General features: G+C 34.9%; 1 protein-coding gene and 1 long non-coding RNA gene across 2 annotated transcripts; both read left to right on the plus strand.

Moving 5' to 3' along the window:
* Nucleotides 1–9,578: 9,578 nt before the first annotated feature.
* On the plus strand, nucleotides 9,579–14,402 carry LOC123559211 (uncharacterized). Its single transcript, XR_008369513.1, has 3 exons — nucleotides 9,579–9,673; nucleotides 11,099–11,243; nucleotides 14,158–14,402. It is a non-coding gene; the product is annotated as an uncharacterized LOC123559211 (long non-coding RNA).
* A 28-nt stretch (nucleotides 14,403–14,430) lies between these two features.
* LOC123558629 (uncharacterized) lies at nucleotides 14,431–29,619 on the plus strand. Its single transcript, XM_053535289.1, has 7 exons — nucleotides 14,431–14,442; nucleotides 14,648–14,675; nucleotides 14,930–15,499; nucleotides 15,821–15,892; nucleotides 25,309–25,701; nucleotides 26,794–27,013; nucleotides 29,481–29,619. The coding sequence occupies exons 1-6, from the start codon at nucleotides 14,431–14,433 to the stop codon at nucleotides 26,979–26,981; spliced, it is 1,263 nt and encodes a 420-aa protein (XP_053391264.1). The 3' UTR covers nucleotides 26,982–27,013; nucleotides 29,481–29,619.
* Nucleotides 29,620–64,476: the final 34,857 nt, after the last annotated feature.

Here is a 64,476-nt window from a genome sequence, read left to right on the forward strand (position 1 = left end):
AGGTTACTATATACATACTATTACATCTTTCCTCTTATAGTAAACAACATATACATATATAATTATTCATAACAAATTATGCAAAATCTTGTGAAACACTTCTATCAATAAGATCCATTATAGTAGTTTCCCTTCGGCTGTAGGTCTCATTAATTTTAATGACCCAGTTTGAGAAAAGATTTTCTCATGAGTTAGTATCAGCATTACTTGTCTTCACAATGAACCGCGATATCCTGAGTTCAGATGGTATGATTCTGTAACTTAAAATCATTATGATTCTTCTTTGTCAAATTCACCTGACTACCAGTTCCTGTAGATTGACAGACAGAGTGTTCTATTACATTGATTCAATTATCCTTGGTATCACTGTTCTTCCGGATCTGGTAACATATCTGTTTGAATCCATACTTTTAGAGGTATTAGCAGGGACCTGTGAAACACTTGCCTCTTTGATTTCAGGCATGCAAGGTGCTTCCTTTGTATAAGAGGGTGTTTGTATTTCAGGATCTAGAGCATCTGTTTCCTGACTGGGTTCATTAGTTTTGAGCAGATCCCTTCTATTGCGTCTATAAATAGCACCATCTGGAGTACAAACTGAATAAGACCAGTTATTGTGCTTTTTAGTTACAACTGCTTGTTGCCAAGTTTTATTTAGCTGTTGTATCCGAGCTGTTTGACCTATATCAAGAGGCTCTAGGGATTTAGTCTGCCTGTCATAGTAAGATTTCCCCTTCCCTTTGCTAATTTTAATTTTTTCCTTGACCAGATTTGGAGAGAGAATTTTGGGAGTGAGATTATCTCTTGAGGTGGGTAGTACAGACCTTATTTGTCTTCCCGTAAGCAACTGAGCAGCGGAGAGTCCTGATTCTAGAGGGGTTGTTCTGTACTCTAAAATTCCTATTAGTGGATCCTCTTAGCTTTTGTCAGAATTTTCTTGCAAATAGAGACATATTTTTCAGCTAGGCCGTTTGACTGGTTATGGTATGGACTACAGGTGTCATGCTTAAAGTCGCATTTCCTTGCAAAATCTGCAAACTCGTGCGAGCTAATACAGGGCCCATTGTCAAATATAACCTTTTCACTTATCCCCAATCTGGCCATTATAGCTTTTATTCTGTTAATGATTGTATGGCTTTTCATGTCTGGGATCTCTTTGACCTCAAAATACCTGCTGTAGTAATCAACTACAATCAAAAAGCTTTTGTTTTCCCAGATGAATAGATCTGTACCTATGATCTGCGACGGGTAATGAAGCACTTCTGTAGGGATCAAAGGCTCTCTAGGATTTGAATTCCTATGCTGCAGTCAGATGCTACAATTAAGTACCATGTTTGTTATGTCTGCAGAAATACCTGGCCAAAACATCACATCAGCTGCCCTCCTACGACATTTTTCTTCCCCCCATATGACCTGAGTGAACTAACTCTAACATCTTTGACCTCATTACTCTGGGCATGATAATTTTATTGCCCTTCATGATTAAGCCGTCAACTACAGCTAATTCATCTCTGTAGTTCCAATAAGCCTGAATTTGTGGTGGGCAATGATTTTTGGCTTCTGGCCAACCCTAAAGTATAACAGAACTCAGTAGGGTCAATTGGCTGTCTTGATTAGTTAAGGACTTTATTTCTTGCATTTTTGCTACCAGAAACAACTTGAAATTACCATGTTCACTTGCAAGTCCATACCCTCAGACAGTTCTGGGTATGTGACCTCATGAGACTTTCATGTGCACCGCCGTATGAACACATCTGCGGATGTCTCTAAAATTGTTTTTTTGTACTTTTAGCATATGTAAATGTTGAGTTCTGCTCAACCCGGGGCTAGAGGGCGTGGACGGTAGCAAGCATTTCCACTACCGTCCATGAACAAGCTCAATCAAACCGAGCCTGCAACATTTTCGTTGTTGTTGTGTTGAGCGACCTGTGGAGTTTCCACTTTTTTTCTATTTTCCTACTTAAGGTATCTGCAACAGGAACTTCCTTACTAGGAAACTGTTTAAGCACAATGTCATACCTCTGTAACTGAAGGAGCATGCGCTGCAAGCGAACTGGGGCCACAAACAGGGGTTTCTTAAAAATTGAAATCAATGGCAAATGATCAGTTTGCACATCAACCTTCCGACCATAAGTGAAATGGTGGAAGCGCCTACACCCAAATAAAATTGCAAACATTTCCTTTCTCTATTTGTGCATAATTAATTTCGGCATGAGTGAGAGACTTAGATGCATATGCAATTTCTTTTCCTTCCTGAAGGAGGATAGCCCCTAAACCTTTATTACTGGCATCGACATGCAAAGTCAGCGTTTTGCTATGATCGTAATAAGCCAAGACCTGACCTGGTTCTGTGATTATATCCTTAATCAATTGAAACGCATCCATTTGGGGCTTTTCCCAACAGATTTCAATATCTTTAGACAGTAGCTGTCTTATTGGGGCTGTGACTTCAGATTTTGGCGCAAACCGTGACAGGTAGTTGACCATACCTAGGATAGTTTCAATTTCCGCCTTGTTGCGTGGGTGTTGCATTTCCTTGATAGCTGAAACCATGGCTGGGTAAAGTTTGAGTCCCTCTGAAGTTAATAAATGGCCAAAATAGTCGACCTGGGTAACCCCTACTACCAGCTTATCTTCATTAAACCTAACACCTTTCCTAGAGATCTCTGCAAATCTAGCCTAAGGTTTCTGTCATGCTCTTCTCTCGTTTTCCCATACACCAGAATGTCGTCCACTATGGCCACTACCCCACTTACCCTTGGTAGCATTCATCAATTTTACAAATGAATTCATCCCCAGAAGAGCGCAACCCAAATGGAAGTCTTAGGTAACGATATCTGCCAGACATAGTATTGAACGTAGTAAGAAGGGATGATTGCTCAGTGAGTTTTAATTCCCAATAACCTGATCTTGCATCCAGCTTTGTAAAATATTTGGCCCCTGCTAGTTGCGGCAGAATGTCATCTAGAGTTCTCATAAGAAAATGAGGACGGAGGATAGTTTTGTTCAGGTCCCTCGGGTCAAGACATATTCTTATATGTCCCTGACGTTTCTCTGCTACAACCATGAAGCTTACCCAGTCTGTAGGTTCGTTAACCTTGGCAACAACACTTAAACTTTCCATTCTGTCCACCTCCTGTTTGACTCTATCTTGTAATGCTCCGGGACTTTACGGGGTGGGTGGACTACTGGTGTTACGGAGTGGTCAATGTGAATAGTGCATTCTCCAGGGAAGAGTCCTATACCCTGGAAAATCTCTGAATGCTCTTCCAGTACTAACTTTTTTTGTGAGAGGTACTTGATAGGTCTTGGATTCTTCTGAATATGTAAGCTCAATTAGACCAAAGTCGATGCTGGACTGAAACCCAAACAATGGAGGTGACATAGTATCTACTACATAGAAAAGAACATTCCCCTTATGTCCTAACCCTGGGTGTACGCACTGGAGTGTTAAACATCCCCTTAACTCCAGCTCACTCCCATTGTATGCGGATAACCTCGTGTATGACTTTCCAAGGCCTGACTTGGTGCCTAGACTCTGAAATACAGTAAATGGTAAGATACCCGTATCAATTTTGAATTGTACACACTGTTTAGTAGGACCAACGTCTATCTCTGCAAATACCTGCCCATTTGTTACTTTGGATTCAACACTATCAACAAATACATTTTCGCTATCTGCGCTGTCCTCACAAATTTTGTGAACATTAGATCTACACATTAATCCGAAACGGTTCCATTTTTAGCTCACATGTCACAAAGTGACAGTGTGAGCTTTTGTGATCGCGCAGCGTCCGTCGTCCGTCGTCCGTCCGTGCGTCCGTGCGTCCGTGCGTCCGTGCGTAAACTTTTGCTTGTGACCACTCTAGAGGTCACATTTTTCATGGGATCTTTATGAAAGTTGGTCAGAATGTTTATCTTGATGATATCTAGATCAAGTTCGAAACTGGGTCAACTGCGGTCAAAAACTAGGTCAGTAGGTCTAAAAATAGAAAAACCTTGTGACCTCTCTAGAGGCCATATTTTTCAAAAGATCTTCATGAAAATTGGTCAGAATGTTTACCTTGATGATATCTAGGTCAAGTTTGAAACTGGGTCACGTGCCGTCAAAAACTAGGTCAGTAGGTCAAATAATAGAAAAACCTTGTGACCTCTCTAGAGGCCATATTTTTCATTGGATCTGTATGAAAGTTGGTCTGAATGTTCACCTTGATGATATCTAGGTCAAGTTCGAAACTGGGTCAGCTGCGGTTAAAAACTAGGTCATTAGATCTAAAAATAGAAAAACCTTGTGACCTCTCTAGAGGCCATACTTTTGAATGGATCTTCATGAAAATTAGTCTGAATGTTCACCTTGATGATATCTAGGTCAAATTTGAAACTGGGTCACGTGCCATCAGAAACTAGGTCAGTAGGTCAAATAATAGAAAAACCTTGTGACCTCTCTAGAGGCCATATTTTTCATGGGATTTGTATGAAGGTTAGTCTAAATTCATCTTGATGATATCTAGGTCAAGTTCGAAACCGGGTCAACTGTGTTAAAAACTAGGTCAGTAGGTCTAAAAATAGAAAAAAACCTTGTGACCTCTCTAGATGCCATATTTTTCACAAGATCTTCATGAAAATTGGTCAGAATGTTCACCTTGATGATATCTAGGTCAAGTTCAAAACTGGGTCACATGCCTTCAGAAACTAGGTCAGTAGGTCAAATAATAGAAAAACCTTGTGACCTCTCTAGAGGCTATATTTTTCAAGGGATCTGTATGAAAGTTGGTCTGAATGTTCATCTTGATGATATCTAGGTCAAGTTCGAAACTTGGTTAGCTGCGGTCAAAAACTAGGTCATTAGGTCTAAAAATAGAAAAACCTTGTGACCTCTCTGGAGGCTATACTTTTGAATGGATCTTCATGAAAATTGTTCAGAATGTTCATCTTGATGATATCTAGGTCAAGTTTGAAACTTGGTCACGTGCCATCAATAACTAGGTCAGTAGGTCAAATAATGTAAAAACCTTGTGACCTCTCTAGAGGCCATATTTTTCATGGGATCTGTATGAAAGTTGGTCAGAATGTTCATCTTGATGATATCTAGGTCAGGTTCAAAACTGGGTCACATGAGGTCAAAAACTGGGTCACTATGTCAAATAATAGAAAAAAATGACCTCATACTCAGTTCAAAACTTGGTCATGTTGGGACAGGTGAGCGATTCAGGACCATCATGGTCCTCTTGTTTTACATTTAAAACACTGTTCCCCTTTTGCAGGGCAGAACTTAGTTATTCCATGTTTTTCCCTTAGTTCGGACAGCTGTGACATCTTTCATTGGCGGTGTCTTCTCTGACGCCCAATCTACCATTCCTTTCTCCCTGGCCCAATCTGACTTAAGTACTCGATCTTCTAAACGAAGATCTGAAAACGACCCATTCACATTCGTCTTCTGTATATTTTGGATTTCCAGTATTGCTATTTTTATTTTATCCAATCAGACGACTTGTTCGAATGTCAATGAGTAAGAAAAATGTGCAATCATTCCAGGGCTCGAACCCTGGACCCCTCTCTTACAAAGCAAGTTACAAAGCAAGTGGCCTACCGACTGAGCTAACCGGCTATCTGATACATTATGATATAAGAATTGTAAATATCAAAAGTCAAGGCTACAGGTAGATTTGCAAGATGTTGTAAGTTAGGCTCTGATTGGTTAGCGGAAGGGTCGTCAGAACGAGGCAATGAATAGGTCGTTCTCAGATCCTATGCGTAGCGTTATAGGATATGTACTTTAGTCAGATTGTCCCTGGCCTGAGGTATTATGACCAGTTAGCTGGCCTGAGGAGTTTAGACCAGTATCCCGTAGCTCCTGTGTGTTCCTCCTAGCTCTGACTTTATTGACAGTGGAGCCTGTGACCAATGTCTGGTTCATCTCACTAAGTTACTCCTGGGCATATTCTAAATACTAACATATTTCCACTGCTTTATCAAGTGTCAATGTATTACCCTCATTTATCAGTTTTTCTCTCATTATTAATGATTTTACTCCGAAAACTACCCTATCTCGGGTCATTTCATCTTTGTCATGAAAATTGCTGTTGAAAGCAGTCTCAACTTTGTAATAAATTCCTCAAAAGTATTTTCTCCCTGTACTTCATGATAGAATTTGTACTGAGCAAACACAGAGTTTATTTTTGGTTGTAGGTGTACCTTAACTGCCTCACATATTGCCTTTAAACTGTTCTTGTCATCGGCTGACAAACTTAATGTCCCATAGATATCTCGGCCTTTTTCTCCCATCCATAGTAACAAATATGTAATGTGAACATTTTCTTCTTTTTCAACTAGAGGCCCTTTAAATATAAGTTCACAGTGTTCTTGGAATTTTCTCCATGCCTCAGGTAGATTGCTACAGTTCCAGTCCATGCTTGGAGTTGGAATACCACTGAGATCCATCTTGAACAAATTAATTTAATCCGATTTTAAATTAATCCATACAGAAAATCCATGCACTATGCACATAAAGTTAAAAATTTCTTATCCTTTGGCTGTGAGTTCAATAATTCCTTATTTCTGACACCATGTTATGTTACTATGATGGAGTAATAAATAGAACTACAACGATTGTGCTCTAACTATATTTAATGTGTGATAGTTCCTTGCTAAACTCCAATGAGGCCCAGATAAAGAAAGCATGCATTACATGATATAGGTGAAGGGCACACAACGCTTACAGGCTTGCTGGCTCAGGTTACTATATACATACTATTACAAGCACAAAATGTTCAGTTTGAGCTATTGTGGCAGCAATGTATCCGCTCACATTTCTCTGTTAACACTTTAGAGGTCACACCTTTAGCCTGGTCGTAATAAAACATGGCCAGAATGTTTGTGTAACATACTCTAAGTACAGTTTGAAACGGAGTATTCTTTGCTCATACATTAGATGACTAGGTCAAGTCGTAAAATACCTTGTTAACATTTCAACTCGATCTGTATGCGACCTGGTCAGGATGTTTTCTGTGCAAAATGTGGACTTAGATTGAAGCTGGATTATATAGGGTCAAACTTATATGTCATTAGGTGAAATCATAGGAAAACATTATCACGGAACTGCGACAACTAATGTCGGCAGGGTTTATAATGTTATATTTCAATCTGTATGCATTATATGCTGGATGTTTCTCTACCCGCTGGGAGAACAGCCATCTGTGAATAAGTGATACCTGTGCATGTGATATACCTTAAGTTTAGTTGATTCCATGATCGAAGGGTAGGAGAGACCCTGTGTCGCCAAATAAAAATTTGGATGAAAACATGGTTTTATTATATACCTGTAAAAATTCTGTCAAAATACGGCAGGTATTTTACAAGTAAGTACGAACAGGCAGAAAGAAAATCCGTATTGTATTGTGCGTCTCGTATTATCCGACCTGAAAATATTCACTCGAGCCGAATACAGCCGTATTGTATTATCACCGTGTTTCCTCTTACATTACAAGAAAACTCTGCTCTGTTAACTAAACTATTTTGCTGATCTGTAGTGACTTAGCTTCAAACCCCTTCGTCATCAAAACTTAAATCTACGAGTCCAGAATAGAAACGGTATCAATATAGATTTATTTTACCCATTATGAAAAGCAATATGAATGAATAAACGTTCTACAATTAACAACAGTAAGTACAGTAATAGTTCATCAAGACTGAATATATAGGGCCTGAATTAGGAATTTACGAGTCTTTTGCCTTTAGCTACGATGTTCATCAACCGTACTTGTAAGATACATTGCATGCAAATTGTATGACAGATTAAGCATGAAGCTACGTATAGTATAAACAACTTTCATTCCATAATTAAATAGTCGTTTACACTACTGACTAGCATCTTAGAAAACTGTATTATTTCTTATTCACGGGATCCTAATTTACTAGACTAACGACATAAAATAAAGCCAGCAGCTTGATTCCGACATATTAATTTACTATTTTGCCCATTTAGTAAATAATCAAACGTTACCAGCGTTAAAACAGTCACTTTCTTTTATAAGATACGGACGGTCTCGTAAATTAATGCTGCAATTTGTTATCGGTGAGATTCACTGTTTTAATTTATCATCGAATATGTTTTTGTTTAGGAATACCCAAGGGCTGGCCTGTAATCGGCTCAAAACACTTTAGCTTGTGCCACAACACTGACGTTATCAGTCATACCGTATATCAAAATGCACATATTTCAATCAATGTGGGAAATATTTTTATTTCAGCTTGCTATACATTATAGTATGGAAGAGCATTAGTGCCAGGTGTATGTTATCTATTAACTCGAAATTTCGAGTTACGTACCTCGAAATTTCGAGTTTCTAACTACAATAGTTTACGTTGTTATATAGGTCCTGGCCAAGATTAGGTACCTGGTGTATCCTTCGGATAGCCCTTCAGGGTCATATGATTAAGATGACCGGGCAGTGTTTGCTCATAAAAAATATCACTATGTAAACCATGTTTATTTATTTATTTATTTTGTTGGGTTTAACGTCGCACCGACACAATTATAGGTCATTTGGCGACTTCCCAGCTTTTATGTTGGAGGAAGACCCCAGGTGCCTAAACCATGTTTCAGTCTGGAAGGTTTTCGACCTAGTGTGAGCCCATATCGTAATGAAATATAGACATATCCTAAATGAACGTGTAGTTATGAGTCTGACCAAGATCGGGTACCTGGACAGATCTAGATTTTGAGGAGAGGTCATAGAAGGTGACCGAGAAGTATTCAAACTTAGAATATTTCACTAAATTGACCATATCTGGAAGTTTTTTGACCTAGTTCGAGCCCCTACCACCTGAACATACTGTACATGTAAATGAAGGTATACTTTTATCCTGGATACAGTTTGAAATCTGGAGTAGCTCTAGAGGCTATTGTAGGTCATACATGGATGTATGGTAGTACATGTTCAAGTCCCTACATGTTCAGTACAATATATGGATGTGTAGATAGATGATTCTACTTCGAAGTGTCAAAAGTCGTCTATTACATTTTTGGTCTTTGACAGACGGACAGACGTTCAAATTTTGCGGATAAAAGGGCAAGATAATAACTCGATATTTCGTGTTTTTAACTCGAAATTTCGGGTAAGGTAACTCGAAATTTCGCCTTATTAACTCGAAGTTAATAAAAAACGCACCTGGCACTAATGCTCGTATAGACATAATGCGCAGGTTCCATATGAATTCAGTTTTGATGATAAAATCAACATTTTTAAAGGCACATTGTCGTGATTCTGTGCAGTATTTTATTATATTCCACTGTTCTGTTAACAAATAATTTAAAGCTGAACAGTTATATACATTTTAAAGGTAATTTGCTGGCTTGCTGACATATTCTTTATGTGTAGTATACACTTTTGATATTTTGGCAATTTGATTTTGTTTTATAATGTACATGAATCGTAATTTAAGATGGCGGTTTTGATGGAAGTCTAAGACTTTTTGATTTCTTTCTGTAAATTGTTATTATTATTATCTTACTCCAGTCCTTATAATCCTAAGATTTAATTAACATGCATGGCACTATAAATTCCTTATTACCATTAATAGCATCGGCACAGCATCAGAAGTGAGTGTGGAAGTTGTCCAGTCAGAGTGGTGGCACTGTGCCTGTTCATTGTGGTTTACAGATTCCAAAAGTCTGGTAAGTCATGTAAATTATATTGTATTGTATCATTTGATTCTGTACATGCATATTCATTATTTTAGTTCATTTTAAGGTGTTTTTATCTTTCGAAGTAAAGGACCAATGTGCTTAGATATGTTTCCTCATGATGATTTATGATTGAATTAATAAGATACACATATAATTATTAAAGGCACTGACCTCCAGATTTGGCTAAAAATAATCTTTCTTTCAAATTGAAGTTTGGTGATATTATGAACATTAGAATATGAGTTTTTGTTTCTAAAATATTTTAAAAATTCCAAATCAAGAAAAAAAAAGATGACCGCGTCGGGAATCGAACCCCGGACCGCCGCGGCAATAAAGATATTTTCCCCACGTCGTAACCAATAGCACTATAGTAGAATTAGTGAATTATTTCTTTCAAAATATAGATATTTATAATCGAGACAGTTTACCTGGAGTAAGGCGTTACAAACGCATTTCGATTTTCATTTTAAAAAGAAGTAAATACAGCAAATTCTCATGTGTTTCTACGGAAGAGCATTAGTACCAGGTGTATGTTATTTATTAACTCGAAATTTCGAGATATTAAGTCGAAATTTCGAGATTTCGAGTTAATTGTCTCAAAATTTCTAGTTACTAACTCGAGATTTCGAGTTACTAAATAACATACATCTGGCACTAATGCTTTTCCATAGTTTACTCATAGAAAATATCACTATTTAACCCATGTTTATTTCTATATTTATTTTGTTTGGTTTAACGTCGCATAATTATAGGTCATATGGCGACTTCCCAGCTTTTATGTTGGAGGAAGACCCCAGGTGCCTAAACCATATTTAAGTCTTGAAGGTTTTCGACCTAGTTTGAGCCCATATGGCAATGAAATATAGATATACCCTAAATGAACGTGTAGTTATGAGTCTGGCCAAGATTGGGTACCTGGACAGATCTAGATTTTGAGGAGAGGTCATAGAAGGTGACCGAGAAGTATTCAATTCAATTCATACATTGGTGTATGGTAGTATATGTTCAAGTCCCTACATGTTCGATACAATATATGGATGCGTAGATAGATGATTCCACTTCGAAGAGTCAAAAGTCGTCCATTACATATTTAGTCTTTGACAGACGGACAGACGTTCAAATTTTGCGGATAAAAGGGCAAGATAGTAAGTCAAAATTTCCAGTTACATAAGTCGAAATTTCGAGCTAATAGAAAAATCACCTGGCACTAATGCTCCTCTGTATGTTCCCGTAACTTAAAGTTTGTCAGTAATTAAGTTTTAAAGCCTTCTTAAGAAATATAGTATTTATTTCCAGATATCTAAAAAATTGTTGTTGCCGAACGATCTGGAGGCCAGTCCATTTAATGTATCAGGTAAGTAATCAAATTAGGGTTTTGTAGCAATGCAAAATGTATTGATTGTCTACTTTCAGAACCAGATATGATCAGAGTACAGTTTGAGAGCATTTGGAAATGTTTTGTTATAACAGATATAGAACAATAAAGAAAAGAACAGAGCACATATTTCCCCTTCTTATAATTGTACCAAATAAGACCGAGTACAACAGTTAGTTAAAGGTAGGTCACTTGGTTACATGATTAATTCGTACTACTCAAAATATTGCTATGTGAAACTTTGTCAGAATATCTATATTATCTTTATAAAATTTAAAACAAATTTTAAAATGGGTTATCTTTGTTAAAAAATAGGCCACTAGTTCGTATCATAAAACAAACTTTGTCAACCATCTTAATGTCACATTTCTACCTTATCCATACAGCAGTTTGTCAGCATGTCCGTTAAATTCTTAATCTAAAATCTAGGTACAGTTTTAGGACAAGTCGGTTATCTGGGGTCAAAAACTAGGTCATTAAGTTGAATTACAGATAAGTAAGTAAGTTCTCACACTAAAATGCATTACTTTCTACTTGACATATAATAATCGTAGTCAGAATATTTGTTGACTTGAATTCTAGATCAGTTTAAATTTTGGATTATTTTGTATTAGAAACTAGGTTACTCTATTAGATTATAAAAACACTTTGTCAGCAATAAGCTAAGACACCGTTTTTTTATATTACCTGTATAAAAAGTCTATATTTCCTTTATATAAAATCTAGATGAGGTATGAATTTGTGTTTACAGGGGTTAAAACTAAGTAAAATCATGGAAAAACCTTCCTTTATTTTATATCTGGTCTGTATAAAACCAGGTAAGATGTTTTCTCATAAGATCTAGGTTTCAAACTGGCCAAATTCCAGACCACTTACTAGAGCGTATGACATTTTTCCCGACAGACAGATAGGCAGCCATACCGACAAGGTCAAATCTATATCTCCTACCTCAAAGTGGCCAGACCTTATCACCGTTATAGGCATGTTTTTCCTACTATACACAATATTAAATAATGTTGAATTACCCCCTCAAAATAATGATATCGTCATAGGTTCATAACAATGCCGTGTTAGTTGAACTTATTGTTGTATGGTCACAACCACTGGCACCAGACCAGAAAGAAAATGCCTCTGAACAAGTGGTAATTTATCTTCCATTGTTTACCGGTCACATTTCTTCAATACTTCTGAGCTTAGAGAAACAACGCTAGTTTACAGTTTTTTCAACGTTACACAAAAAAACTTGCTTGAACTTCCCCGGTGAAGTTCCGGTCTAGATTACAAAACTATTCTGATTGGCTGATGTGAAAATGTATGTCAGTCGTCATTTAACTACACGTGTACGCTAAGACGTGTATATTCAGCATAAATGTGCTGAATTAATTAAATAAACAGAGCAGATGTATACCATTGTATGACTTCAAATTCAAAATCATATCTAAGACGAATTTCATTCATCATTTCGAGTTTCATCGTAAAACTGTGAATATTTTGCATTCTGTTTTTGTTTGTTTACATTTCGCCTAACATGTGCTCACTGCCGTGACCTCTAGACCGGATGTTCATTAGGGAAGTTCACGCAGGTTTTTTCTGTAACGTCGATGAAAGCATAAAATATGTGGAGTATCTCTGCAGTATGGAATATTGAGACAATGTGACTGACGCACGATGGTAGATAAATTATCGCTTGTTCAATATACTAGGTACCCATTCACCGAAATGTACGATTGAAATGGGTTAGTGCACTTTCCCGTTCATGACCATGGTTCTTATAGAATACCTAGGGGTAGGGTATAACATGTACAGAGGCATTTTTTTCTGGTCTGGTGCCAGTGGTCACAACCTAGTGCACATGAATAAAATGATCTGTAGTATTATAATAATTTTGGACATATGTATAGATCATTTATATGCAATATTTTAAAGATTTATAAGATTACAATTTTAAAATTTATAAGAAAAATATTTTAAAATAAAGACAGATAAAAGTTACGCCAGGTATGAACAATGACTAAATTTGTCAAATTTTGGACAGAAATGTTTTATTTAGTACGAGTCAAAAAATAGAATGCATTTCTTTGTCAATATCTAAAATCAGTTGTCAACATTTTGTGTGACAAAAATCTGGTTAAAGGGAAGCAGTCAGTAAGCAATCTGTAAAAATGTAGTTGATTTGGGACACAACTCGTAATAGTCCCTGTATTCTCTATAAGTATGTGCGATAAAACTTTAAGAAGCATTTAACGCAGCACAAAAAAATGATAGCAGATCCAATTTAATTAAACGTGTTCATGAAAGGTCACTTCTCATGCCCCATAGCATAGGCTTAAGCGGAACACTGTTATGCTTTCACCTTGAATAAACGTCTAGATTTTGTTAGCAATTGATGCTAATTTTATGAAATCCGTTCCAGTACTTTAGAAGATATGGAGTGAACATAAATTATTTAAAGCTATTTGATCTTTGACGTTCAAGTATTATCACGACCTAGGACATATCGACCTGTGACCAACTGAAAAACGGACGGATAGAGCCCGTAACATAACGTTACATTTCATATACATATCCCACTATTTCACTACCTCATATATTTTGTCCTGAATTCCTGAAAAGTTTATTTTAGAAAAAAGTACAGAGGGTCATTACTTGTAGAACATGTATGTTCATATAAAATAGGTACGTTTAATCTATATTGATAAACATATCTTAAAGCTTGTGGCATTGAACGAGGAGTTTTTAAAACAATGACTTCGGGACAGACAAACGGACGTTCTATGCTTCTAAAGTATTATTATTTATATGTGCCTTTTGCATTTAACTGAAGAAATGCAATGAAATAAAATATGAACATTTCCTTCTGGTAAAAACAAAAGCACCGAAACAAGAGGACAATAATAATAAGATTTTAATTTATCGAGTAAATATGGCAATATCGAAATCGTTCGCCAATCCATCTAAAATAATGATACATGTTTTGTATAATATTATTATCTTCCTATTTCCTATGGAATCCTGTTTAGACGATAAAAGATGTAACTTTCAAAATATGTACACTTTTATTAAACAATTTATGTAATTCATAATACTTATTTTACAGCTTATAAAAGCAAACAGCCATGTCTAGCGAACCGGAGGAAATTGCATACTGTCTGCGTCTTATGTCAGTGTGTATTGACATAGGTAAAGAGACCGTTCTGGATGTCTTTGTTCACCATTCGCCTGGGAAAAATCCTGAAAAATTTCTACAGTCAAAGGAACAAGCTCTGGTTAAACTGAAGAATGACGGAATTCTAAGTAAACACGACTGTGATCTACTTCTGAAGGCAAGTATGATGTTAAACTAAGAGAATGGCATGAAGAAGTGTCTACAATGCAAGCTGAGGTAATAATATTGAATGAAAATATTAAAATATGGACATTGACATAAAAAGTAATGTATGTATAAAAATCTCAGTAAATGTTTTGATGAATGTTAATGAAGGAAAACATGTGCCTTAAGTAAATGAAAATGGTAACATATATTCTAAAATTTCTTAAATTAATCGTAATACAGATTAGAATTTCATTTTTTATATATATGTTTACAGGTACAATACTTGATCGAGAAAGTTAAAGGTAATTTCTTTTACGATTTTCATTACATATTTCGAAATTCGAAGGCTAGCTGTTCAATGGTAGACAAATATTGTTTGCCCCGTTTCATGTCATAGGCATGGCAGCAGGATTGGGGTTTGGAATAAAGGTGTTTTAAGCTACAATAAATAATAAATTGTGAATAGTTTTATCATGATATTACTACTTAATAAAGGCAGACGTAAATACGATGATTTTGATGATATGCAGTAATTTGTTTCTATATATTCATGCAGGCTTTGATTCCTACTTTACAAACAAGTGCGACCGATATGAAAAGTACACAGCGTTACTTGTCAAAGACGGCTACTTTGCGCTATCAACATTTCTTGACAAAGAAGTCAAAAAGGATGGAAGAGATTTATGTAACATTCTGGATGACAATAAAGATTCATTCAGAAGAGATTTAACTTCAAAACAATTAGATGTTCTTTATCCATCAACAAAAGGCAGTGCACAATTAGACCCCTCTACGTGGGACGTTGGCTTATTAGCAACAGTTATCCTCAACATTTTTGGCAATTCTATTGCACGTTTGGCAAGAAAATTAATAAAATATATTGGCGATGCTTCACAGGATTACGCAGAAAAGGCAATTATTGCACTAGATGGTAACAAGTTTGAAAAAATTTCTACTGAACTTAGGACAAAGATACTTATACTCTCCGAATACATTGACGAAGAAACGGCAAATAGATGTGAAATGATATTGGATGAATGCGAAGCGAGCGATGCTTTCAAAACGAACATGGATATGTTGAAAACACAAGACACTCTGATGAAATCCTTTACAGATATTCAGGAAGGTATAGTTTTAGCATAGTTTTAGAGCTATGACTGATTATAAGTAAAATGCATAATATTATTTTAGGTTCAGACGGAAATAGAATTAGCGAGACACTACAATTTTAATTGAAATACAAACGCCCATTGAGTTATAGAATTGATATGATTTCAAATTATATATATATATATATATATATATATATATATTTTACACGAGTGTACATTTCACTAAACTAAAAGAATTGCCATTCATACAGGTTTGACCTCTTCCATTTTTATACCGATAGAATGCATTTAAATTAATATTTATCTGAAATATCGCCATGTACTTATCATTTCAGAAACCCTTCAGCGAACAAAGAAATGCCTTCAAGAGATGATAACAAACGGGATAAGTTTTGGACAAAGTCACGGTATGTACGCAAAATAAATGTAATAGGAAATATGATTTTTTCTACTGTCGCAAAGGCCTAGGTTCGATTCCCGACACGGCTAACATGTTTACGATAGTTTAGAAACAAATATATGATATAAATATTTATTCATATGATATAAATAATTTATATGATATAAATAATATGACCAAACTTCAATTTTAAAGAAAGATATTTTTATCCAAATCTGGAGGTCAGCGCATCTTCGTTTCGGAGCATACTTCAAAAGAAAATCCGAAGATGCGCGACGGGTTCATAAGCAGTAGGAAAACATACTTTCGGTTTGAAATGGGCAAAATGTTTTTATTTATTTGTCGGTTATTCTTGAACATACTCCTGAATATTTGGTCAGACCCGATGCAGTGGGTTATATTTTCAGTAAATATGAAGTCTGGTTTTTTAGATAATACTTATTTTATTATTTTATAACATTCAATGTACATATTCAGTAAAATAGTGAAAACAATAAACAGATACATCTGATGATGTTCCCCTATGATCTCCCCTAAAAGCTCCAACAACAACATACAACCTCTGATTAGTATATGATATAACTAGAGCTATCACTAAAGGTGATGAATGTACCCCCGCATGCGCTGACACAGTACATTGCAATTTGACGCACACAAGATTGCATAATGATGTGGACTGTATGTATATAAACTGTATGTATACAGTATAGTAACAAAATACAAAGTCCCATAGCTATGCAGAATATTTATCTAAAAGAACGTAACATGCACTATGAACAACTAGGGTTGGTACTGATCACTTGTGTGAAGTTTCATTAAATTGTGTGCAAGGGTTCGGAAGATTAGGCGCGCACAAGATTGCATATGCAGACTGTAACATACAAGAAACACAGTCCCATAACTCTGCAATTTTTGTTGTTGAAAGAACCTAACATGTCCCATTCACAACTACTGTTGTTACTGATTACTTGTGTGAAGTTTCATTAAATTGTGTCAATGGGATGAGGAGAAATGGTGCGCACAAGATTGTGTCTATGTATATAGTATAGTAACAAAAAACAAAGTCCCGTAACTCTGCAATTTTTTTCTTAAAGAACCTTACATGCCCCATGCACAACTAATGTTGTTACTGATCACTTGTGTGAAGTTTCATTAAATTGTGTCAATGGGATGAGGAGAGATGGTGCGCACAAGATTGTGTCTATGTTTATAGTATAGTAGCAAAAAACAAATTCCCGTAACTCTGCAATTTTTTTAAGGAAAGAACCTAACATGCCCCATGCACAACTACTGTTGTTACTGGTCACTTGTGAAGTTTCATTAAATTGTGTCAAGGGGATGAGAGATGGTGCGCACAAGATTGTGTATACGGACAGACGGACAGACAGACAGACAGACGGACGGACAACCTGAAACCAGTATACCCCCTTACAACTTTGTTGTCGGGGGTACAATAATGATAAACTACCTAAAGTGTTTTATATAACATGCAAAAACAATGAACTTGAGAACTGCCAAAGTTTCACCTTATGAGTAATAAATGTTCAATTTTCCTCTTGTTGTAAGTGTTGTTTTTCATAAAGCATTTGAAAACAATGGATATTATACGTACAGCGCAACCTCTGTAGAGCAACACCCTGTGGGATATACACATATTTTTAGTTATGTTGAGGTTGTTGTTCTTGAGAGGTAAATTTGATAGTTATATTTCAGCTTAGGGAAATTCTGATGATGTTGTTATAGAGAGGTTTTTGCTCCAGAGTAAGCTACTGTCAAGAGGTTGTACTGTATAAATTGCTTCAAACTCCATCTCTTTCAACTGAGCTAAATGAAGAAAAACAACACAAGATTATCCAAATTTAAAATTTCCTTGTTTACAATTTAACATTTAATGTTAGGCAACTATGCAGACATATGTTATGTGATACAATGCCGCCTTTAACCATTTTATTCCAATGAACAAATTGTCAGTCTTGACAAAATCATGTGGAAAAAGGTCACAGTAAAAATATTAATCCTAATAATTTCATCTATATTGCAAAATCAGCTTTACAGATCTCATAAGTGGCAAAATAAATTTAAATGCTGCATTTTTATGTGCAGCACTGGCCATGTCTTTTTATCACAATAGTTTACCTTATTAATCTCTGTTACTTTTATCATTACTTTTATGTCCCTTCTGCACTTACCATTGTCTTCATGTTCTGAAATATTGTAAAACATTAATTCACACACTTTCTAGGTAATCAACATAAAATCAGTGTCAAAGCATTTGAATATAATTATTTTCATTTTCTTAATATAAAGATACAAAATTAATGTAGTTCATGTTTTTACTGACTGATACAATATACTGATAAATTTGTATTTCAATGTTTGTTATCAAAGTACATTTTCATTCTATTTTTTACAGTGTTTACATTACAAAGCTATCACACATTTATTACTAAAACATATCTATAAACATTATCTTTAATGGAGATATGTACTTAGTAAGTTGAGGGATACACAAAGCTATAGGAAAGAAATGTTTATGCCAGGCTGACAAAGTCCAGATGGTTCACATCTTGTTTGCAATGTCAGTCTTATTAGCTGACTTGTACAATTATTTCAGAAGCAAGTATGTAGTCATACAGCATATAAATGCTTTGAGATCTTTTTTTAACAATTACAAAAGCATAATACCCCCTGCATTTATTCATAACGGTAACATCTCCTGGGACTACCTCAGGGTAAGACAGGTCAAACAACTGTACATACTCAAACTTCTCTCTACCAAAACTGAAAAAGAAAATTTTACAATTTTTTTTCCCTTAATTTTTGTACAAAAGGTGACCTGTACATTTAATAAACACTTTTTACATTTTATTAATCTAAATATAATAAAATTAATAAAATATATCATAACTCATTTTATGTTTAAAATTGTAATCATTAATAAACATGAACCTGAAGTGTTCTAATTTATAAAGCTCCAATTAATATTTTAAAAATCCCTGCAACTAATTGTATATATTAAAAACAGTATCATGTACCTGATTATAAAACAGTCCCATTTCATATGACTTGTAATAACACATGACTGTCAGAAAATCAAGGTATGGTACACTTTAATGATATCATGAATGCCATCATAAACTTCATATATAACAAAATATACCACTATGTCAATGTGTAGCCTCTTTTCTTGTTATTTCAACAGCTTCCAAAGACAGGCTGCAACTACATGCACTACATGAAAGTGAAATATACAAATAATCATTAAACAAGAGAATTTTTCATGTTAAATAAAGGGAGTTAATTAAATGCAATCTGAGAAATTATTGCTAAAAAGTAAAGAGAAGTAATTATTAATAAAATAAATGAAGAAAAATGTATATATAAGGGTGGTAATTTAGAAAAAAACTTCAATTGTCAGTATAATGATAGCTGACATTGACAATGACCTATGTCAAGTATGCACAAGCTATGAAACAGCAAGCACTTGCAAAATGCATTATATTTCTTTGCAATTTCAAGAATATTTGACTGTATGTAAGGGTTCCCTAGATGCTGTTTTACTGAAACAAACTTTTGTCTAAATATAGCTTAAATCTATTCATATCTTAAAAAAAAGGAAGTCCCAAATTTCCACAGCTATTCACAGGCTGAAAATTTTAGTAGACAAGCTTACTGTCGCTGAGTGGCTGATTTTTAATTTCTGACTTTTGCAGCCACCGCGACAAGCCAAAGTATGTCAAAAACATGGGATCTGCTGCGAGCAAAATTTGCTCGCAACTCAAATACATAAATGGAAATTGTTAAACACCATGAAATATATACGTAATATAAAAAAAAACGTTCGCGCAAAAATATTTTATACGAGATTGAAATTCGGCAAGCACGCGGGAAATTTCATAACGGTATTTCTTTTGATAAGTTGAAAGTGTTAACAATGTACGTCTCTAATCAGCTTGATTTTATATTGTTGACTGCGTAATGTATGATGGTGACACGTGTTACCAATGTACTAATTAAACTAACGGACCCTAACAAACAAGCTCCTTTCCGTTGTACATGGGCACAGTAATATATATATTTTAGTTTTTTTTAGATAACAAAATCAAATAACTATGCGTGGTTTTATTTCTATATAAATATAATGACTTACAAATTATATATTTCGCGTAATATGCGTATCTTTTGTAAATCGGCATAGTGACTATATTTAAAGAAAACTTGCGACATTCAATATTTCGCCAACAATGCGTTCTTAGAAGTCGTTTTTTCACTATTAATTAAAAAACAATTATTTTGTTGTCCGAGGAATCTAAGGGCATTTACTATAAAGCAAAAGTTATTGCAAACGAGATGTCAATTAATTTGCAAACAACTTCAGCTTAAAAATACTTACTTTATTAATTTGCACCCCTATTGCAATTATTGGTAATCTACTTGATTGTGACAGACGATTAATTACAATTATCTAATATTCAAAACGTAATAAAATTATTTAGAATAAAAAAATCTATGCTTTGAACTTTATAAAGAATTTGCCGATTTGGAATCGGTCTTGTAACCGGTATCAATACATTATTTAACTAAAAAAGCATGTGACGGATATTGAAAATATTTTAAAAATAAACCCGAGTAGTCAAGATGATGATCAGAAATAAACATTTATTTCTTGGAGATATCTACTCTTATGTCGGAAGACTATTTCCGTAAATCTCGTATACAGAAATAAATTTTAATAAACTTCTCCCAATTATTTTTTTCTGATTGAACAGGGTTATAGATCTTCCAAAAGTGATAAAAAAGTTGTTTATATAAGAGAAGTTTAGGTAATTTGAGTTCGTATTTCCCTTAAGCTCGCCAATTTTCAGTGTTGTATAAAAACGTTTTGTGCGAATATATTTCATTTTGCTTTTGTATTTCAATTGTTCATGTTATATACGAATGAATTTTGTCATAAAGCCAACAAAAATACTACTTACTTAAAAATACGGGTGCATTTCGGTTATGGAAATTTCCTGGCGCTTACCGAATTTCAATCTAGCATAAGTTCATTTTGCGCGAACGTACTTTATTTTCCTTTCAAAAGTCAATTATTTTTATTATACATTTGTATGTAGTTAAACTCAGTCATAAACCCTGCAAATAAAACAACATTTATTAAAGAAAAAAAAAAACAAAACAAAAAAAACCCCAACATAATGTCAAATATCATGCATGGATCCTTTGACTTTTCTTTTACATTTTGTTGTTTGAATCAATTATTCCTTCGTGAATTTAGAAGATTTCTATTAATTTCATTGTAACAGACAAAAAACATGGAGAAAAATGATTTTACACTGCTCGCTATGCGCAGAAGGGCACATTCCTGGCCATATCTAGGTGAATTACGAAAAAAGAACGGGGGGCGAAATTGACCGGTTCACCGGTCGGCGATTTGACACAGTACATACTTCACCGCAGTTGGGCGGTTGTTTATTTCAACTAACATACTTTTTTACCAAAATACTGATAGAAACAAGAAAGTTTATCAGGTATTCGTCTGTATTTATTATGTATTACAAGTAGAGCGCAGTAAAATGTCAAAATTTGGTGTTAAATGCAAACTTCATAAAACTCAATTTCCACTCGGTTTTTGGCATATTTTGGTCCGACGTTACAGTTTGACCGTCACAATATAAAACAAACTGTATACGTCGGATTAGTTCGACTAAAAATTTAAGGTACTAATATCAACAAAGAGGTTGATATCTATACTTTTTAATACCTATCGTCAAAGGTAGGGAAAAAACTACTGGAAAGGCATACACTTCTGGTCTAGTCATTTCAGTGCATTTTCAGCTCATTTGCATATAAGAAGAAATTTACATAATTCCCCTAGTTCAATAACATTAAACTTGCACAGGGCGCATTTTAATATTTAGACGTTCAACATGTCCCTGTGTCAAGTTTAATCGAATGACAGCCGTTTGCATAGCACAAATATCGACCTTATTTTATTGAAGTGTAATGTAGGAAAACTCTCAAACACGTGATATATTGGTTTACCGTAACTAAAACTGCATCTCCAATCACTTTCCTGACACATTACACAGATTCTTCTAGCGTAATTTAATGAAATATCATGAACAATACAACACTGAATAAATATATAGAATCAATTATACATGCTTAGACGAAAAATACGTTTAGCCTACGGCACTAGTGAAAAATCTGCGGCCATTATTTAACACATGGATACCGCCGAATAAACGTGGACTAGCATTCAAACTGCTTTGATATGAACTAATAATTTATTGAAATAACTTTTAATTAAATTAAAACCAATAAATGCTGGTTACACCCATCGATTATAAACATATGCATACTACATAGACAATACGTTAGTAACCGGCCGCATTTTTTTTCAAAGTCGACCGTGAGACTAATTTTTCGTCTAAAATGATTCTTTATAATAAAGAAGATTTGACAGTATCGTGTTGTGTTGTGAAAGTGCATGGATGTAAATTTCACTTTGAGAGTGCGGACAGATCTTCAATATTTTCAGTAAGACAGTATAGTATGTTCAATTGGTGTGTAAAATAGGTTTCTTTGTCCGTTGTTGGTATTTAGTTATCGCTTTTCAGTCACTTCCACCGTGAACTTGTAAAACCTTCCGCAAGATATTTTGCGGAACGCTCTAAAGGGGAATTTATAATTTCGATAAAACGTCGGACTATATGAAATGTCAAAATCGTAAAATATTGAAGTCCGACGTTTATTTATAGAACTAAGAATTCCCCCTGTTTCTCTTCATTTTCAAAACATCTGTACGATGAATATAAACCAAAACATTGTCCTATGTGTCAGCTATCAGATATATATTTCAACAAAGACTGTCGACTTACCTTGTTTTTAGAAGAAGACAAAATTCCAGCAACTTTCGCTTCCTCGCAAAAACTGTACCGGTACACACATAAAAAATCTCAAAAGTGATTTTCAAAATAATACAGTCAGACCACAATTATTTCCCTTGAAAATAAAATGCTCTAGGTAAATGCCTAAGTAATTTTAAAATCACGTGATCTCGAAAAATTTCCGACCGATTACGGAAAGCAATAAACACGAAAGTATGACAAAATGACCACCTATGTCAGTCTAAGAAAATACAAAAAAATCATTCGTTTCTCATATTCGTTTCTTCATTCATGTTTTGACTTCAAGGGAATATTGCACGGCTATCGTAATGTTTAGTAGTATTTCAAAATGTGTAGTCTATTTTTAAGATTTATGTTTTTATTTGTCTTTATTTAGCACTTTTAAGGCTGTAACTAAAATGAAGTGGTAATATACATAAGGGAGACATAGATATTCGCACTACTTGTGGTAGTAAAGGTTTGAGAGGAACTCTTTTTGTGTTCTTTTTGTGCATAGCAGCGATCTCATACGAGGGGCGTTCAATATGTAATGTTACTCCGTATGTAGTTCCGTAACCGTTTATCATTTTTAGATGCGGTTTTCGGCAGGCACATTATAGAGCAATTTATTGGGAACACAATGCATTATAAATTATAAAAATCGGTAGATTTAAAGTAAAAATATAATCATTTGAGTGAGGTGTACTCGGGTATACTGGACAATTTTATATCCAAAATATTGAGATTGTAATATGCAATTCCTTGATTCTACTATTCAGCAACAAGAACTATAGTTCAATTGTCAGTTTAAATAGATAAAACAAGTCATGATCTTCACAAAAACATTTGAAAACTAAACTTAAAAAGTTTATAACAGTATTAAATTGAGTGTGTGTATTTTTACTCGAAAAAATGATAAGTTGAGTACAATAAGCCTCTGCAATTTTGTTAATCAGCATTAAAAAATTCTTGTATCTTAAGTTGATACTAGTATCTTAATTCTCGATTGCGAAACTAGTTCTTACAACTTTGATTAATCGCTCTCAGCACCCATTCCAGATGGAATCAACCTCGAGTTTAGATTTTTTGGTTGTGTTGTAAAATCAAAAATGCAATAAATAGTTTAAAACAAACGCAAACTCATCACCAATTGCTGTACCTAGTAGAAAAATGATAGAATTTTGTGATTTTACAAATTATTCTATTTTTTCTGAGACTCTGGATGCCCGGGACAAACCTAAATTATAATTATGGTCTAGTATACTTGAGTACACCTCACTCAAATGATTATATTTTTATTTTGAACCTGCCGATTTTTTAAATTTATATAGCATTGTGTTCCCAATAAATTGCTCTATAATGTGCCGAAAAACGCATCTAAAAATAACCAGCGGTTACGGAACTACATACGGAGCAACATTACATATTAAACGCCCCTCGCATATCACTTGCAGAAACATTTTTTGCTGGATACTTTGAAAAAAGAACGTCACCTAAATTGAAAGGTAAAAACAGGCACAAGAATGGCAGCAACCACTAACAACTTTAACCTTGAAAGGTCTTGGACAGCGCAAGAGTAAAATCCAAAGTAAACGGCACTAGCAAAAATTGTTAGGGACTTTCAGCTAATAAGCTATTGCCGGTTCATAAGGAAGTAATGAGAAATTGATTCGCCAACTCGGAGTTAGCTCAGGCCAATCTGATTCCGATTTGTTTGCGAACATTTAAATAATAAAAAAGTTCCCTGAACTAGGGTTGAAATGTCATAACTGTCATAACTGAATTGTGTGCTTTGTTCAAATGTGCTTTAAACATTTTTAGAAAAAAAAAGACATATGTGCTATTCGAGTCTGCTCGTGGTAATCCGTAAACATCTATTAAAAACATCAAAGTCAACCCTTAATCATTTCCTTCGTTTTCAATTGTGACAAATACTAATATCTAGCAGTAACAATTATATCTAATTGTCCTCAGTTTAATATTCTTAATAAGAATTACTACAGTAGTTTACTGTAGTTACCAGCAAAAGAGAAATGCGTTTGTAAAGTGTTTGATTATTTTCCATAAACAACACCGGAACAATATTTGTATATAAGATTCAATTAACATAGAATTTTAACTAACATGTCTGATAATTTAGAACTTAACACATTAAAAGCGGAATGGATACGAAACTAAATGAGACGATGGATTGTGTAATAAAATCTGTAAAAAGATCCTTTGGAAGCAAAGAATGTAACCAAAAAGAATAATAGCAGAGTCGGTCTGGTTGAGTCTGTTCATGAGAGGTAATGAAATGTGCAACACTTCTCACGCCTCCTAGCAACGGCTTAACTGGAACTCTATGTCACATATGTTGAAATGACTCCATGATCCCAAAAGACAAGAAAATATAACAACAGTAAATCAACGCTGTAAGACTTTTAGTCCAGACCGGGAAAATGTATATGTTTACATAATATTACATTGCATTACAGAGAGAATTAAATATTTAATATAAAAAAATTCTTATTTGAAACGAATAACATTTCAGAACTTGATTTGAAAATGATCACTCTTGGTACAGACGAAGAGAATAAGAAGTTTGCAGAAGAAGTACTGACAGACATATGGAAGGAGTCGTTAGACAGATCCAAGGAAACCGAAATCTTCCCAGAAGTGAAGAAAGAAGTATCGAAGATATTAGAAGAGATAAAAAAAGGCAAAAATGCTAAAAGTTTTTCAATCGAAATGGGAAGCATAATACTGCGAATATCATTTAAAACGCCAAGAGAAATGTTGAGTACAATCCACTACTTTGAAAGTCGTAGTTTTCAAGAAGCAATTGGAAACATAGCAGAGGGGCTTGGATACTATTTCAACACAGCTTTTGCAGTTTTTACAGTGATGCCGATTGATTCCTTATGGGGTATACTAAATCCACAGAGTAAGTGGTTTTAAGTTATTAATATAAAAAGTATTGAAAATGAACATACGTTTACTTAGGAGGAGCGGAGGGACCAATGTTCGGCGTATATTGGAGTCGAAAAGTCTTATGTTTTTATCAAATTTCAATGTACGCCTCATTTGTTTTTTTTTTACGGTTACAACTTCTTATAGCACTCACCATAGGACTCACTCTCTTAAATACAGAAGAAATGAAACCTGTTTTTTTTCGGTGTTCATCGGCTAATCTATGAAAGGCGCTAGCGATTCCTGTTTAATTTGCCAATCCTATTCTGTCGTTCATTTCGCACGAAAAGACGGGTTTCATTTCTTATATTTATAATATATTATATTTCCTTTCCATTAGTAAACAAGATTAAATTATACATTTGACATATTATGTTGCATTTAACATTAAAATCAGCTTCCCGACCATTTTGTTCACCAGACGGAATCTAAGGAACGTTCTCCCTCACTATACATAGACGTCGCCAAAGCAGTGGCCTGTTATCACTAAGCAGTGTTCACGTACTTTTGGCACCTTTCCTTTTGCTGTGAAATGAACGTCATAATTTTCAATGGAAAAGAGACGCATGTAAATATATAAAAAATGACGAGAGAAGAAGTTACTGGTATTTCCTCTCGTTTTGTGAACTCAAATTTACATTCAATGCATGTCCCACCTCTACATGCACTGTGCAGGTTCAATAACTCTACTTTGCATTTTTACAAAATTATGCCCCGTTTTCAACTTAGCAGTTTTTGGTTAAGTTTTTGTATGTAAGCTGGTATCTCAGTATCTACTAATGGGAATGGATTTAAACTTTACACACTTGTCCACTGTCCTGAGCTGATAAGCACTGTGCAGGTTCCATAACACTGTTTAGTACAAAATTATGCCCCTTTTTCGCCTTTTGGATTCATTCAATTGACAAGGCTGTTGAATAGTCGAGCGTTGCTGTCCTCCGACAGCTCTTGTTTAAACAACTCTTTCTTTTTATGACGAACTTAACCTTTAATTGTTTGATGTCAAACTATATATTTTGTTATTGTAGAATAAACATTTATACTTACATGTCGTACTTTTTGAAAGGTTCTCTCGCACGTGCACAAGAGTATGGCATCCGCCTTTCGATATCTGTTTCGTCACCGGCTGACATGTTGCAGCTGAGATCACTGATCGTCAGCGAGAAGATCGCAAAGAGTACACAGTACACAGTCTATTTCAGAAGCTTTATCGGATCATTTTTCTGGAAAAATAACTGTGAAAGCCAAAGCTGATATGAAGGAATTGGAAAACGTTTACGACGGAGGTTTGCAGAATTACTTACAATTTAAAGAACTGAATATAGTACCCCGCTATATGATTTATATCATCTGATAGCGCTGTTCTATTTCAAATCCGAAAAAAATATTTGATTATTGAAGATCTAAAATATTTCCGGTGGTTCTACTAATGTTTAAAAAATGGCATTTGCTTGATATATTCTTAAAGTTGACCATGTTTCGCACTGTGTTGCAAATTTTAAACAACTTTTACCGTGCCATTTTTTATAAATTTTGTATAATTTATGGTATTTCCTCAAGCTCAAGTAGAGACAAATTTCAATGTGATGGCCACTATCTAAAACGTTTGCAGAGAATTCACTACAGCATTAATGTTGATAAAAGAAACATCAAACTATTGTTAAACAATTATAAAACACAAAATAAAACTGTAAAAATCATTTTTCTAGGGTGCCTCAAGTAAACAGATTTGATGAGACAGAATTATAACTCCAATATTGAAAAATTAAGGTCAAATCCTGTGGGTCTGTTTTGAATTTTGCTCACTTCATTCAAAAATAACCTTGGGGCAGAAGTAAAACCTACCTGCACTTCTTCCACAATATGTAATCTAAAGAATGAAGGCAAAATAGAGAACTTTTACCGAAAGTAACTCAGTATTTTTAAAGATGTCAAACTCTACCCCTCCTGATCCAGAGGTAAATTCAATTTGAACAGCAAAAAATCGCTTATAAAATGAAATTTTTCCACTTTTGTACAATACATCCATAATAAGTCTTGAAAGAAGTAAAAACTTACTAGAAAAAAAGGAAAATACGGGGAAAAAAATTTTGGTCCCATTGGGGCTTGAACCTACGCCCCCCTGAAAATTGCAGTCAAAGTAGGTTTATGGTAGGAATTGAATACTCTTCAAAAAGTAGGGACTCATTTACGGGTCCAATACCTTAAAACACAAACAGACAGTAAAAAGGTGTCATTTTATACCCCTTAATCAAGAATAGAATGTTCTTTCATGTAAGAACGGTCAAAAAGGTAAACACTTGATAAGTACAAGCGTCCAAGAATTGCAATTTATTTCAGCGAAATTTACTTTGTTTCCATTTAGATTTTATACCGAAATTGCTTTTATAAGAAAGCAATAAAGTTTTCCCTAGTCTCATAAATGTTCGCATAATCTACTTTTAGATTTCTTTAGATTATTTAGGAAATTTCCTTGTTCTATTTTAAGTTATTTGCGACTCGATAAAAGCCGTACCACATGTATCATAAAATAACGTTGCGTACGCATGCAACTACACATTATATATATATATATATGATATCACTGCTTTGGCATTAAATTCACCATAATACATTACATTATAACTTAAATAAAAAGGAAGTCTTTTCAATCTGATAAAGGTAGTACTGCACGTTCGGATGAAAAATTCTACACTGTAGAATTTGATTAAACCTTGATTTTTCAAAACATCAGAATATACTTAGTTAATTCGGCAAATTAAATCGTGTGCTCGACTGTTTGCTAGACTGATTTGAAAAATTGTGACCTAACACAAGTTTTCATAAAGGGAGTCCATGGTAAAATAACAATTTTGATAACATTTTCGCGAATAGAATTTTTTTCTACAATGTAGGTTTGGATGAAGCGTATTACAGTCGTTAATAAACACATGGCCTATAATATTGGCGAAATAAAATATATAGGTCTGCTAAATAAAAGTGCTTCATGCATGTCCTAAATACAGTCAGGCTAATATCTGACATGACCTTTGACCTGTAAGTGTGACGTTGACCTTTGAGATAGGAATTAGGGGTAAGTGTGATATGTGCGGCATTTTTTTTCTGACAAATAAAGAAAGAGATTCTCGATGAATATTTTAGACTGAACAATATCTGACAGATTGACTTACTAGAGAACATAACATCAAACAGTAATTTACCACCATTGTGTGACATATAATGTCTTATACTTCTCAGATATGACTTAAAACGTATTCTATCTGCATCTTGTAATGAAGACATTTCTGGTCGCATTCTTCATACGTATGCGCAATATCCGGTTTTTGTATAATGTTCACACCAAACTCACCCCACCATATATTAAGGAAATGTATTTATTTCTTTCACTGAACCAGACCTCATCACAAGTTTTTTTTTTGAATATATATGATTTAAAAGGCTGACAGAATGACATGGGTCTATTCTGATCGGAAGTGCTTATCTAAGCGGAGTGGGGGAATATATATATATATATATAAATTTATTTTTAACAACTTGTTGGGTCTCCAATAAGATTCATTCCGTAATTGCCGGGTCACTACCTATTTATTGGGTCTTTTTTCTTTTGTTCTAAACATTTATTTGGTCTTCAAAAGACAAAAGAAAGCCCCAATATATATATATATATATATATATCTCGTTTCGGTTTCTAAACACCTAACTGTTGTGACAAATTCTCACATGTGTTAGGAACGGTTTTCTTTTTTTCTGAAGAAAATACAACGACAGCTTCTGGAAATAAGCCAAAGAAAGATATAGACTTGTTAATGGAAGATATTGGATATCGGCTGTTACAAGGAGCAGAGGCAAATACAACAGAAAAACAACACAATGTTGAAACATTGCTTGACAAAATTAGAGACCATGAAGTCCATCAGGTTGATTTAGGTAGTATGCATTTTAGTTTCATGCTTTAATATAAGTGTATTTTTACTACAAAAAATACAAGCATCAGTCTGGTATAATTGTTTTATTGGCTGAATTATGCGAAACAAATTGTTATTGGTAAACAATTTTACAGGTTCACTTATCTCTCTTGACACTTTACATGACTGATGATGAAGAACAACTGGATTTTGACAGACGTTGTCTCGTATTAGAATATTTCCTAACATAGATGTGATATTCTATTTCACAAAACGTTCATCTTTTAGGGGATAAATACTAGTTATTTTCTGTAATATAATGCATCAATAAACTTGCAATATCCTTCAATACAGGGGTCTCAGCTAGTGCTGGAGAAGACTATGATTCCAATATACAAGAAACAACACAACAGATGGTAATACTATGTTTTCTTACTCTTCCTCATTGACTTAAACCATATATTTAACCCTTGGAAATATATATGGAATTGATCATTACAGTAATTGCATAAAAGTATATTAAAGAAACGCTTTGCCTCGCCAAATTAAAACAAATGTTCTTACAGATGATGGACTAAAGAATTAGGTATCTTATCTATTATAAACACTGTCTCAAAGATGCTAAAGCCATTTTTATCAACAGAATATAACATAAAAAGAAGCAGATTCGAGTCTACACAAAAGTGAGTTTGGGATTTTAGAAAACATTAGAACACGTGTAGGCCATTTTTATTACTAGAAATATTGTCAGAATCTTAAACTAATTCCAACATAAAGTTTTACTGACGATTTATAGTCTTTAGTTTCTTAATACAGGAAAAAAGTCCTCAGAAGAATCAAAAGAAATCCAAGCCAAACTCTGAAAATAAGATGATATGTTAGGGCAGCATCCTATAGATTTTAATCAAACAAAGTTTTGCAAATGTGGCTTAAATAAAATAAATTAAACAAAATATTAGCATCATTTCTTTATTAACATGCATGTATAATACACAAACAAGCAGTTCAAGAAGCATTTTATAATTATTTGCCGTAACTGTTTATGAATTGCGAGCAAATATTGATGATAGCAAATATATCACCAATCTGCAGTAGCATTATGAAAACATTTTTGTTTTACGAATCCCCTATAAATGTTTTGTTCTTGTTTCTGACTTTGAAATACTCATGTTTGGTGTTCAAACCCTTTGAACTTTAATGCCGATAGGTTTATTTTAGAAATACGTATGCATCAATGTTGTTAGACATTCGATGTTCTGAATTTCGACACTTGCGTTCTGAATTTTGACAACACCACGCCGGTGTTTTTAAACGATGCTACATACTAAACGTAGCCAACCAGTACTTGCTAGAAATCTTAAAACATCTTTTTGCCGATATTCAAAGCAAACATTCATGCTATAGTATATAAGTAGTAGAACAATACAGTATATGGTCCACAGTAACGGCCACAATATGTATTAGGAGCTACTTCAAAATTCCAGATCCAATATCTCAAAAATATGCCATGATATTTTTGAGGACATTTTTTCCTGTGTTTCATTTCCTTACATACTACTTATTCCATATAAAAAGTTTATGTTGGAATTAGTTTGACCCCAAAAGTTAAAATGGCCAGCCTATTATTCAATTGTGAGTACAAATTGTATTTGCAACTTAACATGTTTTAGTTTTGAGGACAACGCAACATAGAATTTCTCGGTTTATTAGTAAGACGGGAAATCGATTTCGAAAAGCAAAATTCAAAGCACGCAGACGCCTATACAGCACACCACATGAAAATATGAATATCTGTAAATGTATACACGTACATAACGGTAGAGCACATGTACACATTAACACAAACGGATGCAATAGTTATAATGATGATGATAATAAAAATAGTAAGGAAAAAATCAGGTGCAAACATACAGTACATTTAAAAAAAAAAAAAAAACCTTTCAAACAGGATATCTATTTTTTTTTACGATAAATATTTTGTTTCGATGTATTTTCGTTTTTCTGTTGTCCTAGAAAATAGCTAACAAGCCTTAATAGATGGAGGAATCGTTCAGATAATTCTACAAGCAAACTTTGCATGGTGACAGTATAATGCCTTACCTTGAATTGTTTATCGAGACATGAACCTCAAAATCAATATGGCGGCAAAATGCAAAGTTTCATAAAGAACATGCTAGACTGTTAATTATTAAATAAAGTGTTTTTGGTTTCCTGTTATCTCGGAAGAAGATGAAATGTGTGCTAAAATGTTTTGTGTATACGTAATTCCTTCTATTTTGAATTTCTTCTGCTGTTTAATTTAGTAATATTTAGTATCAGCATACGGTTTACGTCAAAGAACATTAGGGATTGCAAATTTATTATTTTTAAAGTTCTGTTAAGACACCTGAATTTCTTGGCTAGTATCACCTATACTCTTACTATATTTGCTTTGGTGTAACTATAGATAATGGGTGACTGCGTTTGCTATGCTTAGTGCCTTTATGGCTTACTACCTTTTAAGTCTTCTTATTTATAAATTTCAGAATGAGGTTTACCCATTTTCAACGTGTAAATTGATTGTAAATGCATTTCTGAAACAAAATGTCAATGCAGTTTAAGTATCAGTTATGGAAGGTTATCTATTGGGCTGGTACTTTCTGCAGCAATTATTTCATAAATGTACTAAGATATGTATAAACATGTAAGATATAATAAGCAGATTTTACCTACCGTTGTTTGCGGTTATGTTGCTGCAATGTTTAAAACCCCCACAATATGTTGAGATCCTTATTTATAACATCTTACAACAAAGCAAATATATAGCATAAATGTTATCAGGGCCGAGTGCCGCGACTGTTAATCGTACAACGGTAAATCATAATTTATTGGTTTGTACAGCGGACCTTACCGCGGTATTGTTCAGATCTATCTCTTAAGGAGTACATTATTTATTATTATTATACCAGGTTTATATAGCGCCCTTTTCCTGATAAACACGTTCAAAGGCGCTTTACATATAGCAAACGCAGCCACACAGGGCGCGAAATTCATCCTCTTCTAGTACAGACACAGAGCGATCTGACCAGATGGACAGAGTGAGATAAAGACCCCAGAACAGAATGAGCGAAATCCTTTTTTTTATACAGACTTGTCCGGCTAACTTAGCCTAGCTCTTTGCGAATAGACAGTCTGGTTCTTTAACGTGCCCGGTGTATAGCACCGATACACGCGAAGCCGTCTTTCCTGGGAAGAATCAGTACAAACCTGTAAGTACATCATACTATAACGAGAAAATAGTCTTAGTTCTTAAGGTATTCAAATACACGATGTTAGCAGTTAATAGTAGGTCTTGCTGTGTGTCATTTCATATCAGGGGCTGTGCGCGAGGGGGGGGGGGGGAGAGTTAACACTATCAAGAAGTAACAATAATAGTTTTTTTTGTATTGCTGTCAAGACTTCGTTTTTTTATTATTTTCCTGTCTCGTAGAGCTACGTAGGTTTTTATAAATGATAGACTTAGATTCAATTTAGTATCGCCTAATTATATTACATATGAATGGCTTATAATCATATTTTACGAGAGCAGTGTCGTCTGGTGCCCCTATTAAGTTACATGAATCTTTTCAAAATAATGGAGCTGCCTATAATAGTGTTCATCCTTAAAATGTAGGTGCCCGATATTTAGAAGATACTGGGTCCGTCTTATCAAGTTTCTCGTATCTTTCTCGTAACTTTCTCGCAACGTTCTCGTAAGTCTGACAGGCGTCGTATGAAAATTTAATATCGTAGCTACGATATCGTAAGTTTCTACATAAAATTCTCGTAAAGTTACGAGAGGGTCAGGGGTCTCGTAAATATTTACGATATCGTAAGTAAAATGGCGGCATCCATGTGAGCAACCACGACGAAACTTTTCTGTCGAAAAAGCCTGCAGATTCTTCTGCACCGCCCCGGTAGCCTAGTGGTAGAGCGTCCGCTTCGAGTGCAGGAGATCGTGGGTTCGATCCCGGCCGCGTCATACCAAAGACGCAAAAATGGTATTAGTAGCTACCTCGCTTGGCGCTCAGCATTAAGAGGATAGTGCTAGGACTGGTCAGCTCGGTGTCAGTATAATTTGACAGGGTGGGGTATCATGCCACGTGTCTACGGCGTTATATTCCAGTGAGGCAGCATTATAAAGTTGGGCATTGTGCTCACTGCTACAAGTAGATACCGTCGTTTATATGACTGAAAAATTGTTGAAAAAGACGTTAAACCCGAACACACACAGATTCTTCTGCAGTAAAACTTGATTTTCCGTGTACATGTTGCACAACAGTGGATGAACTACGTCATGCGCTTTGGGTCAGTGCGACACGAAGTGGAAGCGAGTGTTCAAGAAAATATTGAGCACATATTTTTATCATCGCTGTTTCCTGTGTTGACAGGTCATCGCTGTTTCCTGAGTTGACAGATCAGCACAATTGAAGGGACATGCTGGTAAAACTTCATTAATTATTGTAGAAATATTCGGTTATTTTATTAGTATTATTGCAGTAGATACATTCGTCATTATATCGGGTCGACTCGTACTCTAACTTCGCATCAGTGCTTTTTTATCATCTATATAAGAAAAGCAACTGAATGTGCATGAGACTTGATTTACAAGTTTTAATATAAAAATAAATTAAATACGCATCAATGATCTATAATTGATATGGACAAATGTATCCGTAATTTATCTTCCATTGTGTACCGGTCACATTTCTTCAATACTTCTTATCTTACATAAACAACGCGTAGTTTATAGCTTTTTCAACGTTACACAAAAAACTTGCTTGACCTTCCCTGGTTAAATTCCGTTCTAGATTACAAAACCATTCTGATTGGCTGTTGTTAAAATGTATGTCAATCGTCATTTTACTACACGTGTTCGCTAATATGTGAAAATGCAGCATAAATGTGCAAAATGAATAAAATAAACAAAACAGATGTAGACCAATGCATGATTTCAAATTAAAAATCATATACAAGATGAATTTCATTCATCATTTCGAGATTTAGTGTAAAATTGTGATTTTTTTAAAATTCTGTTTTTGTTTGTTTACGTTTCGCCTAACATGTGCACACTGTCTTGACCTCTAGACCGGATGTTCATTAGGGAAGTTTTTTCTGTAACGTTGATGAAAGCATAAAATATGTTGATAATCTTAATATACTAGGTACCCATTCACCGAGCTGCGCGTTTCAGTTGAGAAATGTACGATTGAAATGGGTTAGTGCAATTTCCCGTTCATGACCATGGTTCTTATAGAATACCTAGGGGTAGGGTATAACATGTACAGAGGCATTTTCTTTCTGGTCTGGCGCCAGTGCGCTACGGGTATAGCATTCCTTCATGCAAGAAAGTCATCCAGCTAGTTTACATAGGGTTGGCGGTTCTAACAGGTGCCTGCTCTTGCCTGAAATAATACCTGGGGTCTTCTGTCACCATCAAAAGCTTGAAAGTCATACTTGAAAAAAATAGTTTGGTCCCTTTAAGTTCCTTATGTTTTGATGTTAACAAGTAAGCAGTAACATTACACACCACAATGAACTGAAATTATGCTTGTATAGCTTGATGAATTAAATTAGATTTATAGCTGAAATTTCTACAATTTAAAAATTAATCAATCATGTTTAATAATTTAATTTAATTTAATAATAAAGGAGTTTTACATGTCAGCTGGTTTCTCAAGCACTACTTTATGAAATGCTTACAAAGGTCACACATGTCTTCTGTATCATTAGTTGATCTCACAGGACAGGTCACATAGCTCTAGCTTTTATTTTGTCAGAATTGTGCCTCTTTTTTTTAACTCGAGATTTTGGTAACAGTTGCATGTTTCTCAAAAACTACAAAGCCTTCATAAATTACTTTGCTATCATAAGATAACCTCACAGGACAAGTTGTGTTACTCTAGCTTCAGTCTTATTGAAATTGTGCCCTTTTTTAGCTCCACTATTCGGAGAAAAGGGGTGCTATTCTACTCGCCCCGGCGTCGGCGTCGGCGTGTCACTTTCTTGGTTGAAGTTGTTCGGCAACCTTTGTTTTTCTTTGTTACTATTGCTTATATCTTACTTTAACTTCACATTAACATTGTTCAGCATGCAAACAAAGTATGTGCAGGGGCTGGGCCCATTATACCCAAGGTCAAGGTCACCAAGGTGTTATCCTTAGGTTATTTTTAAGGTTCAAGTTTTTCGGCAACCTTTGTTTTCCTGTCATATCTTTGTTACTATTGCTTATATCTTACTGTTACTTCATATAAACATTGTCCAGCATACAAACAAAGTATGTGCAGGGGCTGGGGCCATTATACATAAGGTCAAGGTCACCAAGGTGTTATACTTAGGTTATTTTTAAGGTTCAAGTTTTTCGGCAACCTTTGTTTTTCTGTCATATCTTTGTTACTATTGCTTATATCTTACTGTAAGTTCACATAAACATTGTCCAGCATACAAACAAAGTATGTGCAGGGGCTGGTCCCATTATACTCAAGGTCAAGTTCACCAAGTTGTTATACTTGGAATTATTTTCATGTTAACTTTTTTCGAAAGCTTCGTTTATAGACATGTCTTTGGTACTTTAAAAGATAATGATTTGAAAATAAAAATATTTCTTTATAATCATCTTCTGCATGTGTGGTTACAATCCCCATAACTCTAATTGTATTTTTGAAGAATTATGCCCCTTTCAAACTTAAAGTGTTTTGGCAATCTTTGCTTTCTGGATATAAATTTAGTACAATATAAGATAATAACTTGAAACTTAAAATGTATCTTTATCATCATCATCTGCATGTGTGGTAACAATCCCCATAACTCTGATTTGTATTTTTGACCAAATTATGCCCCTTTCATACTTAAATTTTAAATTTTAAAGTAGAGGTCTCTTACTGAGACATAAGTTCAATTTACTGTCAAATCGCCGAATAGTGGAGCGCGCTGTCTTCACACATGATGATACTATTTTCAGTTTTAGAATAGTTAAATTCACATAAACATGGATGTATACATATTCTATATTACTGTAGTTCATGTTGAAATTATTGTTTTGCCCATACCAAAGTTTTAGATATGGGTAGATCATCAGTTTTTTTCTTCATATTTTTTTCACAATACAGTGTTAAAATTAGAATTGCAGACAGAGCAAATTGAACTTACATGTAAAAATTATAAAGCAATTCTTACATTCTACTAAACTTCTTTCAGAAAATCATACTAAAGTGAACAAAGTGATTATGACTGAAAGAGGATATTTGTTTTCATCTGGAGGAAAAAAATGAGGGTTGGAACAATTTTGGTTGAAGTAGTTGAAGATGGTTCTTTACATTATTTGATGGAAAAACATGCATATATGTTTTATTTTAGGTAGTATATGAGTTGACAACTGACTGTACAAGACATCCTTTTGAAGACAGTTCTGAGTGAACAACAGCCCAAGACACCTTGTTAATGCTGCCCTGTTATGTGCTGAGTTTCTACATACAAGTTAAGTAAGTACTTGCCGCACTGAATTCATTTGAAGCTTTTTTAGCTTGATTATATGAAGTATATGAAGTGTATGGAGAGCTATCCTACTTGCCCTGGCATCAGCATCCATGTCTACACCTGTTAGTATAAGATGGATTTGCATCAAACTTAAAATACTTATTTCTTACCTACATCATATGACACAAGGGACAAAAAGCTGGCACCAATATTCCATGAATTATTCCTCTTTTGTACTTAAAAGATTAAATTTTCGGTGCACTTTTCATTATATTAATTATAATTTAATGTATTTGATTAAAACTTTAAAAATATTGCAGTTGTGCCACGTCATCTCCCACGTCATAGTGACACAAGGTCCAAAAATACACCAATTGTTAATGAATTATGCCAAATTTTACTAACTTAAAATGAATTTTCATTGTATCTCTGTTTTTATTCAAACTTTAAATAATTGTTCCACATTGTCACCCACAACATATACCATAAGGGCCATGAGGTAAATCTCACACAAATAATTCATGAATTATCCAACATTTTAGCTTTTAGGTGACCTATTGTGACCGGTCATTGTCCGGCACTGTCCGTCAACATTTGCCTTGTGAACACTCTAGAGACCACAGTTGTGACCCAATCTTTATGAAACTTGGTCAGAATGTTTGTCTTGATATTCCCTAGGATAAGTTTGAACTGGGTCATGTGGGGTCAAAAACTAGGTCAGTAGGCCAGATCAAAGGAAAATCTTGTTAACGCTCTGGAGGCCTGAGTTGTGCCCCAATCTTTATGAAACTTGGTCAGAATGTTTATCTTGATGATCTCTAGGCCAAGTTTGACACTGGGTCATGTTGGGTCAAAAACTAGGTCACTAGGACAGATCAAAGGGAAATTTTATTAACACTCTAGAGTCCACAGTTTGTTTGAAACACATGAGAAATTGTCAGAATGTTTGTCTGAATGACCTCTAGGTAAAGTTCGAATCTGGGTCATGTGGGGAAAAACACTAGGCCACCTGGTCAAATCAAAGAAAAAGAGAGGCTACATTTATAACCCAATCTTTATGAAACTTTGTCAGAATGTTTGTCTTGATATTTTCTAGGATAAGTTTGAAACTGGGTCATGTGGGTTCCAAAGCTAGGTCAGTAGGCCAGATCAAAGGAAAATCTTGTAAACACTCTTATAATTCACAGTTTAAGTTTGAAACTCATGAGAAGTGGTCAGAATAATTATCTTGATGACTTATAGGTCAAGTTCGAATCTGGGTTATCTGGGGTCAAAAACTAGGTCACCCGGTCAAAACACCCTAGAAGCAACATTTTATGATCCTATCTTCATGAAACTTGGTCAGGATGTTTATCTTGATGACCTTTAGGCCAGGTTTGAATATGGGTCATGTGGGGTCAAAAACTAGGTCACTAGGCCAGATCAAAGGAAAATCTTGTTAACACTCTGGAGACCACATTTAAGTTTGAAACGCATGAGAATTTGTCAGAATGTTTGTCTTGATGAAATCTAGGTCAAGTTTGAATATGGGTCATCATAGGTCAAAAACTAGGTCACCCGGTCAAATGTGTGTGTGTGCAATAGGGGCTGCATTTTTGAATGGATATTCGTGAAATTTGATCAGAATGATTTTCTTGATGAAATCTAGATAAAATTTGAATATGGGGTCAAAAACTAGGTCAACTGGTTAAATCAAAGAAAAACCTTGTGTATGCAATAGGGACTGCATTTGTCATTTGATGTGAATGAAACTTGGTCAGAATGTTTGTCTCCATTATAACTCGAATGAGTTTTTATCTGGGTCACGTGGGTCAAAAACTAGGTCAGCAGGTCAAATCAAAGAAAAAGCTTGTTTACGATCTAGGGGCCACATCTTTGATTCTCTCTTCATAAAACTTGGTCAGAATGTTTGTTATCATGAAATCTTGGATGATTTTGAATTTGGGTCATGTGGAGTCAAAAACTAGGTCACTAGGTCAAATCAAAGGAAAAGCTTGTTTATACTCTTAGGGCGACTTTTTGCTCCAATCTTCTTGAAACTTTGTCAGAATGTTTGTTTTAATGAAATCTTGAATGAATTCTAATCTAGGACATGTAGGGTCAAAACCTAGGTCACTAGGTCAAATCAAAGAAAATGCTTGTTTACACTCAAGAGGCCACATTTTTGGTCCAGTCTTAATACAAATTGGTCAGAATAATTGTCTTCATGAAATCACTAGGTCAAACATATTTACACTGTTATGGTATGTTACTCAGGTGAGCGACCTATGGCCATCTTGGCCATCTTGTTACTTAAATGTTAGGTTAATGTTTTGTTTTGATGCACATTTACTCTGCCTCTGTTATTATTAAATGGTTTTAATTCAAACTTAAAATATAATAGTTGTTCGGCATCACCACCCACATCACATGACACAAGGTCCAAGTATTTCATGAATGGTGCGACCCTTTTAGCTCACCTGAACTTTTTTCAGAGTGAGCTGATCGTATAGGTGGATGGTTCATTGTACATCGCCCGGCGTCCTGTGTCAATAATTTTATTCAAACATCTTCTTCTCTGAAACTGCTGGTCAGAATTACACAAAACTTGGTCAGTAACATCCTGTCATGGACTTTTAATCAAGAGTTTTCAAAGATTCTTCTTGACCCCTTTTAGTGGCCATCAAAAGCTTAATGTAGAAAAAACTTTTAAATGACTTCTTCTTATGAACCGCTTGATGGATCTTCATTAAATTTGATTTGTAGCATTACTAAAAGGTCCTCTCCCAAGTAGAGACTTACCCTAAGCCCTCTTTACACAAGGGAAACAATCTGTTTATATAGCGGAACTGTTTAGTGAACACCGTTTGTTAATCCTTATCCTGTCCATGTTATACCAGTGCAATGAAAAAGTAATCTATCTATGTTAAATGCTATACATGATAAGACAGTCATGCATTGAACAGTCCTGAAATTGATTTTCTCATATTTCTAGATGTTTTCCCATACTTTGACGCATATATATTGACAGAAGAGATTGTTCGCTTTCCAGCAGTAACCTTTTCAATTTATTTTACCTTGTGAAATTATGTGGGTTTTGACTTTTTAAAATAATCGTCTGTTTGTTTACAAATTTCACCACAGAAAATGTCACACTTTCCCCAGGGCATTAACTTATTTGATCTTTACACAGTTTTCTATTCAGATTGTTAATCCTTACGGCAATTATGCATAATTATGCATGCTTTTTCCCTGCGTAGAGGTAAAAAGTGTATAGTTTGCACGGGGTACTAGGTCAATAGCCACCTAAGCCTACAGTAAAGTCATAGCGGAGTTGTTTCCATTTTTTCCAAATATTTTACCCGGGATCATTTTTTTCAGCTCTTTTTCCAAAAGTGATATCTGAAATATTTTTCAGTCTAAATACTTTGATGCAGTTAGCTACACATATATCTAAAATAGAAAGTTCTTACTTGAAGTTTGTATTTTTAGTTATAGTGCCTAATTCAAGTGAGGGCACTTGGCCCCTTTTAGGGACAGCTAGAGGCTGAGCTAAAAATAGAAATACCTTTAAACGAAACTTCTCATGAACATCTGGATGTATCTTCATCAAACTTGGTATATAGCTCCATTATAAGGTCCTTTTCCTTTTAGGGGCCGCTAAAGCTAAAAATTGAAATGCCTTTAAATGACTTCTTTTCGTGAACCGCTTGATAGATCTTCATCAAACTTGATTAGTAGCATCATTATAAGGTTCTTTATTAACCTTGTTGAATTGGGGGCACTTCAACATTTTAGGGGCTGCTAGAGCTAAAAACAGAAGATTTTTTTTTAAAATGACTTCTTCTCAAGAACCGCTTGATGGATCTTCATAAAATTTGGTCTATAGCATCATTATAAGGTCTTCTCCCAATTTTGGAGACACTTAACCGATTTTAGGGGCCACTAGAGCTTTAAAAGACATGCATTTAAATGACTTTTTCTTATGAACGGCTTGTCGATCTATATCAAACTTGTTTTGTAGCATCAGTGTAACATCAGACCACTTAGTTCAACTCGGGTCATTTAACACCTTTTAGGGGCTGCTACTGCTAAAAATAGAACTACCTTTAAACAACTTCTTCTCTTGAACTGCATGATGGATCTTCATCACTCTTGGTCTGGAGCATAATTATAAGGTCCTCTCCCAGATTGTTCAAGTGGAGCTGTTTCCGCTAGACTTAAAAAAAGGGGGGAAAAGCCTTAAAATGACATCTTCCCATGAAACTCTGGCTGGATCTACGTCACACTTGGTCTGAAGGATCATTGTAAGGTCCTCTCCCAAACTTGTTAAATGGGGGCACTTGGTCCCATTTAGGGACCATGCATAAGAGCTAAAATTAGAGAAAACCTCTCATGAACTGCTTGATAGACCTTCAGACTTGGCCTGTAGCATCATTGTAAGGTCCTCCCCCAAATGTGTTCAAACGATTCTGCTTGGTCCCTTTTAGGGGACACCAGAGCTAAAATAGAAATAAAATGGATAACTTCTTGTTTTGAAGCTAATTCAAATGGTAAAGCATTTTTGGGCCGTCACAGAAAAAATATAGAAAAAACCTTCAAATGACTTTTATTTTAATGAACTTTTTAAAGGATGTTCGTTTAAAGGAACTTTGTCAGGATTCAGAAAGTAGGTCAGATCGGCAAGGTCCTCTTCAGGTAATCGATTTAGGCCCATTTAGGCCTCTTGTTTCCTAGAATTACTGGGTAATTTTGATGCACTTTCACTATATATTTGTTATTACTTAATGGCTTTGATTGTGTCTCCCCCATATTGTTTTTGCCTTTGCCGTCCGTCCGGACGTCCGTCCGTCCGCATTAAGCTTGTCCAGCTTTCACAGGTCAAACTGCTGGCCGGATTTCGACGAAACTTCATAGGACTGATTAGTACCAAGCCTAGTTGTGCATATCGCCGACATGTTCCACTTCGCTGCACAAAATGGCCACCAGAGCTAAAAAGAGAAAAATCGTGTCCTGCTTACACAGGTCAACTGCTGGCTGGATTGATCAATACCAACCCTAGTTGTTCATATCGCCTGCACGTTCCGCTTTGCTGCTCAGAATGGCCGCCATAGCTAAAATAGAAAAATCTAGTCCGGCTTTCAGAGGTCAAACTGCTGGCTGGATTTCTACGAAACTTCACATGAGTGATCAGTACCAAGCCTAGTTGTGCATATCGCTGGCACGTTCTGCTTCGCTGCACAAAATGGCCACCAAAGCTAAGAATAGAAAATTTTGTCCGACTTTCACTGGTCAAACTGCTGGCCGGATTTCGACGAAACTTCACAGGAGTAATCAGTACCAAGCCTAGTTGTGCATATCGCCGACACGTTCCGCTTCGCTGCACAAATTGGCCACCAGAGCTAAAGGTATACATAGGGGGAGACATGTTTTTGTGAAAAAAAAACACCTTCTAGTTCAAAGTTAAATGTCATGTAACGCTTGATGTACCTGAACAATGAAATTGTAATGGGGATGGGGGTATACTGGTTTCAGGTGGATCTGTCTGTCTGTCTGTCCACATAGACACAATCATGCACACCAACTCTCCTCATCCCTTTGACACAATTTAATGAAATTTCACACAAGTGATCAGTAACAACAGTAGTTATGCATGGTGCATGTTAGGTTCTTTTAGAATTTTTTTTGCAGAGTCACAGGACTTTATTTTTTGTTACTATACTATATACATAGAGTTTGCATATGCAATCTAGTGCACGCCTAATCTCCTGAACCCATGCACACAATTTAATGAAACTTAACACAAGTGATCAGTAACACCCCTAGTTGTGCATTGTGCATGTTACGTTCTTTTAGATGAATATTCTGCAGAGTTATGGGATTTTGTTTTTAGGTACTATGCTATATACATAGAGTCTGCATATGCAATCTTGTGCGCGCCTAATCTCCCGGACCATTGCACACAATTTCACACAAGTGATCAATACCAACCTTACATAAGTGCATGTTGCATGTTAGGTTCTTTCAGAAAAATATTCTGCAGAATTATGGGACTTTAATACACTATATAGTGTCTATATACATACAGCCAAAATGATTATGCAATCTTGTGTGCGTCAAATTTCAATCTACTGAGTCAGTGCGTGAGGGCGGTGGGGGGTAAATTAATCACCTTCAGTGATAGCCTTAGTTGAACTTTGTTTGTAGCATTGTTATAAGGTCCTTTCCCAATTTTATTCAAATGGGGACATTTGGTCTTTAAATGACTTTTTCTCTTGTTGCTTGATTTTCTTCAAAATTGGTATATAGCATCATTGTAAGGTCCTCTCTCAAATTTGTTAAAATGAGGGCACATGACGTGTTTTATGTTTTTATACTGATCACAAATATTATTATGCATGATTCAGTGTGTCATACATATATTCACTGTCATATGGTCAAGGTCAGGTGAGCGAGTTAGGCCCTTTTGTACTCAGCTGCTCTTACAATTTCCATACATGGTATGATTAGGCTTATGAAGTAGATGACACCAAATGTTTTGGGGATTAGTAAGTCAAGGTCATACTGATCAGAGGATTGAAAATGGGACAACCCATCATGGGGGCAAACACGTTGTACAAACAGCTCTTATGGGTATCTTAACTGATTTCTTTTTTTTCAATTTTCAGGTATCCATCAAAGATTGGCCATGGTGTTTACAGAACTGAAAGCCGAGCTGTGATTTTTGAAAAATTATTATAAAGTTCTAAATGGAAATACAATTTGAAAAGCACAGAAGCTTCTTGTATTTTTTAAGCTACCACTTAACCATAGTGTTAATTTATTGGTATCAAACATAAATGTATGCCGTGAAGTTCAGTTTAAAGTGACCAAATATAAACGCTATAACAAGACGATTAGTCAATAGCTGAAAGGTCAAGCTCATGGGGCTAATCTCTAAGGCCATTATTCACAAGCCAAATGCTTTTGTGTCTAAATTTCGCATAGGGAGAAATTCATGTCAAAAGATCATATTTATGCCCAATTTTAAAGAAGAGGTGGTAAATTGTTTTGCTCATTGTTGGTCTGTCGGCATTGTTTTTAATTTTTAATGCCCCGCCACGAGTGGTGGGGGTTATAGTAATGGTCTCCGTCCTTCCGTCCGTCCGTAACATTTTGTGTTTTGTGAAATTTCCTCCATGTATTCTTCCCATTGCTTAAGGATTGCAGCAAATATTGTGTAACATGGCCATCAAACCTTTCATAAATTACCCTCCAGTCCCCAAAACCACGGCGAATTTCGCAGATTGTTCCCGTACGCAACAGATTAGTTGTTAATGCCATTTTGCAGCCAAATTTTGTTGTTGTTGTTGTAAGCGGATATCACGATTTTTTCGCTAGTATTGACAAACGTCACGTGACTTTCGTTCATAAAGAGAATTACACGCTGGAGTCTGGCGGTATACGGAATAATCCTTTGCACGCGCATGGGTTATCGCAAAATAACCGTTGATTGATTTCTTTTATGTGTATGTAGGTTATTTCCTGGTCGTGTTAGAATTCACATTAAAGCCCGATTCCGGATTTAGAATGTTGAAAAACAGAGATTTAGTTAGGGCATACATGTATCTAAGGGAAGTATAAGACAGGCGATGGTAATGATGGCTCCAAGAACTTGAGTGAGGGTGTTGGGTTTTCTAGATAGATACGGAGGTATGATTCCCGTGAAAAACTAAGCTGATTGTAAATTTTCATAATGCATGGCCTTTTTCGTCATCCAAATTCCCGATACAAACATTTGCATTTTACTCGAAAAAAATAGATGTAGCTTGGAGTAAACCGAAAATATCGTAAGTGGTGACTTATATCTCCATTTATCAAAACGATACCCAGTAAGCTTAAGGGGCTTGAGAGTCGCCTGGTCCGCTCGCCTATTCTTCCGTAGTAGATAATGTAAAATAGTAAAAAAAGGCTATTACATTATTATATTTTGTTTGATAAAAAATTATATACCAACTGCTGTGATTAAGATGAAAACGTATTTCAGACTAGTAGACTACAGACCAACGCACAATGTTCAACCCAAAGACTCGCAAAAATCGCGATTTTTCGAATTGATTGTCAATTTCTACTAGGATCAATCTTGTTGCAAAATATATTTACTTAAAATATTATCAGATAATTTAAAAATGAAACATGCTTTTACATTTGCGCACGATAAACCAATTCTAGGACGATCAGAAAACACATCGAGGATCATAGGATAGTATGCATACATTTGTACACTTTACAGCTACTGCCTAAATTTTAGGTTATATTGGATTTGAAAACTCCGAGATATGAAAAAATGTGAAATATTTATCCCAGGTGAGAACTGCACCCTGTACTACAACATCAGATCTTCTGAAAATGATGTGCGCATAAAAATTGTTTTTTTACCAGTCCGAATTCAAACAGACGAAATATGAACACTTGAATTAATATCTCAACTTCTTAGTGAATATTAATGTTTGTGTTTTGGAACAATTTTATTTTAAACATCTTCCTGTCCGCGGAAGAAAACATTTATAAAATATGCTTACAAATGTATAAGATAAGTTTACATGTTTATGTTCAGATTATGCCGGTTGTTTTGTTACTAAGCAAGTGCCCGTTTTATTTACACGACGTTAAAAAATATAGACTGCGTCACTGTGTTTAAGCAGTTACGAGAAAGTTACGAGGATTGCAATATGCGGATTTACGAGAACGTTGATAAGACGGTTTGCGAGAATCGTAAATATTCTCGTAAATCTGAACTTACGAGATACAGACCTCGCAAGTTTCTCGTAAAGTTACGATATTAATTAGACGGCCCCATAAACTTTACTACACTTAATACAAACAAGAGGGCCCTGATGGCCCTATATCGCTCACCTGAGTTAAGTTGCTTGCTTGAATAAATGTCTTTGCTAAAGCTTCAAAAATAAAAATCTAGGTGAGTAGGTCATGGTTAAGATTATTCAAGATAACTACCGAACTCTATAAAGAAATCATACAGGTGGTCCAAATCTCTTTGGTGTAGCGTCAAAAACAAGAAAGATCGTCAGTATGTCAGGGATAAGAATATTAAATATGAGTATTGAAATCTGTATAAAAATTATACAGGTCGTCTAAATTTCTATGCTGTAACTTCAAAAACAAGAAAGTAGGTCAGTATGTCAAGATTAAGACTATTCAAGATGAGTATTGAAATCTGTGTAAACATTATACAGGTGGTCCAAATTTCTATGCTGTAACTTCAAAAACAAGAAAGTAGGTCAGTAGGTCACGACTTCGTGTCCGGTCCATAACTCTGCCATCCATGAAGGGATTCTAAAATAACTTGGCATAAATGTTCCCCATAACAAGACAATGTGCCATGCGCAAGACCAAGATCCCTAGCTCCAAGGTCAAGGTCACACTAAGAGGTCAAATGTTAACATGTTTTTTTTTCTTGTCCGGTCCATAACTCTTAAGGGATTTTAAAATTACTTGGCACAAATGTTCCCCATAATGAGTTGATGTATCATATGCAAGACTCAGACCCCTTATCCCCAAGGTCAAGGTCACCTTTCGGTATTTTATTTTGTCTAGTCTGTAACTTTTTTATGCATTGATGTATATTTAAACAACTTGACATTAATATTCCCCATCACAAGACACTGTGTCACTTGCAAAGGTCAAGGTCACAAGCAGCACCCAAGTTAACTTTTGTCTGTTGTTTGTACATGCAATTACCTCCCTTTTATATGATAAGGTACAATATATGTGTTTTAATATCAGTTTTCCCACGAATTCAAAAATGAAATTATGTTTTTAGTAAGATGATTGGCATTGATGGATATAAAATGCTATGAACAGTTGTAGACTGTAGAACACAAACTCAGTCATAACTTATACATGTATATAGGTAAATGCAGCATTACTATTGTCGCAATACATCAGGTTGATATGTAGTGCAGCTCTGCATTGACCAACAATAGATCTGAATTAACTTTTTGTGGTGTGTAACTTGAAAACAAGTTTTAGTACAATATAAGTGTCATGCATATTATTTGTTTATTAATTACCTCCCTTTAATATGATAAAATATTTCATTATATTTTCATTTATTTTCCCTTACCAATTAAAAAAATACAATAAATCTTAAAATACCTATTTATACTTAAATAATATTATAACATTATCATTTATCAATAATTAAGAAATAATTTATAGTAAAACCGTGTTTTAACATTATTTCGTACGACATATTACCGTCGGGGTGCATAAATAGCGCTCAAACACAGTTTTGTGGTAAATCATTTCGATTCTAATATGTCTTTTATTGTAACATTTAGAAGACTGTATGGCACCAAAGGGTAGGTCGTCGCGGTCCTTTGTTTATGGTTATACGTCTTGCGGAATAGTTCCATTAGAGAGCAAATGATGTCGAATTATTCTGCATAGCGGATAAAAAACTCAGGGTGTGAGCGTAAATCAGTCAAGACAGTTGTGCTATGTGACATTTCGTTTTAAACATGTTTTTAAGTATATTATTTGATAATATTTGAAAGCGCTAGTTCTCGATGCATACATGGCGCTAAATGTTACGTCGACGTGGCGTCAACATAATATCAATGTGATGAATTATGCAATTCTAGTCATATAAGAATAAATATCAATATTTTCAAAATATGTAAAACAACGTTTTGAAACCGAAACCGGATGAACCTCCTTTTTTGTAAAAAGGGAAATTTTCGCCATTCAAGTGTGTGTCAGTCAAACGGTGACAAACTTGAAACGCAAGTTTCGTCTAGACTAGTTTGTGGACTGTCTCCGGACGCCAAAATGCAAAGATTTACCTAATTTGCCTTTATTTCTATTTCTAAATTTCAGCCATAGTATAGGAAAAGTGTGAATCTGATGGAAATTTTTATTATTTGTTTGGTGCTAAGCTACGTAATAAAAGAGCTTAGTACTTTTAACTTGGTTGTGGCTGTTATAGTTGCTAGTTGTTTAGGATGTTTGGATTAGATTTGAGGCTAGATATTTATACCTCTTTTTTCTTTTCTCTTCTTATTCTTCTCTATTGTCCTATATTTTCTAACATCATATAATTGAATTTAAAATTTCAAAATTCTAAGCTCGAAAAGGGGGTGGGTGGGGTGAAGTGTGTGTGGGGGGGGGAAGGGGGGGGGGGGGGGGGGGGGGGGGGGGGGGGGGGGGGGGGGGGGGGGAAGGGGTTGTACTTACTAAGTTTGTAGTATAGAAGATTCCTTGTAACTTACAATTTAAACATGTATATTGAAATTTAGCATTGAAATAAAATCATACCTCTTTACAGTTAAGAATGCTTAAAACATAAAACTTCTTGCCTTTTCAAAGAACGACAATGTAGGTTGGGGAATGAAAAATGACATTAGTCGTAATAGGAGGTTGGATACGCTTTTCTCAGTAAACAACTTTTACATTAGGAATTTTTTCAAATATTTGTATTTTTCCCTCATATGTGATTCTCCTAAATGAAAAAATTGCAAATACGGGACATGAAATTATAAACGTTGGCTTAAAGGATATATTTTGTGACGAACAGAGATGAAGTTTCGAAATAACTTAGTGGCCCTAAAAAGGGTCGTTAATTTTTTTTTACAACTAATAATTTACTTGCAGCTTGTATACTTAGTGATGTCCTTGGTGCATTCACTGACTGCGATTTTGATGTTTAGATATCGATCAAAACTTAAACAAAATTTATCAATTAATCATAAGCAAAGTGGAATGCTTGTATCTACATTAAAAACACCCCCGCGGAAAAAAACCCCACACAATTCAACAGTAAAAATGGGTTTTGTTTGGGTTTAATCAAATCCAAACACTGTTGAAGGTATATAACAATAATCATGAACTTAAACATTTTTTTATGTTTGGTTTAGGATTCATCCAAATGGAATGACTTAGTATGTTTCTTAATGTCAAGTTTGGAGGGTTTTTATCTTATTTCATTTAGCTGAAGAAATGTTAAAACCGTAAGTAGTTTACAGCGTTTTTCACAGCGAATTACTTTAACTCGTAAGCAAAACGTAACATTATACTTTATTGTTCCGGACTCAAATGTCATTACGAGACGGCTTGAAAAAATAAATACAAGTTTCAGTGTAAATTGATGAAGGTTATTACTTTGGATGATTGCCAAATTGCGCATTAAGCATCTGTAAAGTTCAAATCTTTTTCGTCCAATGAAAAGCGAAGGATTTTCAAAAAATGACCAAGTTAGTCTCATATTATTTCAGAACTGAAAATATTGGTCCATTTAATCATAAAGTGCAAAATTAAAGAATTCATTGTTTCTCCTGCATTCATGGAGGCTAAAATACAAGGACTACACACAGTAGCAAATATTGTTACTATGTAACGAACGAACGGTGTTTGGCAAAAGAAGATATAGATTTATAAGATTCTTTCACTGGTTGTAAGTGCAGATGGGAATATCCGACCTCGATGAGTGACCGCATAAACAGTTACCCGAGAGCCAAATATTCCTATCTGCACCTACAGCCAGTGATATAATCTTTTTCTTGCATACCATTTTCAAGAAATAATTGTAAAAATAAAATAGATTTAAACGAATGGCTTTCTTTTTAGAACTATTCACTAACTGCTTGAACAAAGAGCCGGAAATCAACGTCCGTAAACAGGAAAGACGTCATGACGTTTCAACGACAAATGACAATGTTTAGTTACAGTTTTGTTATATCACTTGCAGTGTAACGTTATGTATTTTTAATAAACGAACCGAAAAATATACTATAAGGAACAACCAGGTATTGGATTTTAATCAGTTTTATGAAATAAACTTTAAGTTACTGCATACATATAAATCTTTTACATATGTATAGTTCGCAATACGTCATTTTCAGCACGAGAGTCATCTTACACCCCGGGTTGTAAGATGGAGTTTTCCAGCACCGGTATAAATACCGGAAACCCCAGCCTGGTATGCAAGAAATCTAATTGTGTTTTCCCCCTTTTTTTAGTGCAAATTGAACTTTCAAAGTTCCAAGTTTTACCTTTTCGCATACAGTATTGTCCGGAACAACAATTTTGAGAAGTGTACTAAAGTCATTGGGTTATTGTTGTTATTTAAAAAACTTTCCTTTTCTCAACACTGTCATGTTCATTAGATTTACCAGTTGCGATAAAGTTTAATAATCCATTTCATCAAAATTTTCTCAAGTCAGAACGGCATCGACCGCCATTTTTAAAAATTTTAGTTATGACCTTGTAGCCGCAATGATAAATGTACACTACAAATAATACTGGCCAATGAAACGGGGAACATTGTCAAAGAATCTAAAGAAGACGTTGTTTAGTTTACTTGAGACTGATATATTGTTGATTTAACCTGCCAGTAAAATCAAACGGGGCGTTTTAACTGTAAGTCGGTTATAGATCACTTATTGATATGCTAATGACTTAAGTTTTGCCTTCACTATGCTAAGCTTCTTTTTGGCAAACTTAATTTCAGTAGAATGTCAAAAATTATGATCTATTTTCTACATAGAATTAGAATACTCGTTCGAGGACCGTCCTTGTTTACATACTCAAAAACTGTTTTTATGTCGGCCAAATATGGGGCGAATATCATGTAATTCCACAAAACGAAGCAATAAATAAGTAACATAAAAACATAAAAATTAGAAGTAAATAAATAAAATGTATTCAAATTAAAACATACAAACAATGATTTTAGTTATTTTTCTCTTTTTAGCTCAGGTGAGCATAACAAAGGGCTCAGGGTGAGCTATTGTGATTGCTCACCGTCTGGCGTCCGCCCAGCGTCCGTCCGTCCGTCGTCCGTCCACACTTTCCTTTAAACAACATCTCCTCCTAAACCACCAGGCCACTTTAAATGAAACTCCACAGAGATGTTTCTTGGATGGTCTTCTTAATTTTTTTTGCCATGGCAACCGAAATGAATAACTTTAAAAATCTTCTTGTCAAAAACCACAGGTCCTAGGGCTTTGCTATTTTGGTATGTAGCATCACCTAGTGGTCCTCTACCAAGATTGTTCAAATTATCCCCATAGGGTCAAATATGACCCCGCCCTGGGGGTCACATGGTTTATATAGACTTATATAGGGAAATACTTTGAAAATTTTCTTGTCCAAACCCAAAGGGCCTAGGACTTTGGTATTTGGTGTGTAGCATCATCTTGAGGTCTTCTATTAACATTGTTCAAATAATCCCTCCTAGGGTCAATATCGCCCTACCCTGGGGGTCCCAAGATTTACATAAACTTATATAGGAATTTGAAAAAATCTTCTTGCCTGAAACAACAAGACCTAGGCCTTTGATATTTGGTATGTAGCATTGCTTTGTGGTCGTCTACCAAGGTTGTTCAAATTTTTACCCTGGGATTAAAAGAGGCCCCGCCCCGGGGTCCCAAGTTTTACATAGACTTAAATAGGACAAAAGGGTCATAATGACCCTAGATCGCCCACCTGAGTAATATGAGCTACATGTATCAAATGTCAAACTGATGCTTACATATTAAGAAAGTAGGCCAGTAGGTCACATTCATGGTCACTGAAAGTCAGTTTTAAGTTCAGTGTGCAAACCTGTACGTGTTCCCCAAATTTGAAGGCGGTATCTTAAAAATAAGAAAGTAGGTCAGTAGGTCACATTCATGGTCACTTAAAGTCAGTTTTAAGATCGGTGTGCAAAACTGTACATGTCATACAAATTTCAAGGCTGTACCTAAAAAAAAAAATAGGTCAGTAGGTCAAGGTCACAGTCAAGTGACCCTTATCACTTGGGACCATCTAGTAATTATAATTAAACAGTCTAGGAAATATGATCTGATAATTGTTGAAGTATTTTTTCCGATATAACTCATATAACTAGTGACTCCCGGGGCGGGGCCTCTTTTCACCCCAGGAGCATAATTCGAACAATCTTGTTAGAAATCAATTAGGCGATGATACATACCAAATATCGAAGGCCTAGGCCTTAAACGTTCAGACAAGAAGATTTTTATTTCTTTTTCCTATATAAGTATATGTAAAATTATGGACGCCCAGGGCAGGGCCTCTTTTCACCCCAGGGTTATAATTTGATCTTGGTAGAGGACCATAAGGCAATGCTACATACAAAATATCAAATATTTGACCCTAGGGGGATAATTTGTGAACAAACTTGGTAAAGGGCCAACAGATGATGCTACAGTCCCTGGCTCGCGGATTTTTCAAAGTCTGCACTTCCCCGCGATTCGACCCTAGCGCGGACACTTTCATGAGCTGCGGGGATGCGCGTTTTTTCCTGCATCCCCGTAATATATTTTACAACTTCCACCGCGGCCAAAAGCAATAAATCTATCGCGGGGTATTGCGAAGACGAATCGCAGCGTGTCGCGGCGATGTGCCGGTGGTTCGCGGTGAATTGCCGCGATTTACAGGTAAGGGAATGACGTTATAAATGGCAATATACAGTGTAGAATGCATATAAACTGACAGGGAATTAAACATGAATTGTTTAGAGGAAAAAAGTAAAAAAGTAAATGGCTTTTCATTATCTTTAATAATAATAATTTTAAACATATCTTGCTTAGATTATTTCAGTCATACGTATTTTCATAATATAATTGTTTTCTGCTGACAAGATTTGATAACAATTATCTTTATATGATAACGAATGCATTCTTTGTGTTACTATTTATAATGTTATGTTAAGTTTGTTTTTCAATGTGACTGTGTTATTTAAAAGATAGATATTTACATATAGTGAAAACTAAATTTTTCTAGTATCATAATAATAAGATAATGAAAAAAAGTCACATCAGATTAATTGATTTTTTTTGTATGGATATAAAAGTTTACAGAAGAATGGTTATTTTTATCATAAACGAACAATCATGCATAACTACAGAAATATAACACAACAGGATGAAATCAGATTTTTGAGTTTCACCTGTGCAAGAAATGTCAAAACTCATGATAGCAAATATGAATGAATATGGAATATAAATCGCAAATATATATATATATATATATATATATATATATATATATATATATATATATATATATATATATATATATATATATATATATATATATATATATATATATATCAAAGAACCTCTCTTAGATTAATGATATGTATGCAGTTGCTTTATACTGCAAAACGAACCGTCTACGCGTTTTTAAAATTAAATCGGTGAATGTAAAACAACATTCTGCTAGATACATGTATAAAATCAATAATTAAAGGTCCATTACTAAGGGAAAGTGAGTTGGCAATTTTTTTCATAGCCAGTGCATAGACTTCTGCAAGACACTAAATAATGAAGATTGGCAGGTCAAAATTTACAGAAGGTCTTTGGAACTCAAAGAAATGTATGTGTATTATGTTGAAATTTCAATGAATCGACAGAATGACCCCCCCAGGTCTTTTTAACTTTCTTCATACTTCATAGAAAAATAATTGTACATATACTGCGATTTATTTTGAATTTCTACCTACCAACTTTCATTTTCCAATAAAATGAAATAGTTTCTGTGCTTTTTAAAAGAAATTAAAATGTTCACTTTCCTTAGTATTGGACCTTTAAATTCACAATATAATTGCGCAAAAGCACATCAAAATCATTTCAAAATTTACATTTCACAATTCAGAAATTATTACTAACTAAATTTTAAGGCAGTACACAAATACTACAAGATGAAATAATCTTTAATGTATAAAAGTTAAATAAGGGATGTAAAATATAAAAATGCCTAACATATTTCTTTTCTTGTTATTGCAATAAAATTTTAGAAGATAACCCTAAAATTTGGCGTATACAATCTTTGAATGAAGTACTTGAAATAATAAACAAAATTATAAGAACATGAAAAGTTTATTTATGTACAGGCCTGGTACTGCTTTCAAATTAAAATGTAAGCTACACGCAGACGTTAAATTATCAAATTTTAGCCGAATATGTGGTTGATAGATCAATTCAGCAATATTGTTATAATATTTAAGAAAGTGTAAATTCTGCAAGTTTGTCAGTGTACCGTTACATTATTATACCGGCGGCTACGTGTTTCACTCTTTGCAGTGACGAGGTATTATAATGTTGTTTTAACGCGTGTCAATAGATAAGGGGTTAATTGACAACTTTTGCCGATATCTGATCAAGTTTAAGAAAATTGTTACACGTAGTATGAAATGCACATTTTTTTTTATTAGATATGTTAAACATTTGAAGTATTTTTTTAAATTATCATCAACAATAATGACTCATACACTATATATTTTATAAACTGGACCTTATATGTTACCAATGTAAAGATTAAATTGTGTTCAAATTAAACTTGATATAGTATGTAATTAACAGTTATTCAACATTGGTTAAATTAGTATACATAAGAATCTATTAAATGTTACGTACATATAAACTACTGAATAAATTTTATTAATTCGTAATGTGTGATATGTTTAATTAACATCGTAGTCCGTTCTGTATACTTATATGAAAATAAATAAAATATTACTTTTATATACCAAGTATAGGAGCAATATAGTTAAAAGGAAATAAACTTAATTTGAATTAACGTTGCCGCTTTATTTTAATTCCTATTATAGTCAACGTTTTCATGATCAATGTAAAATTATCATTTTAAATATTGTTGCATCTAAGATATTACAAGTATTTGATAGAATTAAAATTCTAAAAATTTTGAGATACATTCATTAGTTATTTAGCCATTTGCAATAAACCCGACTGCAAATAATTCGAAAAATCATTCGGTAAGTGTATAAATATGCCCGGTAGCCAGTCTTACCTGGATTTCGCGGTGACTGCCGGTGATTCGCCGCGATCCATCGCGATTCAGCGCGACCCGCTGAGATTTTTCATCGCGGGTCGCCGTGGACACCTTATCTATAAAATCATCGCGATTTATCACAGTCTTAAATAATGGTTCAACGAGAAAAATCATCGCGATTTTCCACTCAGGGTAAATATTTGTGCCGGTGGTAACGCGGAAAAAGCAAAATCCGCGAGCCAGGGACTGTACATACCAAATATCAAAGCCCTAGGCCCCGCGGTTTTTGACAAGAAGATTTTCAAAGTTTTTCCCTATATAAGTCTATATTAACCATGTGACCCCTGGGGCGGGGCCATATTTGACCCTAGGGAGATAATTTGAACAGACTTTATAGAGGACTATTTAATGATGCTACATACCAAATATCAAAGCCCTAAGCCCTGTGGTTTTGGACAAAAAGATTTTCAAAATTTTTCCCCGTATAAGTCTATATAAACCATGTGACCCCCGGGGCGGGGCCATATTTAACCCTAGGGGGATAATTTAAACAATTTTAGTAGAGGATCACTAGATGATGTTACATACAAAATATCAAAGCCCTAAGCCCTGGGGTTTTGGACAAGAAGATTTTCAAAGTTTTTCCTATATAAGTCTATGTAAACCATACGACACCCCCGGGGGCGGGGCCATATTTGACCCTAGGGAGATAATTTGAACTAATTTTGTAGAAGACCATTAAATGATGTCACATACCAAATATCAAAGCCCTAGCTACTGTGGTTTTGGACAAGAAGATTTTTAAAAATTTTCCTTTCGGTTACCATGGCAACCAGAGTTCTGCATGGATTTCAATTCATTGGGCAATTTTTATAGGGGGCTACCCAAGGAAGGATCATTTCTGTGAAGTTTAGTGTAAATCTGCCCAGTGGTTTTGAAGAAGAAGATTTTTGACATTTACATTATAGACATATAGGGAAAATAAGCACCGCCCCCTGGAACAGAATGGCTTAGGCAATTTTGGAAGAGGGTCACCTAGAGATCATTTTTACAAAATATTTTTGAAATCCGGCTAACAGTTTCTGACAAGAAGATATTGAAAGATTTTCCTTTCGGTTGCCATGGCAACCAAAGTTCTACATGGATTTTATTTTGAAAGGGGGCCACCCAAGGATCATTCCTGTGAAGTTTAGTGTAAATCTGCCCAGTGGTTTTGAAGAAGAAGATTTTTTTTTAGAAATTGTTGACACACGACTCACGAAGAACGACGGACGACGGACATCGAGCGGTCGAAAAAAACTGTAAAAAACCTCTTGTCTGAAAGTTCAAGGCCTATGCCTTTGATATTTGGTTTGTAGCATTGCCTAGTGGTTCTCTAACAAGATTGTCCAAATTATGCCCCTGGGTTGAAAAGAGGCTCCGCCCCGGGGGTCACTTGTTATATGAGTTATATAGGAAAAGGTATTTCAAAAATTATCTGATCATATTTCGTAGACTGTTTAGTTATTTATTATTGATGATCCCAAGTAATTAGGGGTCACTTGACTTTGGTCTTGACCTACGTTTTTGATTTTTAAGATACAGCCTTGAAATTTAGATGACATGTACAGTTTTTCACACCGATCTTAAAACTGACTTTCAGTGGCCATGAATGTGACCTACTACTTTATTACATTTGTAATATTTTAGCATCAGTTTGACATTTGATACATGTAGCATGTGAGCGATCCAGGGTCATCATGACCCACTTTATTCTATTTGTACTCAATGATGAAACATGTTTTCATTTGATCAAAATGTAAATTAAACTAACGTGTTTATCCGCATTTATTATTTTATAGCCATCACAGTCACAAGATGATGAAGTATCATTGGAAAAGGAAAATGTTACTCCACGGGAAAAAGATTATGCAGATAAAATTGGTAACACTTATATTTAGTTTTTCAGCAATGATCAATATGGGTTTTAAGGTTGAATAATTTTATGACTCTTTGATTATTATACAAAAAGATTATGTAGAGACTCTTGTGTATGCTCTTTACGAAAAATTCCAGTGAAACGTCAAGGAAGTGATAGCTGTGCATATTGTCGGCACATCCAAATCGGATTATGTTTTACTAAGTTATGACCCCTTACATATCTTTCTTAAGGTATCCGGTCCACAAATAAGCAAGTTCTATAGTTGCTTATGAAAATATTTCAAATATGTTTCATGGTAAGCTCATAGTATTGAAGTATCATTTGAAAGTGTATTGTCTACTAAAAACAGAAATTTACATGACAAAAATAATGTTTTAGAATTTTTTTTGGCTCACCTGAACCGAAGGTGAGCTATTTGTATGGGGTGGATGGTTCGGCGTTCGTCGTCTGTCGTCCACAGTTTTACTTAAACATCTTCTCCTCTGAAACTACTGGACAGAATAACACCAAATTTGGTCTGTAATATCCTGGTGAGGTCCTCTATCAAGTTTGTTAAAATGGGGCACTTGTTCTCTTTAAGGTGCCGCTAGAGCTAAAAAAAGAAATACCTTTAAACGACTTTTTCTCATAAACCACTTCAAGGATTTTCATCAAGCTTGGTCTGTAGCATCATGATATGGTCCTCTCCAAAATTTGTTCAAATGGGGGCACTTGGCCCTTTTTAGGAGCCGCTAGAGCTAAAAATAGAAATACAATTAAACGACTACTACTCATAAGCTGCTTAATGGATCTTCATCAAACTTGGTATGTAGCATCACTATAATGGTCCTCTTCCAAGTTTGTTAAAATGGGGACACTTGGCCCCTTTTAGGGGCCGCTAGAGCTAAAAATAGAAATACCTTTAAACGACTTCTTCTCATGAACAACAAGGATTTTCATCAAACTTGATCTGTAGCATTATTATAAGGTCCTCTCCCAATTTTGTTCAAATGGGGGCACTTGCCCCCTTTTAGGGGCTGCTAGAGATAAAAATAGAAATACTTTTAAACGACTTCTTCTCATGAACCGCTTGATGGATCTTCATTTATCTTGGCCTGTAGCATTATTATATGATCCTCTCCAAATTTTGTTCAAATGGGGGCACTTGGCCCCTTTAGGGACCACAAGAGCTAAAAATAGAAATACCTTTAAACGACTTGTTCTCATGAACCACTCGAAGGATTTTCATCAAACTTGATCTGTGGCATCATAAGAAGGTCCTCTCTAAATTTTTATTTTCAAATTAGGGCACTTGGCCCCTTTTAGGGGCTGCTAGAGCTGAAAATAGAAATACTTTTAAACGACCTTTTCTCATGAACCGCTCGATGGATCTTCATCAAACTTGGCCTGTAGCATCATTATATGATCCTCTCCCAAGTTTGTTCAAATGGGGGCACTTGGCCCCTTTTAGGGGCCGTAGGAGCTAAAAATAAAAATACCTTTAAACGACTCTTCTCATGAACCGCTTGATGGATCTTCATCAAACTTTGTCTGTAGCATCATATTATGGTCTTTTCCAAAATTTGTTCAAATGGGGGCACTTGGTCTCTTTTAGGGGCCGGTAGAGCTAAAATAGAAATACATTTAAACGACTTCTTCTCATGAACCGCTTGATGGAACTTCATCAAACTTGGTGTGTAGCATCATTATATGGTCCTCTCCCAAGTTTGTTCAAATGGGGGCACTTGGTTCCTTTTAGGAGCCGCTAGAGCTAAAAATAGAAATACATTTAAAAGTCATTTTCTTACTTTTCTTATTTTTATTTTTTTTAGATTTATTTTTATTTTAATTTTTAATTTTTTGTTTAAATTTTAACTTTAGGTCTGCCTTGGGTGAGCGACTTAGGCCCATTGGGCCTCTTGATTAATTAATAGTTTTCAATGATGCTTCAACAGAAATCCAGTTATTACAGAGTAAGATTTAAAAAACATGACTGTAGTGATTCGTGCATATTATTAGGGTCATCTTTTTAAATAATTCTTGTTAAGCTGACACAACTCTTTCAAATGACACTAAAAAAAACAACAACATTGATCACCAGGCATCGAAATGATATTTATTTGTGGATCGGATACCTTAAATGAACTTGTCCGGACTACTTCCTCTTTACTATTGGTGGAATTCAAATAAAACTTTATAGGAATGATAAGTACCACTAGTTAGGTATATGTGATGGGTTATATGACTGAATGATTTATCGCTAAATTATGTCCGTTTCAGTATTAAACTTCAATTCTAACACGCCCGATTTGTTTTTCCTATTAAACAAAGATGACAGAAAAGCGTGTGTTATTATGCAACAATTCACTGTTTATATGTCAAAATTATATTACGTCATAGCGTCAATATAGAAGACACCCAACAGGCAAATGTTTTGCGGATGTTGCCAAGGATGTACATAATAATCCTTGATAGTGTATTAGAATCGAAATAATATATCTCAAACTGATTTGCTTTTGAATAAAATCATTGTTTGTCGTTTGGATGCGTATTATTATATCACTCGAATTGCGCCCTCGTGTTAAATAGTTTTTTAATAAAACTTTTCATGGACTAGTCATCCTGTACTATTGGTGGGATTTGATTGAAACTTAATAGGAATTATCAGTAGTAAGCCATGTATTTCGGGTTTTACAAGTAATTGATGAGTTATAGCCCTTTGATTTTAATACATAAACTTCTTAAGTTTCAGTGTATGTTTCTCTGCATGTAAGCATATACTTCCACGTTCACTTTTCTTGTTATTAATATCAAAGTTATGGGAGGATATTATGTTTTATTTTCTAAAAAAAGAGAACATTCATTTAGTTTGATATTCAGTTGCATGTACGATTTGTTAAATATGGAACAGTTGTCCATAAATCTCTCGAGGCGATCAAATTAGATCGTGAAAATGTTCTTATTTTAGCTATTTCGCCAAGCCATAACAGGAAGGACTCGATTATGTCATTTTTATTGTTTTTTAAAAAATAAGTAAAAATGCGTTTGGCTGTCATGCAATAATGTTTCCGATATGAATTGAATTTGCTGTAAATGCTCTTGTGTTGGTTGATACAGATAATTATAAATTTCCATTTTAAAAGGGTTTGTTGTACAATATTGAGATAGTTTGCTAGATGCAGAACAAGTGTAGAACTAATTTTATTTTGAACTAAGCAAAATATTGCAGTTGTGTTTTCAATTAGTATATACAATAGAACCAGGAAAGTGTCGGTGTTATATGTATACTATAAAACTTTTAATTATATATCCATTTTATTGTTTTATACAATACTGTCATACTCTGTGAGAAATAACGTCAATTGTGTCTTGCACTTTCCTCAATGAATCATATAGGAAACATCCTCTTCTGAGAACACCAAAACACAATGCGACATGAAATTCATCTTAAATTACAGGCAAATTAGAAGCCGTTGATGATGCAAAGACATCTCAAGGTCTGGGTGCGGAAGATTTGATGGACAGTATTCAATTAAACGAGCTCGTATCAAACGAGGGTAGAACCTCACCAAATGTAAAGAAGGAATGTGACAAATTTGTGCCGCTTTGAAAACAGAATCAGACCAAATTGTTCGCGTTTGGCCATCATACACACTAAAAGAGAATAAAGCAATTATTTTTGTTGTGATTGCTAAAAGAGACATTAAACTAGACGTATCCTGGACATTAAAAGTTCGAATATTGCACCAGTATTCTGAAGAAAGTAAAAGAGCCATGTACTGTGAAGATAATAGCCAACTATCAACGCAAATATCAAGACAAATTGGAGATATAATTGACAAGCACGCTGTCGAACTGATGCAGAATCATTCATACCTTTCTGCTATTTCGGCTTCATCAGTCATATCTAAACACTACGGACGAGACAATCAGAAGATTTTACTAAAGCCCTGTATTGTTTTGTCTGTCCTTGTGAAGCAGTTTATACCAATAAATGAAGAACCGTTTCCAACGATGTTAGACGGAATTCCTGTCGATGTAAGGGAAGGTGGGGTACAGTTCTGTGGAGCCTCTGCTAAAGATTTTCACGAACAGGTGAGGATGGGGTGTCAAATATCGTCTTCTTTCCTTCCCTCGAAATTTGGAACATTAGGTGGATTTGTTGAACATCCGGAGTATGGCCTTTGTGGATTCACATGTGCACATACTATACTAAATGATAACGCGAAACTCGCAGTTAAAGGCAAGGGAAACATGAAAGGGAAAGATTTGGGTTTGTGTGAAATATTTCAGCCATCGTTTGCTTCTGACAATAAAATTGGTAGAGTCGTTGAAATATCATACAAGGAAGGAACAGACAACAAATCTGGGGTAGATCTTGCCTTGTTCAAGATAGAACAACGTCAACCCACAGAGGGAAACTTCCCAGATAATCGGGGAACAACCACAAGTAAGTTGAATGGTCAATGTCAATCTTTTTAAGAAATTCATTCTACTGCGTCAAATTTGATATTTCAAAAGCAATAAAGTACATACGAGAGGTGTTTCATATGTACTGTTATCGGATTCAAAAAATACATAATATTGATAAAATTGTCATTGTTTTTATTTTGTACCTTTGAAAAAATTCCTCTTTGGTTTTATTCAAAGTTACAATCGTTTTATCTAATTTTTAATATGTTTCCATAGTCAGATTTACATATATCCAAAATACACTGGTAAACAGCAGTTCCTATTGATTGCCGTGAGTAAAATCGTCTATAAGTTCATAATATTTTAGTCTCGAAAAAAAGAAAGTAGTCACATGTTGCCAGATCTGGCGAATCACGTGCAAGCGGGACAACGCGGACCGTAACCTCCTTCAAAAACTCGGGAACTGCAGATCACTTGTGTGAAGGGAATTGTTATGTACTTATTCTTTGACCTAATGGAGCTAAGCACAGACCTTTTTAAGTTTCTTAATAACATCATTAAGGTAAAATGCTCCACTAACTGGTGTTCCCTTTGGCACTGCTATTTGAAGAACTGGACCGTGTATGCTAAAAATATTGCATACATTTCTTTCTTCACATCGTAGTTCATTTTTCCAATGCTTGGTCAAACAAACTTTCGTGGCTTGGACTTCGTTATTTATTTTACGAGTAGGCTTTAAAAAGTGAACACACATTTCATCAGGAATAAAAAGATAAGAAAAGAGCTTTTTTTTCGAATTCGGGATGCATTTTCAATTAATGCTGTCCGTCTGGAACAGTCTATAAATTAGAATTTCGTCTTGCAGAAATTTGTCTCGTTTTTTTTATTTGCACTTAAAAATGCAAAAAACACATTAGCGGGAGAAATACTAACGATCCTTTCTAATAGACGAACAGTAAATAAAATCTGTAAAAAGATCCTTTGGAAGCAAACAATGCAAACAAGAAGAATAATAGCAGACTCGGTTTGAGTCTGTCCATGAGAGGCAATAAAATGTGCAACACCTCTCACGCCCCCTAGCACCGGCTTAAGCGGAACTCTATTAGACATATGTTGAATGGACTCCATGATCCCAAAGGACCAAAAAATATAACAAAACTGAATCCAAGAACGGGGGAGACTTTTTACAGCCGCCACACGGCACTTTCCTGTTGTGATAGTAAATAAAATCTGTAAAAAGATCCTTTGGAAGCAAAGAATGCAATAGATTTCTCTACTACGTCAATGACTTTCTTGACGATAGTTTCAGAATCTGCGTTGAAAGAGAGTTCTGATTTGGGGGCATCTTTCACTGAGTAAGTCCCACATTTAAATGTCTTCGCCCACATTGTTACTGCTATATATGACGCTTCATTCTGCTCATATGCAATACACATTTTCTGATGTGTATCTTTGGCACATACACCAAGCAGACCACGGGTCTTTATATAAGCCCTGATTTGATTCTCTTTCACACTTCTTTTCCTACCATTTCTGGTGAAGTATCAATAATTAGATACATACTCAGAAGGATATATACATGTTTTGGTTTAGTAAATTGAAATTTATGGTAGCGTAAAGATTTTTTGCTTTACATGCAACACAGGGACGAAGCGAGGTCAGTAACATTTTTTATGAAATATCCCTTGTATGTATGTCTGAACTGTATTTATTTCTGCAAAAGGTCTAATGGGAATGAAACGGACAAACACCAGATTTGATGTCACACTAAAACAATTACTTACCGAGTTTGAATTTCTGCATGTTATACATTATTCACATTTTCTAACGGCAAACAGGTAGGGGAATAGCTTCTTTCCAAAAACGGAGCCTCCGAAACCAAAACCGTACAGCTGTGCATATACGGATGTGCAAAATGTAGACATACACCCAAAATACTTAGAATAAATAAAAGAAATAGTCATCAGATAAATTGTAAATCACCCGAGGCTGACCGTGGGTTCGCACCGTCTGAAAAATGTGCTTACCAATTCGCATAATTGTAAGTTTGGAAAAAACTCATGATTTTGATTAAACTGCTAAATAAGTGTTTGAGTATCTTGACTCAATGGAACCTTAAATGTTTATAATTTTACCTAAAGAAATGGGGTATATATACTGAATCTTATTGATAGATTTCTTGTCTTGAATGGTAAACTTGTGTTTTCGTTTTGATTCTATTTTCATTGCACCTCTGATTGACTATACATAGTCCGTTTCAATAATATCCGACAAGTGCATATATACACCATAAGGGGAACTACACTCTAAAGGGACCTCCGTGGCCGAGTGGTTCAGGTTGCTGACTTCACATCACTTGGCCCTCACCCATGTGGGTTCGAGCTTCACTCAGGGCGTTGAATTCTTCATATGAGGAAGCCATCCAGCTGGCTTACGGACGGTGGATGGTTCTACCAAGGTGCCCGCCCGTGATGCAGTGATGCACGGAGGGGCACCTGGGGCCTTCCTCCGCCATTAAAGCTAGAAAGTCGTCATATGACGTATAATTGTGTAGGTGCGACGTTAAACCCAAACAAACAAACACTCTAAACGTTCGGGTAGTTTTACTTTATTAGTTTACGCTGAAACATGTCGATGTTTTAAAGAAACAACAAAAATATCGGAAGAGGAATTAAATAAATCCCAAAATATAATATGATATTGTAATAAGAGATTTCTTCAAAGAGCTAATTAAAAGTTATTTCATAAGCTTAATAAAAGAGTGTATGATACCTGTTCAGGAGGAATGGAGTTAGAATCTATTTTAATTTTTGCATCGAACATTGTTCCTATACCTTCTGTAGTTTGATTTTTGAAAATATCGAACAGAGCTGTAAATACCTATAATAGGGAAACTTTCTAATACATAAAATCCTCAATACAAAAACTGAAACACAATGTGTGGTTTTTTTTCCGGTTACGTTTTATTTACTGTAATTTAGATATAAGAACAGTTTCACTTTCGTTAAGCTAATATGTTCACTTATTTCCGTGAATCATATTTGTTTTGTTGGGCTTTGGATGTCTCTAAATTGTTTTAGCTCACCCGTCACGTAGTGACAAGGTGAGCTTTTGTGATCGTCCTTCGTCCGTCGTCCTTCCACAATTTCTTGTGAACACGATAGAGACCACATTTTGCAATTGATTTTAATAAAACTTGAACACAACTTGTATTGGCATAATATCTCGGTTCCTTTTGAAAACTGGCCAGATCCCATCATGGATT

This window comes from Mercenaria mercenaria, unplaced genomic scaffold (assembly GCF_021730395.1).
Source record: "Mercenaria mercenaria strain notata unplaced genomic scaffold, MADL_Memer_1 contig_4690, whole genome shotgun sequence".
In the NCBI taxonomy this organism is placed as follows: domain Eukaryota; kingdom Metazoa; phylum Mollusca; class Bivalvia; order Venerida; family Veneridae; genus Mercenaria; species Mercenaria mercenaria.

Bases quoted from the DNA above. Each gene is read 5' to 3' on its own strand.
- LOC123558629 (XM_053535289.1), top strand. The intron at 14,676-14,929 runs GTAATTTCTTTT...ATATTCATGCAG, and splicing joins CTTGATCGAGAAAGTTAAAG to GCTTTGATTCCTACTTTACA. The intron at 15,500-15,820 runs GTATAGTTTTAG...TTATCATTTCAG, and splicing joins CTTTACAGATATTCAGGAAG to AAACCCTTCAGCGAACAAAG.